Source organism: Dendropsophus ebraccatus, unplaced genomic scaffold (genome assembly GCF_027789765.1).
Source record: "Dendropsophus ebraccatus isolate aDenEbr1 unplaced genomic scaffold, aDenEbr1.pat pat_scaffold_749_ctg1, whole genome shotgun sequence".
In the NCBI taxonomy this organism is placed as follows: Eukaryota; Metazoa; Chordata; class Amphibia; order Anura; family Hylidae; genus Dendropsophus; species Dendropsophus ebraccatus.
This window is the reverse complement of record NW_027210348.1, coordinates 11,044-81,092: the sequence shown is the minus strand read 5'-3', so window position 1 is coordinate 81,092 and position 70,049 is coordinate 11,044. Positions and strand designations below refer to the sequence as shown.

General features: G+C 52.2%; 1 protein-coding gene across 1 annotated transcript; it reads right to left on the bottom strand.

Moving 5' to 3' along the window:
* Positions 1–11,378: 11,378 nt before the first annotated feature.
* Positions 11,379–43,729, bottom strand: LOC138779387 (ATP-binding cassette sub-family C member 8-like; the record flags this gene model as incomplete). Its single annotated transcript, XM_069956596.1, has 3 exons — positions 43,457–43,729; positions 25,726–25,867; positions 11,379–11,500 (listed from the first exon to the last, which is right to left on the bottom strand). Coding segments are annotated over exons 1-3 (412 nt in total), but the record flags the coding sequence as incomplete, so codon positions are not given.
* Positions 43,730–70,049: the final 26,320 nt, after the last annotated feature.

The window sequence follows — 70,049 nt, the reverse complement described above, 5'->3', positions numbered from 1 at the left end:
CTGCCCCCCTCCATGCTGTATACACCTGTATTATCTGCTGTACAGTACACTGCCCCCCTCCATGCTGTATACACCTGTATTATCTGCTGTACAGTACACTGCCCCCCCTCCATGCTGTATACACCTGTATTATCTGCTGTACAGTACACTGCCCCTCCATGCTGTATACACCTGTATTATCTGCTGTACAGTACACTGCCCCCTCCATGCTGTATACACCTGTATTATCTGCTGTACAGTACACTGCCCCCCCTCCATGCTGTATACACCTGTATTATCTGCTGTACAGTACACTGCCCCCCCTCCATGCTGTATACACCTGTATTATCTGCTGTACAGTACACTGCTCCTCCCCTCCATGCTGTATACACCTGTATTATCTCCTGTACAGTACACTGCCCCCTCCATGCTGTATACACCTGTATTATCTGCTGTACAGTACACTGCCCCTCCTCCATGCTGTATACACCTGTATTATCTGCTGTACAGTACACTGCCCCCCCTCCATGCTGTATACACCTGTATTATCTGCTGTACAGTACACTGCCCCCTCCATGCTGTATACACCTGTATTATCTGCTGTACAGTACACTGCCCCCTCCATGCTGTATACACCTGTATTATCTGCTGTACAGTATACTGCCCCTCCATGCTGTATACACCTGTATTATCTGCTGTACAGTACACTGCTCCCCCTCCATGCTGTATACACCTGTATTATCTGCTGTACAGTACACTGCCCCCCCTCCATGCTGTATACACCTGTATTATCTCCTGTACAGTACACTGCCCCCCCCCTCCATGCTGTATACACCTGTATTATCTGCTGTACAGTACACTGCCCCCCTCCATGCTGTATACACCTGTATTATCTGCTGTACAGTACACTGCCCCCCTCCCCCATGCTGTATACACCTGTATTATCTGTACAGTACACTGCCCCCCTCCATGCTGTATACACGTGTAATATCTGCTGTACAGTACACTGCCCCCCCTCCATGCTGTATACACCTGTATTATCTGCTGTACAGTACACTGCCCCCCCTCCATGCTGTATACACCTGTATTATCTGCTGTACAGTACACTGCCCCCCCCTCCATGCTGTATACACCTGTATTATCTGCTGTACAGTACACTGCCCCCCCCACCATGCTGTATACACCTGTATTATCTCCTGTACAGTACACTGCCCCCCCTCCATGCTGTATACACCTGTATTATCTGCTGTACACTACACTGCCCCCTCCATGCTGTATACACCTGTATTATCTGCTGTACAGTACACTGCCCCCCCTCCATGCTGTATACACCTGTATTATCTGCTGTACAGTACACTGCCCCTCCATGCTGTATACACCTGTATTATCTGCTGTATAGTACACTGCTCCTCCTCCATGCTGTATACACCTGTATTATCTGCTGTACAGTACACTGCTCCTCTCCATGCTGTATACACCTGTATTATCTGCTGTACAGTACACTGCCCCCCCCTCCATGCTGTATACACCTGTATTATCTGCTGTACAGTACACTGCCCCCCCTCCATGCTGTATACACCTGTATTATCTGCTGTACAGTACACTGCCCCCCTCCATGCTGTATACACCTGTATTATCTGCTGTACAGTACACTGCCCCCCCTCCATGCTGTATACACCTGTATTATCTGCTGTACAGTACCACTGCCCCCCTCCTCCATGCTGTATACACCTGTATTATCTGCTGTACAGTACACTGCCCCTCCATGCTGTATACACCTGTATTATCTGCTGTACAGTACACTGCTCCCCCCTCCATGCTGTATACACCTGTATTATCTGCTGTACAGTACACTGCCTCCTCCATGCTGTATACACCTGTATTATCTGCTGTACAGTACACTGCCCCCCTCCTCCATGCTGTATACACCTGTATTATCTGCTGTACAGTACACTGCCCCTCCATGCTGTATACACCTGTATTATCTGCTGTACAGTACACTGCTCCCCCCCTCCATGCTGTATACACCTGTATTATCTGCTGTACAGTACACTGCTCCTCCATGCTGTATACACCTGTATTATCTGCTGTACAGTACACTGCCCCTCCTCCATGCTGTATACACCTGTATTATCTGCTGTACAGTACCACTGCCCCCTCCTCCATGCTGTATACACCTGTATTATCTGCTGTACAGTACACTGCTCCTCCATGTTGTATACACCTGTATTATCTGCTGTACAGTACACTGCTCCCCTCCATGCTGTATACACCTGTATTATCTGCTGTACAGTACACTGCCCCCCCCCTCCATGCTGTATACACCTGTATTATCTGCTGTACAGTACACTGCCCCCCTCCATGCTGTATACACCTGTATTATCTGCTGTACAGTACACTGCCCCCCCTCCATGCTGTATACACCTGTATTATCTGCTGTACAGTACACTGCTCCTCCATGCTGTATACACCTGTATTATCTGCTGTACAGTACACTGCCCCTCCTCCATGCTGTATACACCTGTATTATCTGCTGTACAGTACACTGCCCCCCCCTCCATGCTGTATACACCTGTATTATCTGCTGTACAGTACACTGCCCCCTCCATGCTGTATACACCTGTATTATCTGCTGTACAGTACACTGCCCCCCCCCTCCATGCTGTATACACCTGTATTATCTGCTGTACAGTACACTGCCCCCCTCCATGCTGTATACACTGTATTATCTGCTGTACAGTACACTGCTCCCCCTCCATGCTGTATACACCTGTATTATCTGCTGTACAGTACACTGCCCCCCTCCATGCTGTATACACGTGTAATATCTGCTGTACAGTACACTGCCCCCCCTCCATGCTGTATACACCTGTATTATCTGCTGTACAGTACACTGCCCCCCCCCTCCATGCTGTATACACCTGTATTATCTGCTGTACAGTACACTGCCCCCCCCCCTCCATGCTGTATACACCTGTATTATCTCCTGTACAGTACACTGCCCCCCCCTCCATGCTGTATACACCTGTATTATCTGCTGTACACTACACTGCCCCCTCCATGCTGTATACACCTGTATTATCTGCTGTACAGTACACTGCCCCCCCTCCATGCTGTATACACCTGTATTATCTGCTGTACAGTACACTGCCCCTCCATGCTGTATACACCTGTATTATCTGCCTGTATAGTACACTGCCCTCCTCCTCCATGCTGTATACACCTGTATTATCTGCTGTACAGTACACTGCTCCTCTCCATGCTGTATACACCTGTATTATCTGCTGTACAGTACACTGCCCCCCCCTCCATGCTGTATACACCTGTATTATCTGCTGTACAGTACACTGCCCCCCCTCCATGCTGTATACACCCGTATTATCTGCTGTACAGTACACTGCCCCCCTCCTCCATGCTGTATACACCTGTATTATCTGCTGTACAGTACACTGCTCCTCCATGTTGTATACACCTGTATTATCTGCTGTACAGTACACTGCTCCCCTCCATGCTGTATACACCTGTATTATCTGCTGTACAGTACACTGCCCCCCCCCTCCATGCTGTATAACACCTGTATTATCTGCTGTACAGTACACTGCCCCCCTCCTCCATGCTGTATACACCTGTATTATCTGCTGTACAGTACACTGCTCCTCCATGTTGTATACACCTGTATTATCTGCTGTACATTACACTGCCCCCCCTCCATGCTGTATACACCTGTATTATCTGCTGTACAGTACACTGCCCCCCCCTCCATGCTGTATACACCTGTATTATCTGCTGTACAGTACACTGCCCCCCCCTCCATGCTGTATACACCTGTATTATCTGCTGTACAGTACACTGCCCCCCTCCATGCTGTATACACCTGTATTATCTGCTGTACAGTACACTGCCCCCCCTCCATGCTGTATACACCTGTATTATCTGCTGTACAGTACACTGCTCCTCCATGCTGTATACACCTGTATTATCTGCTGTACAGTACACTGCCCCCCTCCATGCTGTATACACCTGTATTATCTGCTGTACAGTACACTGCCCCCTCCATGCTGTATACACGTGTAATATCTGCTGTACAGTACACTGCCCCCTCCATGCTGTATACACCTGTATTATCTGCTGTACAGTACACTGCCCCCTCCCCCCTCCATGCTGTATACACCTGTATTATCTGCTGTACAGTACACTGCCCCTCCTCCATGCTGTATACACCTGTATTATCTGCTGTACAGTACACTGCCCCCCTCCTCCATGCTGTATACACCTGTATTATCTGCTGTACAGTACACTGCTCCCCTCCATGCTGTATACACCTGTATTATCTGCTGTACAGTACACTGCCCCCCCCTCCATGCTGTATACACCTGTATTATCTGCTGTACAGTACACTGCCCCCCTCCATGCTGTATACACCTGTATTATCTGCTGTACAGTACACTGCCCCCCCTCCATGCTGTATACACCTGTATTATCTGCTGTACAGTACACTGCTCCTCCATGCTGTATACACCTGTATTATCTGCTGTACAGTACACTGCCCCCTCCATGCTGTATACACGTGTAATATCTGCTGTACAGTACACTGCCCCCCTCCATGCTGTATACACCTGTATTATCTGCTGTACAGTACACTGCCCCCCCCTCCATGCTGTATACACCTGTATTATCTGCTGTACAGTACACTGCCCCCCTCCTCCATGCTGTATACACCTGTATTATCTGCTGTACAGTACACTGCCCCTCCATGCTGTATACACCTGTATTATCTGCTGTACAGTACACTGCCCCCCCTCCATGCTGTATACACCTGTATTATCTGCTGTACAGTACACTGCCCCCCCTCCATGCTGTATACACCTGTATTATCTGCTGTACAGTACACTGCTCCTCCCTCCATGCTGTATACACCTGTATTATCTCCTGTACAGTACACTGCCCCCTCCATGCTGTATACACCTGTATTATCTGCTGTACAGTACACTGCCCCTCCTCCATGCTGTATACACCTGTATTATCTGCTGTACAGTACACTGCCCCCTCCATGCTGTATACACCTGTATTATCTGCTGTACAGTACACTGCCCCTCCTCCATGCTGTATACACCTGTATTATCTGCTGTACAGTACACTGCTCCCTCCATGCTGTATACACCTGTATTATCTGCTGTACAGCACACTGCCCCTCCATGCTGTATACACCTGTATTATCTGCTGTACAGTACACTGCCCCCCTCCATGCTGTATACACCTGTATTATCTGCTGTACAGTACACTGCCCCTCCTCCATGCTGTATACACCTGTATTATCTGCTGTACAGTACACTGCCCCCTCCTCCATGCTGTATACACCTGTATTATCTGCTGTACAGTACACTGCCCCCCCTCCTCCATGCTGTATACACCTGTATTATCTGCTGTACAGTACACTGCCCCTCCTCCATGCTGTATACACCTGTATTATCTGCTGTACAGTACACTGCCCCCCTCCTCCATGCTGTATACACCTGTATTATCTGCTGTACAGTACACTGCCCCCCTCCATGCTGTATACACCTGTATTATCTGCTGTACAGTACACTGCCCCCCTCCATGCTGTATACACCTGTATTATCTGCTGTACAGTACACTGCCCCCCCTCCATGCTGTATACACCTGTATTATCTGCTGTACAGTACACTGCCCCCCCTCCATGCTGTATACACCTGTATTATCTGCTGTACAGTACACTGCCCCTCCATGCTGTATACACCTGTATTATCTGCTGTACAGTACACTGCTCCTCCATGCTGTATACACCTGTATTATCTGCTGTACAGTACACTGCCCCCCCTCCATGCTGTATACACCTGTATTATCTGCTGTACAGAACACTGCCCCCCTCCATGCTGTATACACCTGTATTATCTGCTGTACAGTACACTGCCCCTCCATGCTGTATACACCTGTATTATCTGCTGTACAGTACACTGCTCCTCCTCCATGCTGTATACACCTGTATTATCTGCTGTACAGTACACTGCCCCTCCTCCATGCTGTATACACCTGTATTATCTGCTGTACAGTACACTGCCCTCCCCTCCATGCTGTATACACCTGTATTATCTGCTGTACAGTACACTGCCCCCCCTCCATGCTGTATACACCTGTATTATCTGCTGTACAGTACACTGCTCCTCCATGCTGTATACACCTGTATTATCTGCTGTACAGTACACTGCTCCCCCTCCATGCTGTATACACCTGTATTATCTGCTGTACAGTACACTGCCCCCCTCCATGCTGTATACACCTGTATTATCTGCTGTACAGTACACTGCCCCCTCCATGCTGTATACACCTGTATTATCTGCTGTACAGTACACTGCTCCCCCCTCCATGCTGTATACACCTGTATTATCTGCTGTACAGTACACTGCTCCCCCTCCATGCTGTATACACCTGTATTATCTGCTGTACAGTACACTGCCCCTCCTCCATGCTGTATACACCTGTATTATCTGCTGTACAGTACACTGCTCCCTCCATGCTGTATACACCTGTATTATCTGCTGTACAGTACACTGCCCCCTCCATGCTGTATACACCTGTATTATCTGCTGTACAGTACACTGCCCCCCCTCCATGCTGTATACACCTGTATTATCTGCTGTACAGTACACTGCCCCCCCTCCATGCTGTATACACCTGTATTATCTGCTGTACAGTACACTGCTCCTCCTCCATGCTGTATACACCTGTATTATCTGCTGTACAGTACACTGCTCCTCCATGCTGTATACACCTGTATTATCTGCTGTACAGTACACTGCCCCCCCCTCCATGCTGTATACACCTGTATTATCTGCTGTACGATATACTGCCCCCCTCCATGCTGTATACACCTGTATTATCTGCTGTACAGTACACTGCCCCCCTCCATGCTGTATACACCTGTATTATCTGCTGTACAGTATACTGCCCCCCCCCTCCATGCTGTATACACCTGTATTATCTGCTGTACAGTACACTGCCCCTCCATGCTGTATACACCTGTATTATCTGCTGTACAGTACACTGCCCCCCTCCATGCTGTATACACCTGTATTATCTGCTGTACAGTACACTGCCCCCCCCCTCCATGCTGTATACACCTGTATTATCTGCTGTACAGTACACTGCCCCTCCATGCTGTATACACCTGTATTATCTGCTGTACAGTACACTGCTCCCCTCCATGCTGTATACACCTGTATTATCTGCTGTACAGTACACTGCCCCCCTCCATGCTGTATACACCTGTATTATCTGCTGTACAGTACACTGCCCCCTCCATGCTGTATACACCTGTATTATCTGCTGTACAGTACACTGCTCCTCCTCCATGCTGTATACACCTGTATTATCTGCTGTACAGTACACTGCCCCTCCTCCATGCTGTATACACCTGTATTATCTGCTGTACAGTACACTGCCCCCCCTCCATGCTGTATACACCTGTATTATCTGCTGTACAGTACACTGCTCCTCCATGCTGTATACACCTGTATTATCTGCTGTACAGTACACTGCTCCCCCTCCATGCTGTATACACCTGTATTATCTGCTGTACAGTACACTGCCCTCCTCCATGCTGTATACACCTGTATTATCTGCTGTACAGTATACTGCTCCTCCTCCATGCTGTATACACCTGTATTATCTGCTGTACAGTACACTGCTCCCCTCCATGCTGTATACACCTGTATTATCTGCTGTACAGTACACTGCCCCCCCTCCATGCTGTATACACCTGTATTATCTGCTGTACAGTACACTGCCCCCCCTCCATGCTGTATACACCTGTATTATCTGCTGTACAGTACACTGCTCCTCCATGCTGTATACACCTGTATTATCTGCTGTACAGTACACTGCCCCCCCTCCATGCTGTATACACCTGTATTATCTGCTGTACAGTACACTGCCCCCCCTCCATGCTGTATACACCTGTATTATCTGCTGTACAGTACACTGCCCCCCCTCCATGCTGTATACACCTTTATTATCTGCTGTACAGTACACTGCTCCTCCTACATGCTGTATACACCTGTATTATCTGCTGTACAGTACACTGCCCCTCCATGCTGTATACACCTGTATTATCTGCTGTACAGTACACTGCCCCCCTCCTCCATGCTGTATACACCTGTATTATCTGCTGTACAGTACACTGCCCCCCTCCATGCTGTATACACCTGTATTATCTGCTGTACAGTACACTGCTCCCCCTCCATGCTGTATACACCTGTATTATCTGCTGTACAGTACACTGCCCCCCTCCATGCTGTATACACCTGTATTATCTGCTGTACAGTACACTGCTCCCCCTCCATGCTGTATACACCTGTATTATCTGCTGTACAGTACACTGCCCCCCTCCATGCTGTATACACCTGTATTATGTGCTGTACAGTACACTGCCCCCCTCCATGCTGTATACACCTGTATTATCTGCTGTACAGTACACTGCCCCCCCTCCATGCTGTATACACCTGTATTATCTGCTGTACAGTACACTGCCCCCCTCCTCCATGCTGTATACACCTGTATTATCTGCTGTACAGTACACTGCCCCCCCTCCATGCTGTATACACCTGTATTATCTGCTGTACAGTACACTGCCCCCTCCATGCTGTATACACCTGTATTATCTGCTGTACAGTACACTGCCCCCCCTCCATGCTGTATACACCTGTATTATCTGCTGTACAGTACACTGCCCCTCCTCCATGCTGTATACACCTGTATTATCTGCTGTACAGTACACTGCCCCCCCTCCATGCTGTATACACCTGTATTATCTGCTGTACAGTACACTGCCCCCTCCATGCTGTATACACCTGTATTATCTGCTGTACAGTACACTGCCCCCTCCATGCTGTATACACCTGTATTATCTGCTGTACAGTACACTGCTCCTCCATGCTGTATACACCTGTATTATCTGCTGTACAGTACACTGCTCCCTCCATGCTGTATACACCTGTATTATCTGCTGTACAGTACACTGCTCCTCCTCCATGCTGTATACACCTGTATTATCTGCTGTACAGTACACTGCCCCCCCCCTCCATGCTGTATACACCTGTATTATCTGCTGTACAGTACACTGCTCCCCTCCGTGCTGTATACACCTGTATTATCTGCTGTACAGTACACTGCCCCCTCCATGCTGTATACACCTGTATTATCTGCTGTACAGTACACTGCTCCCCTCCATGCTGTATACACCTGTATTATCTGCTGTACAGTACACTGCCCCCTCCATGCTGTATACACCTGTATTATCTGCTGTACAGTACACTGCCCTCTCCATGCTGTATACACCTGTATTATCTGCTGTACAGTACACTGCTCCTCCTCCATGCTGTATACACCTGTATTATCTGCTGTACAGTACACTGCTCCTCCTCCATGCTGTATACACCTGTATTATCTGCTGTACAGTACACTGCCCCCCCTCCATGCTGTATACACCTGTATTATCTGCTGTACAGTACACTGCCCCTCCTCCATGCTGTATACACCTGTATTATCTGCTGTACAGTACACTGCTCCCCCTCCATGCTGTATACACCTGTATTATCTGCTGTACAGTACACTGCTCCCTCCATGCTGTATACACCTGTATTATCTGCTGTACAGTACACTGCCCCCCCCTCCATGCTGTATACACCTGTATTATCTGCTGTACAGTACACTGCCCCCCCCTCCATGCTGTATACACCTGTATTATCTGCTGTACAGTACTACTGCCCCCCCTCCATGCTGTATACACCTGTATTATCTGCTGTACAGTACACTGCTCCCTCCATGCTGTATACACCTGTATTATCTGCTGTACAGTACACTGCCTCCTCCATGCTGTATACACCTGTATTATCTGCTGTACAGTACACTGCCCCTCCTCCATGCTGTATACACCTGTATTATCTGCTGTACAGTACACTGCTCCCTCCTCCATGCTGTATACACCTGTATTATCTGCTGTACAGTACACTGCCCCCCCTCCATGCTGTATACACCTGTATTATATGCTGTACAGTACACTGCCCCCCCCCTCCATGCTGTATACACCTGTATTATCTGCTGTACAGTACACTGCCCCCCCTCCATGCTGTATACACCTGTATTATCTGCTGTACAGTACACTGCCCCTCCTCCATGCTGTATACACCTGTATTATCTGCTGTACAGTACACTGCCCCCCCCTCCATGCTGTATACACCTGTATTATCTGCTGTACAGTACACTGCTCCTCCATGCTGTATACACCTGTATTATCTGCTGTACAGTACACTGCCCCTCCTCCATGCTGTATACACCTGTATTATCTGCTGTACAGTACACTGCCCCCTCCATGCTGTATACACCTGTATTATCTGCTGTACAGTACACTGCCCTCCCCTCCATGCTGTATACACCTGTATTATCTGCTGTACAGTACACTGCCCTCCTCCATGCTGTATACACCTGTATTATCTGTTGTACAGTACACTGCCCCCTCCATGCTGTATACACCTGTATTATCTGCTGTACAGTACACTGCCCCTCCTCCATGCTGTATACACCTGTATTATCTGCTGTACAGTACACTGCCCCCCCTCCATGCTGTATACACCTGTATTATCTGCTGTACAGTACACTGCCCCCCCTCCATGCTGTATACACCTGTATTATCTGCTGTACAGTACACTGCCCCCTCCTCCATGCTGTATACACCTGTATTATCTGCTGTACAGTACACTGCCCCCTCCATGCTGTATACACCTGTATTATCTGCTGTACAGTACACTGCCCCCCTCCATGCTGTATACACCTGTATTATCTGCTGTACAGTACACTGTCTCTCTATGCTGTATGATGAGCAGGTGCAATGCTCTGCAGGGGTTCTGAGGTCGTACACAGACTCATTAGTGGGTGATTAGTAGAAGGTCACCCCCCCCCCCCCCCTCTTCAGTCTATAGATTTTCCCTGAACAGTGAATTATTGATGTGACAGCCGACACCGGCGGAGGGAGGGAGAGCGTCCAGACCTGAGTCAGCCGCCCCGAGAGAGAGCGCAAGCAATGAGACCGCAGCAGTGGATGGAGGGGTGGGGGGTGTAGGATTCAGCCAGGTACACAGTATATACCCCACCTCCCTCCACCATCACATGTACCCTGGCCAGGTACACAGTATATATGGGACCAGTCACATGACCTCCTCCCCCCCCCCCCCCCATCAGCAGCCATTATACTATCCTGGGATCAGTCACATGACCCCATCACCTATCAGCAGCCATTATACTATCCTGGGATCAGTCACATGACCCCATCACCTATCAGCAGCCATTATACTATCCTGGGATCAGTCACATGACCTCCTCCTTACCTATAAGAAGTTTTGGGAAGTTGGACGTCTCGATGTTGTGGTAATAGATGATGGACGTGATGCCGGCCAGGAATGCCATGACCGCCGGCATGTAGAGGTGCAGGTGCCGAGAGCGGGAAAACCTGAAAAACGAGAAAAATAAAGTGTCTCCGAATAGGAAATAACTACGGGGAGGGGCATGACTGAGGAAGGAAGGAGGAGGGGCGGGTGAGGAGGAAGGAAGAAGGAGGGGCATGACTGAGGGGAGGAAGGAAGAAGGAGGGGCATGACTGAGGAAGGAAGGAGGAGGGGCGGGTGAGGAGGAAGGAAGAAGGAGGGGCATGGCTGAGGGGAGGAAGGAAGAAGGAGGGGCATGACTGAGGGGCGGAGGAAGGAAGAAGGAGGGGCATGACTGAGGGGAGGAAGGAGGAGGGGCGGGTGAGGAGGAAGGAAGAAGGAGGGGCATGACTGAGGGGCAGAGGAAGGAAGAAGGAGGGGCATAACTGAGGGGCGGAGGAAGGAAGAAGGAGGAGCATGACTGAGGGTAGGAAGGAAGGAAGAAGGAGGGGCATGACTGAGGGGAGGAAGGAAGGAAGAAGGAGGAGCATGACTGAGGGGAGGAAGGAGGAGGGGCGGGTGAGGAGGAAGGAAGAAGGAGGGGCATGACTGAGGGGCAGAGGAAGGAAGAAGGAGGGGCATGACTGAGGGGCAGAGGAAGGAAGAAGGAGGGGCATAACTGAGGGGAGGAAGGAAGGAAGAAGGAGGGGCATGACTGAGGGGAGGAAGGAAGGAAGAAGGAGGGGCGGGTGAGGAGGAAGGAAGAAGGAGGGGCATGACTGAGGAAGGAAGGAGGAGGGGCGGGTGAGGAGGAAGGAAGGAGGAGGGGCATGACTGAGGGGAGGAAGGAAGGAAGGAAGAAGGAGGGGCATGACTGAGGGGAGGAAGGAAGGAAGGAAGAAGGAGGGGCATGACTGAGGGGAGGAAGGAAGAAGGAGGGGCATGACTGAGGGGAGGAAGGAAGGAAGAAGGAGGGGCATGACTGAGGGGAGGAAGGAAGGAAGAAGGAGGAGCATGACTGAGGGGAGGAAGGAAGGAAGAAGGAGGGGCATGACTGAGGGGAGGAAGGAGGAGGGGCGGGTGAGGAGGAAGGAAGAAGGAGGGGCATGACTGAGGGGCAGAGGAAGGAAGAAGGAGGGGCATAACTGAGGGGCGGAGGAAGGAAGAAGGAGGGGCATGACTGAGGGGAGGAAGGAAGGAAGAAGGAGGGGCATGACTGAGGGGAGGAAGGAGGAGGGGCGGGTGAGGAGGAAGGAAGAAGGAGGGGCATGACTGAGGGGCAGAGGAAGGAAGAAGGAGGGGCATAACTGAGGGGCGGAGGAAGGAAGAAGGAGGGGCATGACTGAGGGGAGGAAGGAAGGAAGAAGGAGGGGCATGACTGAGGGGAGGAAGGAAGGAAGAAGGAGGGGCATGACTGAGGGGAGGAAGGAGGAGGGGCGGGTGAGGAGGAAGGAAGAAGGAGGGGCATGACTGAGGGGCAGAGGAAGGAAGAAGGAGGGGCATAACTGAGGGGAGGAAGGAAGGAAGAAGGAGGGGCATGACTGAGGGGAGGAAGGAAGGAAGAAGGAGGGGCATGACTGAGGGGAGGAAGGAAGGAAGGAAGAAGGAGGGGCATGACTGAGGGGAGGAAGGAGGAGGGGCGGGTGAGGATGAAGGAAGGAGGAGGGGCATGACTGGAGGAAGGAGGAGGGGCATGACTGAGGGGAGGAAGGAGGAGGGGCGGGTGAGGATGAAGGAAGGAGGAGGGGCATGACTGGAGGAAGGAGGAGGGGCATGACTGAGAGGAGGAGGAGGGAGGAGGGGCATGACTGAGGGGAGGAGGAAGGAGAAGGGGCATGACTGAGGGATGGAGGAAGGAGAAGGGGCATGACTGAGGGATGGAGGAAGGGAGGAGGGGCATGACTGAGGGGAGGAGGAAGGAAGGAGGAGGGGAATGACTGAGGGGAGGAGGAAGGAGGGAGGAGGGGCATGACTGAGGGGAGGATGAAGGAGAAGGGGCATGACTGAGGGGAGGAGGAAGGAGAAGGGGCATGACTGAGGGGAGGAGGAAGGAAGGAGGAGGAGCATGACTGAGGGATGAAGGAAGGAAGGAGGAGGGGCATGACTGAGGGGAGGAGGAAGGAGAAGGGGCATGACTGAGGGATGGAGGAAGGAAGGAGGAGGGGCATGACTGAGGCGAGGAGGAAGGAGAAGGGGCATGACTGAGGGATGGAGGAAGGAAGGAGGAGGGGCATGACTGAGGGGAGGAGGAAGGAGAAGGGGCATGACTGAGGGGAGGAAGGAAGGAGAAGGGGCATGACTGAGGGGAGGAAGGAAGTAGGAGGGGCATGACTGAGGGGAGGAAGGAAGGAGGGGGCATGACCGAAGGGAGGAAGGAAAGAGGGGGCATGACCGAAGGGAGGAAGGAAGGAGGGGGCATGACCGAAGGGAGGAAGGAAGGAGGGGGCATGACCGAAGGGAGGAGGGTAGATAGGTAGATAGGTAGATAGATAGATAGATAGATAGAGGAGTATAATTCGTTCCGGGACGGCACTTGTAATCCAAATCACTCTTACACCAAAGCAAATTTTCCCCATAACAAATCCCTGATCTGCAGACAATTGGTTCCACCCCCCAAATATAATGGTTATGTGACCCCTGGAGAGGATTTAGGGAGAACAGCAGGTGCAGCTTATGAGGGAGGCCCCAAACTACATTACCCATCTCTCCCTGGGACAGTGAGCTGAGGGGAGCAGGAAGTGATGCTGCGCTGGGAGGAAGAGGAGGAGCCAGAGAGAGACAGTGCATGGTGGGCAGCATGGTCAGAGGAGAGGAGACCTCCTGTGCTGGCCAGTGCTGTGTATGTGTCAGAGGAGAGGAGACCACCTCCTGTGCCGTGTCAGAGGAGAGGAGACCACCTCCTGTGCCGTGTCAGAGGAGAGGAGACCACCTCCTGTGCCGTGTCAGAGGAGAGGAGACCACCTCCTGTGCCGTGTCAGAGGAGAGGAGACCACCTCCTGTGCCGTGTCAGAGGAGAGGAGACCACCTCCTGTGCCGTGTCAGAGGAGAGGAGACCACCTCCTGTGCCGTGTCAGAGGAGAGGAGACCACCTCCTGTGCCGTGTCAGAGGAGAGGAGACCACCTCCTGTGCTGTGTCAGAGGTAATAGAGACCTGACAGCTGAGAGAGGAAGGACTGAGCCCAGACATTACCCCCCAGCTCCTGTGTGTCCAGTGAGGAGGATCCTGCCCCCCCCCCCTCTGTGAGATCCTGCCCCCCCCCCTGCTGTGAGTTCTGTGCTGCCACATTTATGTTTATGTCGTATCCATTCCCTCTTTTTACCAAGCATTAAACTGGTTCCTGTTTCCATGTTACTTCTCTCTGTGAGTATATCACTTATAGTGTATTGAGTGTGTACCGAGCTAGGTGGGGGTTTCCTGAGTCAGCCCCTGGCAGAAGAGTGACAACCTCCTGCATACCAAGCAATCTCTGTCCAGACTCAGGTGGAGGCCATGCGCTGAGCGAGAAGGTGAAACAAACAGAAACCCCCTCCTTACACTGGAAGCTCCGTTAGGGGGTGTTACATTGTGGTTACAATTATTTATCCTGAATAACATGTAGAACAGATGAAACAATGAGAAGCAGCTGGATATGTGATATATAAGTTACTGTACAGTATAGCAGCATGTGGTATATAATGTATAGTAACTGTATAACCCTGATAACACAGCAGCTGGATATGTGATATATAAGTTACTGTACAGTATAGCAGCATGTGGTATATAATGTATAGTAACTGTATAACCCTGATAACAGCAGCAGCTGGATATGTGATATATAAGTTAATGTACAGTATAGCAGCATGTGGTGTATAATGTATAGTAACTGTATAACCCTGATAACACAGCAGCTGGATATGTGATATATAAGTTACTGTACAATATAGCAGCATGTGGTATATAATGTATAGTAACTGTATAACCCTGATTACACAGCAGCTGGATATGTGATAATAAGTTACTGTACAGTATAGCAATCAGCATGTGGTGTATAATGTATAGTAACTGTATAACCCTGATAACACAGCAGCTGGATATGTGATATATAAGTTACTGTACAGTATAGCAGCATGTGGTGTATAATGTATAGTAACTGTATAACCCTGATAACACAGCAGCAGGATATGTGATATATAAGTTACTGTACAGTATAGCAGCATGTGGTATATAATGTATAGTAACTGTATAACCCTGATAACACAGCAGCTGGATATGTGATATATAAGTTACTGTACAGTATAGCAGCATGTGGTGTATAATGTATAGTAACTGTATAACCCTGATAACACAGCAGCAGCTGGATATGTGATATATAAGTTACTGTACAGTATAGCAACCAGCATGTGGTGTATAATGTATAGTAACTGTATAACCCCGATTACAAGCTGCTGCTTGTAGATACAGTATGGAACTGCAGATCCCCATAATGCAGTAGCGTAGTACAACAGGCTAGAATAGAGAAGCAGGGCTGCTGCCGGAGGTCTGTGTGGTCACATGACAGCAATCGGGAAGGGGGGGTGTTCAGCATGGATCATTCAGAAAGTGAGAATCACAGAACTGTGCAGGAGGACTTCGACACAAACTTTTCTATAATAATGCTTTTATTTGTATAGCAGTGTAAATGGCTGAGTGTAAGTACAGGCACATTACAGCAGCAGTGTGTATAGCCGAGTGTGAGTGCAGGCACATTATAGCAGCAGTGTGTATAGCTGAGTGTAAGTGAAGGCACATTATAGCAGCAGTGTTTATAGCCGAGTGTAAGTGAAGGCACATTATAGCAGCAGTGTGTATAGCCGAGTGTGAGTGCAGGCACATTATAGTAGCAGTGTGTATAGCTGAGTGTAAGTGCAGGCACATTATAGTAGTAATGGAGAGGATGGGAAACACAAGGGCGGCCAGAGACTGCAGGGAGCAGGAAGGAATGAGCAGGGCAGATGTGGGCACATACATGCAGCACTCTCTGTCCGGGGAGGGAGGGGTTACAGCTATGGAGAGATTACCCCCACAGTCCTGTCCCCTGATGTAAGCCCCAGCCTGAAGTGGATCTGCTATGATTAGGAAGGTGATGGAGACTTCCTGGGTCAGAGTACAGGGCTGTAGACCCCGCTATGCAGACCATGCCCCTCCCCCACTCCCCCTCCCACCCAGTACAGGGAGCTCTTACACCAAGTCACTATTTTGAAAAAGTGATCTCTTCTAGAGAGATAGAGAGCATAGAGGAGCGCAGCATGTGGCAGTCTCCGTACATATACAGATGATGGAAGGAGTGCTGCTCTGTGGGGGGAGAATTAATGAGACTCTTTCATATAAGAGGCCACGGAGGACGGATGAGAAGTCTGAGGGAAGGAGGCGGCGGCCATTACTGCTCCCCAGACGTATCAGGTCATGTGACTGTAAGTACATACACTTACTGACACCATAGAGATACAGGGGCCAGGGGGACCCTCTTATAGTAGGGTCTGTATTATACTGGGGGAGTATTATAGTGGGGTCTGTATTATACTGGGGGAGTATTATAGTGGGGTCTGTATTATACTGGGGGGTATTATAGTGGGGTCTGTATTATACTGGGGGAGTATTATAGTGGGGTCTGTATTATACTGGGGGAGTATTATAGTGGGGTCTGTATTATACTGGGGGAGTATTATAGTGGGGTCTGTATTATACTGGGGGAGTATTATAGTGGGGTCTGTATTATACTGGGGAAGTATTATAGTGGGGTCTGTATTATACTGGGGGTATTATAGTGGGGTCTGTATTATACTGGGGGTATTATAGTGGGGTCTGTATTATACTGGGGGTATTATAGTGGGGTCTGTATTATACTGGGGGAGTATTATAGTGGGGTCTGTATTATACTGGGGAAGTATTATAGTGGGGTCTGTATTATACTGGGGGAGTATTATAGTGGGGTCTGTATTATACTGGGGGAGTATTATAGTGGGGTCTGTATTATACTGGGGGAGTATTATAGTGGGGTCTGTATTATACTGGGGGAGTATTATAGTGGGGTCTGTATTATACTGGGGAAGTATTATAGTGGGGTCTGTATTATACTGGGGGTATTATAGTGGGGTCTGTATTATACTGGGGGGGTATTATAGTGGGGTCTGTATTATACTGGGGGAGTATTATAGTGGGGTCTGTATTATACTGGGGGAGTATTATAGTGGGGTCTGTATTATACTGGGGGGAATTATAGTGGGGTCTGTATTATACTGGGGGGTATTATAGTGGGGTCTGTATTATACTGGGGGGTATTATAGTGGGGTCTGTATTATACTGGGGGGAGTATTATAGTGGGGTCTGTATTATACTGGGGGTATTATAGTGGGGTCTGTATTATACTGGGGGGCATTATAGTGGGGTCTGTATTATACTGGGGGGCATTATAGTGGGGTCTGTATTATACTGGGGGGCATTATAGTGGGGTCTGTATTATACTGGGGGGCATTATAGTGGGGTCTGTATTATACTGGGGGTATTATAGTGGGGTCTGTATTATACTGGGGGGCATTATAGTGGGGTCTGTATTATACTGGGGGAGTATTATAGTGGGGTCTGTATTATACTGGGGGGTATTATAGTGGGGTCTGTATTATACTGGGGGGGTATTATAGTGGGGTCTGTATTATACTGGGGGTATTATAGTGGGGTCTGTATTATACTGGGGGTATTATAGTGGGGCCTGTATTATACTGGGGGAGTATTATAGTGGGGTCTGTATTATACTGGGGGTATTATAGTGGGGTCTGTATTATACTGGGGGGGTATTATAGTGGGGTCTGTATTATACTGGGGGGGTATTATAGTGGGGTCTGTATTATACTGGGGGGGTATTATAGTGGGGTCTGTATTATACTGGGGGGGTATTATAGTGGGGTCTGTATTATACTGGGGGGGGTATTATAGTGGGGTCTGTATTATACTGGGGGGTATTATAGTGGGGTCTGTATTATACTGGGGGTATTATAGTGGGGTCTGTATTATACTGGGGGGGGTATTATAGTGGGGTCTGTATTATACTGGGGGGTATTATAGTGGGGTCTGTATTATACTGGGGGTATTATAGTGGGGCCTGTATTATACTGGGGGGTTATTATAGTGGGGTCTGTATTATACTGGGGGGGTATTATAGTGGGGTCTGTATTATACTGGGGGTATTATAGTGGGGCCTGTATTACAGTGGGGTCTGTATTATACTGGGGGAGTATTATAGTGGGGTCTGTATTATACTGGGGGGTATTATAGTGGGGTCTGTATTATACTGGGGGAGTATTATAGTGGGGTCTGTATTATACTGGGGGGTATTATAGTGGGGTCTGTATTATACTGGGGGGTATTATAGTGGGGTCTGTATTATACTGGGGGGGTATTATAGTGGGGTCTGTATTATACTGGGGGTATTATAGTGGGGTCTGTATTATACTGGGGGGGGTTGCTACTCCTCTGGGGGGTATTATAGTGGGGTCTGTATTATACTGGGGGGGTTGCTACTCCTCTGGGGGGTATTATAGTGGGGTCTGTATTATACTGGGGGGGGTTGCTACTCCTCTGGGGGGTATTATAGTGGGGTCTGTATTATACTGGGGGGTATTATAGTGGGGTCTGTATTATACTGGGGGTATTATAGTGGGGCCTGTATTATACTGGGGGGTATTATAGTGGGGTCTGTATTATACTGGGGGAGTATTATAGTGGGGTCTGTATTATACTGGGGGGTATTATAGTGGGGTCTGTATTATACTGGGGGGTATTATAGTGGGGTCTGTATTATACTGGGGGGGTATTATAGTGGGGTCTGTATTATACTGGGGGGGTATTATAGTGGGGTCTGTATTATACTGGGGGGTATTATAGTGGGGTCTGTATTATACTGGGGGGGTATTATAGTGGGGTCTGTATTATACTGGGGGAGTATTATAGTGGGGTCTGTATTATACTGGGGGGGTATTATAGTGGGGTCTGTATTATACTGGGGGGTATTATAGTGGGGTCTGTATTATACTGGGGGTATTATAGTGGGGCCTGTATTATACTGGGGGGTATTATAGTGGGGTCTGTATTATACTGGGGGGGTATTATAGTGGGGTCTGTATTATACTGGGGGTATTATAGTGGGGCCTGTATTACAGTGGGGTCTGTATTATACTGGGGGAGTATTATAGTGGGGTCTGTATTATACTGGGGGGTATTATAGTGGGGTCTGTATTATACTGGGGGGTATTATAGTGGGGTCTGTATTATACTGGGGGGGTATTATAGTGGGGTCTGTATTATACTGGGGGGGGGAGTATTATAGTGGGGTCTGTATTATACTGGGGGGGGTTGCTACTCCTCTGGGGGGTATTATAGTGGGGTCTGTATTATACTGGGGGGGGTATTATAGTGGGGTCTGTATTATACTGGGGGGGGGTTGCTACTCCTCTGGGGGGTATTATAGTGGGGTCTGTATTATACTGGGGGGGGGGTTGCTACTCCTCTGGGGGGTATTATAGTGGGGTCTGTATTATACTGGGGGGTATTATAGTGGGGTCTGTATTATACTGGGGGTATTATAGTGGGGCCTGTATTATACTGGGGGGTATTATAGTGGGGTCTGTATTATACTGGGGGGAGTATTATAGTGGGGTCTGTATTATACTGGGGGGTATTATAGTGGGGTCTGTATTATACTGGGGGGTATTATAGTGGGTCTGTATTATACTGGGGGGGTATTATAGTGGGGTCTGTATTATACTGGGGGGGTATTATATGGGGGTCTGTATTATACTGGGGGGGGTATTATAGTGGGGTCTGTATTATACTGGGGGAGTATTATAGTGGGGTCTGTATTATACTGGGGGAGTATTATAGTGGGCATCTGTATTATACAGGGGGGGGGGGAGTATTATAGTGGGTCTGTATTATACTGGGGGGGTATTATAGTGGGGCCTGTATTATACTGGGGGGCAGTATTATAGTGGGGTCCGTATTATACTGGGGGGGTATTATAGTGGGGTCTGTATTATACTGGGGGGGTATTATAGTGGGTCCGTATCTATACTGGGAAAGTATTATAGTGGGGTTGTATTATACTGGGGGAGTAGTTTATAGTGGGGTCTGTATTATACTGGGGGGGGTATTATAGTGGGGTCTGTATTATACTGGGGGAGTATTATAGTGGAGTCTGTATTATACTGGGGGGGTATTATAGTGGGGTCTGTATTATACTGGGGGGGTATTATAGTGGGGTCTGTATTATACTGGGGGGGTATTATAGTGGGGTCTGTATTATACTGGGGAAGTATTATAGTGGGGTCTGTATTATACTGGGGGAGTATTACAGTGGGGTCTGTATTATACTGGGGGGGGGGGGGTATTATAGTGGGGTCTGTATTATACTGGGGGGGTATTATAGTGGGGTCTGTATTATACTGGGGGAGTATTATAGTGGGGTCTGTATTATACTGGGGGGGTATTATACTGGGGGAGTATTATAGTGGGGTCTGTATTATACTGGGGGGGTATTATAGTGGGGTCTGTATTATACTGGGGGGTATTATAGTGGGGTCTGTATTATACTGGGGGGTATTATAGTGGGGTCTGTATTATACTGGGGGGAAGTATTATAGTGGGGTCTGTATTATACTGGGGGGGTATTATAGTGGGGTCTGTATTATACTGGGGGTATTATAGTGGGGTCTGTATTATACTGGGGGGGAGTATTATAGTGGGGTCTGTATTATACTGGGGGGGGGTATTATAGTGGGGTCTGTATTATACTGGGGGAGTATTATAGTGGGGTCTGTATTATACTGGGGGAGTATTATAGTGGGGTCTGTATTATACTGGGGGTATTATAGTGGGGTCTGTATTATACTGGGGGGAGTATTATAGTGGGGTCTGTATTATACTGGGGGTATTATAGTGGGGTCTGTATTATACTGGGGGGGGAGTATTATAGTGGGGTTTGTATTATACTGGGGGGTATTATAGTGGGGTCTGTATTATACTGGGGGAGTATTATAGTGGGGTCGGTATTATAGTGGGGGAGTATTATAGTGGGGTTTGTATTATACTGGGGGAGTATTATAGTGGGGTCTGTATTATACTGGGGAAGTATTATAGTGGGGTCTGTATTATACTGGGGGAGTATTATAGTGGGGTCTGTATTATACTGGGGGGGGGGGGGGGTTTTATAGTGGGGTCTGTATTATACTGGGGGGGAGTATTATAGTGGGGTCTGTATTATACTGGGGGGGTATTATAGTGGGGTCTGTATTATACTGGGGAGGTATTATAGTGGGGTCTGTATTATACTGGGGGGGTATTATAGTGGGGTCTGTATTATACTGGGGGGGTATTATAGTGGGGTCTGTATTATTCTGGGGGGTATTATAGTGGGGTCTGTATTATTCTGGGGGGTATTATAGTGGGGTCTGTATTATTCTGGGGGGTATTATAGTGGGGTCTGTATTATACTGGGGGGTATTATAGTGGGGTCTGTATTATACTGGCGGGGTATTATAGTGGGGTCTGTATTATACTGGGGGAGTATGTTGTGGGGTCTGTATTATACTGGGGGGGTATTATAGTGGGGTATGTATTATACTGGGGGGGGTTGCTACTCCTCTGGGGGGTATTATAGTGGGGTCTGTATTATACTGGGGGGTATTATAGTGGGGTCTGTATTATACTGGGGGGGAGTATTATAGTGGGGTCTGTATTATACTGGGGGGGTATTATAGTGGGGTCTGTATTATACTGGGGGGTATTATAGTGGGGTCTGTATTATACTGGGGGGTATTATAGTGGGGTCTGTATTATACTGGGGGGGTATTATAGTGGGGTCTGTATTATACTGGGGGGGTATTATAGTGGGGTCTGTATTATACTGGGGGGTATTATAGTGGGGTCTGTATTATACTGGGGGGGGTATTATAGTGTGGTCTGTATTATACTGGGGGGGTATTATAGTGGGGTCTGTATTATACTGGGGGGTATTATAGTGGGGTCTGTATTATACTGGGGGGGTATTATAGTGGGGTCTGTATTATACTGGGGGGGGGTATTATAGTGGGGTCTGTATTATACTGGGGGGGTATTATAGTGGGTCTGTATTATACTGGGGGGGTATTATAGTGGGGTCTGTATTATACTGGGGGGTATTATAGTGGGGTCTGTATTATACTGGGGGGGTATTATAGTGGGGTCTGTATTATACTGGGGGGGGGTTGCTACTCCTCTGGGGGGTATTATAGTGGGGTCTGTATTATACTGGGGGGTATTATAGTGGGGTCTGTATTATACTGGGGGGGTATTATAGTGGGGTCTGTATTATACTGGGGGGGGTATTATAGTGGGGTCTGTATTATACTGGGGGGGGTATTATAGTGGGGTCTGTATTATACTGGGGGGGTATTATAGTGGGGTCTGTATTATACTGGGGGGGTATTATAGTGGGTCTGTATTATACTGGGGGGGTATTATAGTGGGGTCTGTATTATACTGGGGGGGTATTATAGTGGGGTCTGTATTATACTGGGGGGGAGTATTATAGTGGGGTCTGTATTATACTGGGGGGGTGGTATTATAGTGGGGTCTGTATTATACTGGGGGGGGATTATAGTGGGGTCTGTATTATACTGGGGGGGGGTATTATAGTGGGGTCTTTATTATACTGGGGGGCATTATAGTAGGGTCTGTATTATACTGGGGGGCATTATAGTGGGGTCTGTATTATACTGGGGGGAGTATTATAGTGGGGTCTGTATTATACTGGGGGGTATTATAGTGGGGTCTGTATTATACTGGGGGGGTATTATAGTGGGGTCTGTATTATACTGAGGGGGTATTATAGTGGGGTCTGTATTATACTGGGGGGTATTATAGTGTGGTCTGTATTATACTGGGGGGGTATATAGTGGGGTCTGTATTATACTGGGGGGGTATTATAGTGGGTCTGTATTATACTGGGGGGGTATTATAGTGGGGTCTGTATTATTACTGGGGGGGGTATTATTAGTGGGGTCTGTATTATACTGGGGGAGTATTATAGTGGGGTCTGTATTATACTGGGGGGGGGAGTATTATAGTGGGGTCTGTATTATACTGGGGGGGGGTATTATAGTGGGGTCTTTATTATACTGGGGGGGTATTATAGTAGGGTATGTATTATACTGGGGGGCATTATAGTGGGGTCTGTATTATACTGGGGGGAGTATTATAGTGGGTGCTGTATATACTGGGGGGTATTATAGTGGGGTCTGTATTATACTGGGGGGGTATTATAGTGGGGTCTGTATTATACTGAGGGGGTATTATAGTGGGGTCTGTATTATACTGGGGGAGTATTATAGTGGGGTCTGTATTATACTGGGGGGGGGTATTATAGTGGGTCTGTATTATACTGGGGGGGGGGTATTATAGTGGGTCTGTATTATACTGGGGGGGTATATAGTGGGGTCTGTATTATACTGGGGGGTATTATAGTGGGGTCTGTATTATACTGGGGGGGAGTATTATAGTGGGGTCTGTATTATACTGGGGGGGGTGGTATTATAGTGGGGTCTGTATTATACTGGGGGGGATTATAGTGGGGTCTGTATTATACTGGGGGGGGGGTATTATAGTGGGGTCTTTATTATACTGGGGGTATTATAGTAGGGTCTGTATTATACTGGGGGGGTATTATAGTGGGGTCTGTATTATACTGGGGGGTTGCTACTCCTCTGGGGGGTATTATAGTGGGGTCTGTATTATACTGGGGGGTATTATAGTGGGGTCTGTATTATACTGGGGGGGTATTATAGTGTGGTCTGTATTATACTGGGGGGGGGGGTATTTTAGTGGGGTCTGTACTATACTGGGGGGGTATTATAGTGGGGTCTGTATTATACTGGGGGGGTATTATAGTGGGGTCTGTATTATACTGGGGGGTATTATAGTGGGGCCTGTATTATACTGGGGGGTATTATAGTGGGGTCTGTATTATACTGGGGGTATTATAGTGGGGTCTGTATTATACTGGGGGGGTATATAGTGGGGTCTGTATTATACTGGGGGGGTGGTATTATAGTGGGGTCTGTATTATACTGGGGGGGTATTATAGTGGGGTCTGTATTATACTGGGGAGGTATTATAGTGGGGTCTGTATTATACTGGGGGGGTATTATAGTGTGGTCTGTATTATACTGGGGGGGTATTATAGTGGGGTCTGTATTATACTGGGGGGGGGGTATTATAGTGGGGTCTGTATTATACTGGGGGGGGGTATTATACTGGGGGGTATTATAGTGGGGTCTGTATTATACTGGGGGGGGGTATTATAGTGGGGTCTGTATTATACTGGGGAGTATTATAGTGGGGTCTGTATTATACTGGGGGGGTATTATAGTGGGGTCTGTATTATACTGGGGGAGTATTATAGTGGGGTCTGTATTATACTGGGGGGGGGGTTATTATAGTGGGGTCTGTATTATACTGGGGGGGGTATTATAGTGGGGTCTGTATTATACTGGGGGGGTATTATAGTGGGGTCTGTATTATACTGGGGGGTATTATAGTGGGGTCTGTATTATACTGGGGGGGGTATTATAGTGGGTCTGTATTATACTGGGGGGGTATTATAGTGGGGTCTGTATTATACTGGGGGGGTGGTATTATAGTGGGGTCTGTATTATACTGGGGGAGTATTATAGTGGGGTCTTTATTATACTGGGGGAGTATTATAGTGGGGTCTGTATTATACTGGGGGGTATTATAGTGGGGTCTGTATTATACTGGGGGTATTATAGTGGGGTCTGTATTATACTGGGGGGGGGGTATTATAGTGGGGTCTGTATTATACTGGGGGAGTATTATAGTGGGGTCTGTATTATACTGGGGGGTATTATAGTGGGGTCTGTATTATACTGGGGGGGGGTATTATAGTGGGGTCTGTATTATACTGGGGGGGGGTATTATAGTGGGGTCTGTATTATACTGGGGGGGGGGTATTATAGTGGGGTCTTTATTATACTGGGGGTATTATAGTGGGGTCTGTATTATACTGGGGGGGGTATTATAGTGTGGTCTGTATTATACTGGGGGGGTATTATAGTGTGGTCTGTATTATACTGGGGGGGTATTATAGTGGGGTCTGTATTATACTGGGGGGGTATTATAGTGGGGTCTGTATTATACTGGGGGGGTTGCTACTCCTCTGGGGTAGGTATTATACAGGCGGCTGCTGATTGGCCAGTATTACCCGGTGCCGCGCAGTCGGCGCTCGTTCACACGGCCGTCACTCACCCATCGGACACGATGCCCTCAGCGATCTCACAGACCAGGACGAAGAGGAGGATGAAGGTCAGGATCCAGCGCAGGTTGTGTCCCGGGAAGTGCAGCCAGGTGCTGTGGTGGATGTGAACCTTGGAACTCTGACTGCCCCAACCTGCAAGACAGAAGGGCCACAGGTGAGAGGGGCCCCAACCTGCAAGACAGAAGGGCCACAGGTGAGAGGGGCCCCAACCTGCAAGACAGAAGGGCCACAGGTGAGAGGGGCCCCAACCTGCAAGACAGAAGGGCCACAGGTGAGAGGGACCCCAACCTGCAAGACAGAAGGGCCACAGGTGAGAGGGACCCCAACCTGCAAGACAGAAGGGCCACAGGTGAGAGGGACCCCAACCTGCAAGACAGAAGTGCCACCACGGACCTTATAACAGCATGGGCTGCAGAAATTATACTGAGCAGCGTGTGATCCCTACGGCTCAGTATATAGTTAGTATACAGGGCTCAGTATCTATATCATAAAAATCAAAGTCTGCCTGTCCTTCTGTCCTTCTGTCTGTCTGTCTGTCCTTCTGTCTGTCTGTCCTTCTGTCTGTCTGTCCTTCTGTCTGTCTGTCCTTCTGTCTGTCTGTCCTTCTGTCTGTCTGTCCTTCTGTCTGTCTGTCCTTCTGTCTGTCTGTCCTTCTGTCTGTCTGTCCTTCTGTCTGTCTGTCCTTCTGTCTGTCTGTCCTTCTGTCTGTCTGTCCCTTCTGTCTGTCTGTCCTTCTGTCTGTCTGTCCTTCTGTCTGTCTGTCCTTCTGTCTGTCTGTCCTTCTGTCTGTCTGTCCTTCTGTCTGTCTGTCTTCTGTCTGTCTGTTCCTTCTGTCTGTCTGTCCTTCTGTCTGTCTGTCCTTTCTGTCTGTCTGTCCTTCTGTCTGTCTGTCCTTCTGTCTGTCTGTCCTTCTGTCTGTCTGTCCTTCTGTCTGTCTGTCCTTCTGTCTGTCTGTCCTTCTGTCTGTCTGTCCTTCTGTCTGTCTGTCCTTCTGTCTGTCTGTCCTTCTGTCTGTCTGTCCTTCTGTCTGTCTGTCCTTCTGTCTGTCTGTCCTTCTGTCTGTCTGTCCTTCTGTCTGTCTGTCCTTCTGTCTGTCTGTCCTTCTGTCTGTCTGTCCTTCTGTCTGTCTGTCCTTCTGTCTGTCTGTCCTTCTGTCTGTCTGTCCTTCTGTCTGTCTGTCCTTCTGTCTGTCTGTCCTTCTGTCTGTCTGTCTTCTGTCTGTCTGTCCTTCTGTCTGTCTGTCCTTCTGTCTGTCTGTCCTTCTGTCTGTCTGTCCTTCTGTCTGTCTGTCCTTCTGTCTGTCTGTCCTTCTGTCTGTCTGTCCTTCTGTCTGTCTGTCCTTCTGTCTGTCTGTCCTTCTGTCTGTCTGTCCTTCTGTCTGTCTGTTCTTCTGTCTGTCTGTCCTTCTGTCTGTCCTTCTGTCTGTCCGTCCTCTATAGACTTCCAAACGCCTGAACCGTTTGACCCCAAATTTGGCCCACAGATACATTGGGTGCCCGGGAAGGTTTTAGCGAAGGTCCCGTCCCCGCCAGATGTACAGGAGGGGAGGGGGAGGGGAAAGAGAGGCGCCCCATAGAGATGAATGGGAAAATCTCCTCACTGCACACAGGTGATATAATTAGCTGCAGCAGACACGGCAGTTGGAGCCTTAGCAACCAATAGGATTACTGCTTTCATTTTCACAGGGAGCAATGGTTGCTAGGGAAGCTGCCTCACAACATCCACAGTAATAACTGGTAGACCCCCTACTCCATCTATACAGTACAGGTATACAGGACCCCCTACTCCATCTATACAGTACATGTATACAGGACCCCCTACTCCATCTATACAGTACATGTATACAGGACCCCCTACTCCATCTATACAGTACATGGATATACAGGACCCCCTACTCCATCTATACAGTACATGTATATACAGGGCCACCTACTCCAGCTATACAGTACATATATATACAGGGCCCCCTACTCCATCTATACTGTACATGTATATACAGGACCCCCTACTCCACCTATACAGTACATGTATATACAGGACCCCCTACTCCATCTATACAGTACATATATACAGGGCCCCCTACTACATCTATACAGTACATGTATACAGGACCCCCTACTCCATCTATACAGTACATGTATATACAGGGTCCCCTACTCCATCTATACAGTACATGTATATACAGGACCCCCTACTCCATCTATACAGTACAGGTATACAGGGCCCCCTACTCCATCTATACTGTACATGTATATACAGGACCCCCTACTCCACCTATACAGTACATGTATATACAGGACCCCCTACTCCATCTATACAGTACAGGTATACAGGACCCCCTACTCCATCTATACAGTACAGGTATACAGGACCCCCTACTCCATCTATACAGTACAGGTATACAGGACCCCCTACTCCATCTATACAGTACATGTATATACAGGACCCCCTACTCCATCTATACAGTACATGTATACAGGACCCCCTACTCCATCTATACAGTACATGTATATACAGGACCCCCTACTCCATCTATACAGTACAGGTATACAGGGCCCCCTACTCCATCTATACTGTACATGTATATACAGGACCCCCTACTCCATCTATACAGTACATGTATATACAGGACCCCCTACTCCATCTATACAGTACATGTATATACAGGACCCCCTACTCCACCTATACAGTACATGTATACAGGACCCCCTACTCCATCTATACAGTACATGTATACAGGGCCCCCTACTCCATCTATACAGTACATGTATACAGGACCCCCTACTCCAGCTATACAGTACATGTATATACAGGACCCCCTACTCCATGTATACAGTACATGTATACAGGACCCCCTACTCCATCTATACAGTACATGTATACAGGACCCCCTACTCCATCTATACAGTATATGTATATACAGGACCCCCTACTCCAGCTATACAGTACATGTATATACAGGACCCCCTACTCCATCTATACAGTACATGTATACAGGACCCCCTACTCCATCTATACAGTACATGTATACAGGACCCCCTACTCCATCTATACAGTACATGTATATACAGGACCTCCTACTCCATCTATACAGTACATGTATATACAGGACCCCCTACTCCATCTATACAGTACATGTATATACAGGACCCCCTACTCCATCTATACAGTACATGTATATACAGGACCCCCTACTCCATCTATACAGTACATATATACAGGAGCCCCTACTCCATCTATACAGTACATGTATACAGGACCCCCTACTCCATCTATACAGTACATGTATATACAGGACCCCCTACTCCATCTATACAGTACATGTATATACAGGACCCTCTACTCCAACTATACAGTACATATATACAGGAGCCCCTACTCCATCTATACAGTACATATATACAGGACCCCCTACTCCATCTATACAGTACATGTATATACAGGGCACTACAGGTATACCAAACTGTGACTGGGTAACACTGCCACACCAGACCTGACCAATACCGCCATACTGTGACTGGATAACACTGTCATACCAGAGCTGACCAATATCGCAATACTGTGACTGAATAACACCGCTATACTAGACCTGACCAATACCACCATACTGTGACTGGATAACACTACTATACCAGACCTGACCAATACTGCCATACTGTGACTGGGTAACACCGCCACACCAGACCTGACCAATACCGCCATACTGTGACTGGATAACACTGTCATACCAGAGCTGACCAATATCGCAATACTGTGACTGAATAACACCGCTATACTAGACCTGACCAATACCACCATACTGTGACTGGATAACACTACTATACCAGACCTGACCAATACCGCCATACTGTGACTGCATAACACTGTCATACCAGACCTGACCAATACCGCCATACTGTGACTGGATAACACCGCCATACCAGACCTGACCAATACCGCCATACTGTGACTGGATAACACTGCCATACCAAACCTGACCAATACCGACACACTGTGACTGAATAACACTGCCATACGGGTAAATACAACCCTGCAGGTATACAGGACACTACAGGTATACAGGACCCCAAAACTATACACTACAGGTGCACGGGACCTCCACAAAACTATATACTACAGGTATACAGGACCTCAAACTTTACACTACAGGTATAAAGGACCCCAAAACTATACACTACAGGTATACAGCACCTACACCAACTATATACGTCAGGTATACAGGACCTCCACCAACTATATACTACAGGTATACAGGACCCCAAAACTATACACTAGAGGTATACAGGAACTCCACCAACTATAAACTACAGGTATATAGGACCCCAAACTATACACTACAGGTATACAGGACCTCAAAACTATACACTACAGGTATACAGCACCTACACCAACTCTATAATAAAGGTATACAGCACCATTACCAACTCTATACTACAAGTATACATGACCCCAAAGCTATATACTACAGGTATACAGGAACTCCACCAGCTATATACTACAGGTATATAGGACCCCAAACTATACACTACAGGTATACAGGACCTCCACCAACTCTATACTATAGTTATATAGGACCCTCAAACTATTCACTACAGGTATACAGGACCCCCGAACTATATACTACAGGTATACAAGACCTCCACCAATTATACACTACAGGTATCCAGGACCCTCAAACTATAAACTACAGGTATACAAGACCTCCACCAACTATACATTACAGGTATACAGCACCAACTATATACTACAGGTATACAGGACCCCCGAACTATACAGTACAGGTATACAGGACCTTCACCAACTGTACACTGCAGGTATACAGGACCTCCCTCAACTATACACTACAGGTATACAGCCCCCCCTCAACTACAGACTACAGGTATACAGGACCCCCTTAACTATACACTATAGGTATACAGCCCCCCCAACTATGCACTACAGATATGCGAGACCCCTAAAAACTATCCATTGTGGGTATACAGAACCCCTCCAACTATGCACTACAGGTATACACTAATTCCATTGATTAACTCAGATGAAACAATACCTTTAGCTTGACCTCCTAGGCACCTTACAACAAATCTAATTAACACATTGACACTTTATACCCGGGCAGCGCCGGGTACATTATATATATATATATATATATATATATATATATATATATATAATATATATATATATATGGGGGTATACACGGCTCAGTATATATATATGGGGTATACACGGCTCAGTATATATATATGGGGTATACACGGCTCAGTATATATATATGGGGTATACACGGCTCAGTATATATTTATGGGGTATACACGGCTCAGTATATATATATGGGGTATACACGGCTCAGTATATATATATGGGGTATACACGGCTCAGTATATATATATGGGGTATACACGGCTCAGTATATATATATGGGGTATACACGGCTCAGTATATATATATGGGGGTATACACGGCTCAGTATATATATATGGGGGTATACACTGCTCAGTATATATATATGGGGGTATACACGGCTCAGTATATATATATGGGGTACACTGATCAGTATATATATATATATATATATGGGGTACACACGGCTCAGTATATATATATATATATATATGGGGTACACACGGCTCAGTATATATATATGGGGTATACACGGCTCAGTATATATATATGGGGTATACACGGCTCAGTATATATATATGGGGGTATACACTGCTCAGTATATATATATGGGGTACACTGATCAGTATATATATATATATATGGGGTACACACGGCTCAGTATATATATATATATATGGGGTACACGGCTCAGTAAATATATATGGGGGTATACACGGCTCAGTATATATATATGGGGTACACTGCTCAGTATATACCACTGACCACTGCCCCCCCAACCACTGACCCCTCAACCACTGATCACTGCCCCCCAACCACTGACCACTGCCCCCCCCAACCATGCCACTATATATATATCTGACCACTGCCCCCCAACCACTGATCACTGCCCCCCCAACCACTGACCCCCCAACCACTGACCATTGCCCCCCCCAACCACTGACCACTGCCCCCCCAACCACTGCCCCCTCCAACACTGATCACTGCCCCCCAACCACTGACCACTGCCCCCCCCAACCACTGACCACTGCCCCCCCCAACCACTGACCACTGCCCCCCCCAACCACTGCCCCCCCAACCACTGACCACTGCCCCCCCAACCACTGACCACTGCCCCCCCCCAACCACTGATCACTGCCCCCCAACCACTGACCACTGCCCCCCAACCACTGATCACTGCCCCCCAACCACTGATGACTGCCCCCCAACCACTGATCACTACCGCCCTGCCCCCCAACCACTGATCACTGCCCCCCAACCACTGATCACTGCCCCCCCAACCACTGATCATTGCGCCCCCCAACCACTGATCACTGCCCCCCCAACCACTGATCACTGCCCCCCAACCACTGATCACTGCCCCCCCAACCACTGATCACTGCCCCACAACCACTAATCACTGCCCCCCCAACCACTGATCACTGCCCCCCAACCACTGACCCCCCAACCACTGACCCCCCAACCACTGATCACTGCCCCCCAACCACTGACCCCCCCAACCACTGCCCCCCAACCACTGATCACTGCCCCCCCAACCACTGGGGGTATACACGGCTCAGTATATATATATGGGGTATACACGGCTCAGTATATATATATGGGGTACACTGATCAGTATATATATATGGGGTATACACGGCTCAGTATATATATATGGGGTATACACGGCTCAGTATATATATATGGGGTATACACGGCTCAGTATATATATATGGGGGTATACACGGCTCAGTATATATATATGGGGGTATACACGGCTCAGTATATATATATGGGGTATACACGGCTCAGTATATATATATGGGGTATACACGGCTCAGTATATATATATGGGGTATACACGGCTCAGTATATATATATGGGGGTATACACGGCTCAGTATATATATATGGGGGTATACACTGCTCAGTATATATATATGGGGGTATACACGGCTCAGTATATATATATATGGGGTACACTGATCAGTATATATATATATATATGGGGTACACACGGCTCAGTATATATATATATATGGGGTACACACGGCTCAGTATATATATATATATGGGGTACACGGCTCAGTAAATATATATGGGGGTATACACGGCTCAGTATATATATATGGGGTACACTGATCAGTATATATATATATATATATATATATATGGGGGGGTATACACTGCAAATAAAACAAACCTTGGCCGTCCAGCCACTGACTAACACAACTGCAGCTTCCCTAGCTGACTTTCTGAGCCCACTGCTCAATACTTCCAGTACAGCTGGTCTCACCCAGACTGCAGCTCCCACAGGCCCAACGCTGTCTGTGTCCTCCCACCCTGGGAGCCCTCACCTGGGAGGAGCCATCACCTGGGAGGAGCCATCACCTGGGAGGAGCCATCACCTGGGAGGAGCCCTCACCTGGGGGGAGCCCTCACCTGGGGGGAGCCCTCACCTGGGGGGAGCCCTCACCTGGGGGGAGCCATCACCTGGGGGGAAGCCATCACCTGGGGGGAGCCATCCCCTGGGAGGAGCCATCCCCTGGGAGGAGCCATCACCTGGGAGGAGCCATCACCTGGGAGGAGCCATCACCTGGGAGGAGCCATCACCTGGGGGGAGCCATCACCTGGGAGGAGCCATCACCTGGGGGGAGCCATCACCTGGGGGGAGCCATCACCTGGGAGGAGCCATCACCTGGGAGGAGCCCTCACCTGGGGGGAGCCATCACCTGGGGGGAGCCATCACCTGGGAGGAGCCATCACCTGGGAGGAGCCATCACCTGGGAGGAGCCATCACCTGGGAGGAGCCATCACCTGGGAGGAGCCATCACCTGGGAGGAGCCATCACCTGGGGGGAGCCATCACCTGGGAGGAGCCATCACCTGGGGGGAGCCATCACCTGGGGGGAGCCATCACCTGGGGGGAGCCATCACCTGGGGGGAGCCCTCACCTGGGAGGAGCCCTCACCTGGGAGGAGCCCTCACCTGGGAGGAGCCATCACCTGGGGGGAGCCATCACCTGGGGGGAGCCATCACCTGGGGGGAGCCCTCACCTGGGGGGAGCCCTCACCTGGGGGGAGCCGTCACCTGGGGGGAGCCGTCACCTGGGGGGAGCCGTCACCTGGGGGGAGCCGTCACCTGGGGGGAGCCATCACCTGGGAGGAGCCATCACCTGGGAGGAGCCATCACCTGGGAGGAGCCATCACCTGGGAGGAGCCATCACCTGGGGGGAGCCATCACCTGGGAGGAGCCATCACCTGGGAGGAGCCATCACCTGGGGGGAGCATCACCTGGAGGAGCCATCACCTGGGAGGAGCCATTACCTGGGAGGAGCCATCACCTGGGAGAAGCCATCACCTGGGAGGAGCCATCACCTGGGGGGAGCCATCACCTGGGAGGAGCCATCACCTGGGGGGAGCCATCACCTGGGAGGAGCCATCACCTGGGGGGAGCCATCACCTGGGGGGAGCCATCACCTGGGGGGAGCCATCACCTGGGAGGAGCCATCACCTGGGAGGAGCCATCACCTGGGAGGAGCCATCACCTGGGAGGAGCCATCACCTGGGAGGAGCCATCACCTGGGGGGAGCCATCACCTGGGAGGAGCCATCACCTGGGCAGCTCTGGAGTCTCTAATAGATCCACCAGGTGGTTTCAGAGCCTCATTAGCTCTAGGGCTGGAGTGGAGTATCTGGAGCAGGAGCTTCACCTGAACTCCAATTCCCACTCCAGAGGCATAGAACCGCCTCTTACAGCCCCACCATGCCACTATATATATATCTGACCACTGCCCCCCAACCACTGACACTGCCTCCCCAACCACTGACCACTGCCCCCCCAACCACTGACCCCCCAACCACTGACCACTGCCCCCCCAACCACTGACCACTGCCCCCCAACCACTGACCACTGCCCCCCAACCACTGACCACTGCCCCCCCAACCACTGACCACTGCCCCCCCAACCACTGCCCCCCAACCACTGACCACTGCCCCCCCAACCACTGATCACTGCCCCCCCCAACCACTGATCACTGCCCCCCCCAACCACTGACCACTGCCCCCCCAACCACTGCCCCCCAACCACTGACCACTGCCCCCCCAACCACTGACCCCTCAACCACTGATCACTGCCCCCCAACCACTGACCACTGCCCCCCCCAACCATGCCACTATATATATATCTGACCACTGCCCCCCCAACCACTGATCACTGCCCCCCAACCACTGACCCCCCAACCACTGACCATTGCCCCCCCCCACCACTGACCACTGCCCCCCCAACCACTGCCCCCTCAACCACTGATCACTGCCCCCCAACCACTGACCACTGCCCCCCCCAACCACTGACCACTGCCCCCCCAACCACTGACCCCTGCCCCCCCCCCCCACCACTGCCCCCCCAACCACTGACCACTGCCCCCCAACCACTGACCACTGCCCCCCCCAACCACTGATCACTGCCCCCAACCACTGACCACTGCCCCCCCAACCACTGATCACTGCCCCCCAACCACTGATGACTGCCCCCCCAACCACTGATCACTACCGCCCTGCCCCCCAACCACTGATCACTGCCCCCCCAACCACTGATCATTGCGCCCCCCAACCACTGATCACTGCCCCCCCAACCACTGATCACTGCCCCCCCAACCACTGATCACTGCCCCACAACCACTAATCACTGCCCCACAACCACTAATCACTGCCCCCCCAACCACTGATCACTGCCCCCCAACCACTGACCCCCCCAACCACTGACCCCCCCAACCACTGATCACTGCCCCCCAACCACTGACCCCCCCAACCACTGCCCCCCAACCACTGATCACTGCCCCCCCAACCACTGATCACTACCGCCCTGCCCCCCAACCACTGATCATTGCGCCCCCCAACCACTGATCATTGCGCCCCCCAACCACTGATCACTGCCCCCCCAACCACTGATCACTGCCCCACAACCACTAATCACTGCCCCCCCAACCACTGATCACTGCCCCCCAACCACTGACCCCCCAACCACTGCCCCCCAACCACTGATCACTGCCCCCCCAACCACTGATCACTACCGCCCTGCCCCCCAACCACTGATCACTGCCCCCCAACCACTGATCACTGCCCCCCCAACCACTGATCATTGCGCCCCCCAACCACTGATCACTGCCCCCCCAAACCACTGATCACTGCCCCCCCAACCACTGATCACTGCCCCCCAACCACTGCCCCCCCAACCACTGATCCCTACCCCCCCAACCACTGATCACTGCAGCCCTGCCCCCCAACCACTGATCACTGCCCCCCAACCACTGATCACTACAGCCCTGCCCCCCAACCACTGATCACTGCCCCCCAACCACTGATCACTGCCCCCCAACCACTGATCACTGCCTCCCCAACCACTGATCACTGACCCCCCAACCACTGACCACTGCCCCCCAACCACTGACCACTGCCCCCCAACCACTGCCCCCCCAACCACTGACCACTGCCCCCCCAACCACTGACCACTGCCCCCCCAACCACTGACCACTGCCCCCCCAACCACTGACCACTGCCCCCCCAACCACTGATCCCTACAGCCCCCCCAACCACTGATCCCTACAGCCCCCCCAACCACTGATCCCTACAGCCCCCCCAACCACTGATCCCTACAGCCCCCCCCCAACCACTGATCCCTACAGCCCCCCCAACCACTGATCACTGCAGCCCTGCCCCCCAACCACTGATCCCTACAGCCCCTCCCCCAACCACTGATCCCTACAGCCCCCCCAACCACTGATCACTGCAGCCCTGCCCCCCAATTTCTCCTCAGTGTCAAGCCTCATTCCACCACACATCATACATACATAGCCTCATCACACATCATACATACATAGCCTCATCACACATCATACATACATAGCCTCATCACACATCATACATACATAGCCTCATCACACATCATACATACATAGCCCCACCACACATCATACATACATAGCCTCATCACACATCATACATACATAGCCCCACCACACATCATACATACATAGCCTCATCACACATCATACATACATAGCCCCATCACACATCATACATACATAGCCCCACCACACATCATACATACATAGCCCCACCACACATCATACATACATAGCCTCATCACACATCATACATACATAGCCCCACCACACATCATACATACATAGCCTCATCACACATCATACATACATAGCCTCATCATACACACATAGCCCCATCACACATCATACATACATAGCCCCATCACACATCATACATACAACATAGCCTCATCATACATACATAGCCCCACCACACATCATACATACATAGCCTCATCACACATCATACATACATAGCCCCATCACACATCATACATACATAGCCTCATCACACATCATACATACATAGCCCCACCACACATCATACATACATAGCCCCACCACACATCACACATACATAGCCTCATCATACATACATAGCCCCATCACACATCATACATACATAGCCTCATCACACATCATACATACATAGCCCCATCACACATACATAGCCCCATCACACATCATACATACATAGCCCCACCACACATCATACATACATAGCCTCATCACACATCATACATACATAGCCTCATCATACATACATAGCCCCATCACACATCATACATACATAGCCCCACCACACATCATACATACATAGCCTCATCATACATCATACATACATAGCCTCATCACACATCATACATACATAGCCTCATCACACATCATACATACATAGCCTCATCATACATACATAGCCCCATCACACATCATACATACATAGCCCCACCACACATCATACATACATAGCCTCATCACACATCATACATACATAGCCCCATCACACATCATACATACATAGCCCCATCACACATACATAGCCCCATCACACATCATACATACATAGCCCCACCACACATCATACATACATAGCCCCACCACACATCATACATACATAGCCTCATCATACATACATAGCCCCACCACACATCACACATACATAGCCTCATCACACATCATACATACATAGCCTCATCATACATACATAGCCCCACCACACATCATACATACATAGCCTCATCATACATACATAGCCCCACCACACATCATACATACATAGCCTCATCACACATCATACATACATAGCCTCATCACACATCATACATACATAGCCTCATCACACATCATACATACATAGCCCCATCACACATTATACATAGCCCCATCACACATACATAGCCCCATCACACATACATAGCCCCATCACACATCATACATACATAGCCTCATCATACATACATAGCCTCATCACACATCATACATACATAGCCTCATCATACATACATAGCCTCATCACACATCATACATACATAGTCCCATCACACATACATAGCCCCACCACACATCACACATACATAGCCTCATCACACATCATACATCATACATAGCCTCATCATACATCATACATACATAGCCCCATCACTCCTCCTCCCCGGATTGGTCAGTGAGTGTATATACTATATACTATAGAGATGTGACGGCTCGGGCCTCCTGGGGTGTACGCTCACTGACACACTGTAACGCCGCCTCCGTATATGGGGATCCCTCCCTATCAGCATCATCCATCTGCAGCAGCGGGACACCCTGACCGCACACACAGCCAGACACCCCTCCCCGTATACTGATGTAGCCAGACACCCCTCCCCGTATACTGATGTAGCCAGACACCCCTCCCCGTATACTGATGTAGCCAGACACCCCTCCCCGTATACTGATGTAGCCAGACACCCCTCCCCGTATACTGATGTAGCCAGACACTCCTCCCCGTATACTGATGTAGCCAGACACCCCTCCCCGTATACTGATGTAGCCAGACACCCCTCCCCGTATACTGATGTAGCCAGACACCCCTCCCCGTATACTGATGTAGCCAGACACCCCTCCCCGTATACTGATGTAGCCAGACACTCCTCCCCGTATACTGATGTAGCCAGACACCCCTCCCCGTATACTGATGTAGCCAGACACCCCTCCCTGTATACTGATGTAGCCAGACACCCCTCCCCGTATACTGCCAGACACTCCTCCCCGTATACTGATGTAGCCAGACACCCCTCCCCGTATACTGATGTAGCCAGACACCCCTCCCCGTATACTGCCAGACACTCCTCCCCGTATACTGATGTAGCCAGACACCCCTCCCCGTATACTGATGTAGCCAGACACCCCTCCCTGTATATGAGGCTATGTATGTATGATGTATGATGTGTGATGTGTGATCGAGTGCAGATAATGGCCAAAAGTTTTGAGAATGATACAAATATTAATTATTACAAAGTCTTCTGCTTCAGTTTTTAAAATAACAATTTGCATCATATACCCCAGAATGTTATACAGAGGGATCGGCTTATCAGCAATTACTTGCACAGTCAATATTTGCCTAGAAAATGAACTTTCTCCCCAAAACACATTTCACCATCATTGCAGCCTTACAGGGAGCAGCTAACATTGTTTCAGTGATCGCTCCATTATCACAGGTGTGGGTGTTGATGAGGACAGGGCTGGAGATCAATCTGTCATGATTAAGTAAGAATGACACCACTGGACACTTTAAAAGGAGGCTGGTGCTTGGCATCATTGTTTCTCTTCTGTTACCATGGTTATCTCTAAAGAAACATGTGCAGTCATCATTGCACTGCACAACAATGGCCTAACGGAAGAAGAGTATCGCAGCTAGAAAGATTGCACCTCAGTCACCAATCTATCGCATCATCAAGAACTTCAAGGAGAGAGGTTCCATTGTTGCCAAAAAGGCTCCAGGGCGCCCAAGAAAGACCAGCAAGCGCCAGGACCGATTCTTAAAGGGGTTGTCCGGCGCTAAAAAATTATTCACAGAATAACACACATTACAAAGTTATACAACTTTGTAATGTGTGTTATGTCTGTGAATGGCCCCCTTCCCCGTGTCCCACCACCCGCCACCCGTGTACCCGGAAGTGTGGTGCGCTATACTCACCTGTCACGTGCCGGCCGCCCTCTGCAGCGTCATCCGAAGCTCAGCCGCGATTGGCTGAGCACAGTTATGACTGCTGAGGACTGGGGGAAAGGTCCAGGGAGTGGACTGCTGAGGACTGGGGGAAAGGTCCAGGGAACGGACTGCTGAGGACTGGGGGAAAGGTCCAGGGAGCAGACTGCTGAGGACTGGGGGAAAGGTCCAGGGAGCGGACTGCTGAGGACTGGGGGAAAGGTCCAGGGAGCGGACTGCTGAGGACTGGGGGAAAGGTCCAGGGAGTGGACTGCTGAGGACTGGGGGAAAGGTGCAGGGAGAGGACTGCTGAGGACTGGGGGAAAGGTGCAGGGAGAGGACTGCTGAGGACTGGGGGAAAGGTCCAGGGAGTGGACTGCTGAGGACTGGGGGAAAGGTCCAGGAAGTGGACTGCTGAGGACTGGGGGAAAGGTCCAGGGAGCGGACTGCTGAGGACTGGGGGAAAGGTCCAGGGAGTGGACTGCTGAGGACTGGGGGAAAGGTCCAGGGAGTGGACTGCTGGGGACTGGGGGAAAGGTCCAGGGAGTGGACTGCTGAGGACTGGGGGAAAGGTCCAGGGAGTGGACTGCTGAGGACTGGGGGAAAGGTCCAGGGAGCGGACTGCTGAGGACTGGGGGAAAGGTCCAGGGAGTGGACTGCTGGGGACTGGGGGAAAGGTCCAGGGAGTGGACTGCTGAGGACTGGGGGAAAGTCATTGTCTCTGATGAATCCCCTTTCCGATTGTTTGGGACATATGGAAAACAGCTTATTGGGAGAAGACGAGGTGAGCGCTACCACCAGTCTTGTCTCATGCCAACTGTAACCGGTATCCTGAAACCATTCATGTGTGGGGTTGCTTCTCAGCCAAGGGAATCGGCCCTCGCACAGTCTCACAGCCTAAAAACACGGCCATGAATAAAGAATGGGACCAGAACGTCCTCCAAGAGCAACTTCTCCCAACCGTCCAAGAGCAGTTTGGCCACCAACAATGCCTTTTGCAGCATGATGGAGCACCTTGCCATAAAGCAAAGCTGATAACTAAATGGCTCAGGGAACAAAACAGAGATTTGGGTCCATGGCCTGGAAACTCCCCAGATCTTAATCCCATTGAGAACTTGTGGTCAATCATCAAGAGACGGGTGGACAAACAGAAACCAACAAATTCTGACAAAATGCAAGCATTGATTGTGCAAGAAGGGACGGCTATCAGTCAGGATTTGGTCCAGAAGTTGTATGAGAGCAGCTATCAGTCAGGACGGCTATCAGTCAGGATTTGGTCCAGAAGTTGTATGAGAGCAGCTATCAGTCAGGACGGCTATCAGTCAGGATTTGGTCCAGAAGTTGTATGAGAGCAGCTATCAGTCAGGACGGCTATCAGTCAGGATTTGGTCCAGAAGTTGTATGAGAGCAGCCGGGGAGAATTGCAGAGTCCTGAAGAAGAAGGGACAACACTGCAAATATTATAGACTTGCTGCAGTAACTCATCTACCTGTCAGTAGAAGCTTCTGTTACTCAGAATATGATGCAATTATATTTCTGTATGTGATAAAAACATCTGACAAACACACAGAAAACCAGAGGGCAGAGGATCATGGGAAATAGAAGATTTGTGTCATTCTCAAAACTTTTGCCCATGACTGTAGTACATGTCACCTGCAGTCCTATAGGACACACACACACACAGTGGGGTCGGCACATATACATATATATATATATATATACACACACACAGTGGGGTCGGCACATATATATATATATATACACACACAGTGGGGTTGGGACATATATATATATACACACACAGTGGGGTCGGCACATATATATATATATATATATATATATACACACAGTGGGGTCGGCACATATATATATATATATATACATACACACAGTGGGGTTGGGACATATATATATATATATATATACACACACAGTGGGGTCGGCACATATATATATATATATACACACAGTGGGGTCGGCACATATATATATATATATATATATATATACACACACAGTGGGGTCGGCACATATATACATATATATATACACACACAGTGGGGTCGGCACATATATACATATATATATACACACACAGTGGGGTCGGCACATATATACATATATATATATATATACACACACAGTGGGGTCGGCACATATATACATATATATATACACACACAGTGGGGTCGGCACATATATATATACACACACAGAGGGGTCGGCACATATATATATATACACACAGTGGGGTTGGGACATATATATACACACACAGTGGGGTCGGGACATATATATATATATATACACACAGAGGGGTCGGCACATATATATATACACACACAGAGGGGTCGGCACATATATATATATACACACAGAGGGGTCGGCACATATATATATATATATACACACAGAGGGGTCGGGACATATATATATATACACACACAGAGGGGTCGGCACATATATATATATATATACACACAGTGGGGTCGGGACATATATATATATATACACACACAGAGGGGTCGGCACATATATATATATACACACACAGAGGGGTCGGCACATATATATATATATATATACACATACACAGAGGGGTCGGCACATATATATATACACACAGTGGGGTCGGGACATATATATATATACATACACACAGTGGGGTCGGCACATATATATATACACACAGTGGGGTCGGCACATATATATATACACACACAGAGGGGTCGGCACATATATATATATACACACACAGAGGGGTCGGCACATATATATATATACACACACAGAGGGGTCGGCACATATATATATACACACAGTGGGGTCGGCACATATATATATATACACACACAGAGGGGTCGGCACATATATATATACACACAGTGGGGTCGGCACATATATATATACACACACAGAGGGGTCGGCACATATATATATACACATACATACACACAGTGGGGTTGGGACATATATATATATATATATATACATATATATATATATATACACACACACACACACACACAGAGGGGTCGGCACATATATACATATATATATACACACACAGAGGGGTCGGCACATATATACATATATATATACACACACAGTGGGGTCGGGACATATATATATATATACACACACAGAGGGGTCGGCACATATATATATATATACACACACAGAGGGGTCGGCACATATATATATACACACAGTGGGGTCGGCACATATATATATACACACACAGAGGGGTCGGCACATATATATATATATACATACACACAGAGGGGTCGGCACATATATATATATATATACACACACACAGAGGGGTCGGCACATATATATATATACACACACAGAGGGGTCGGCACATATATATATACACATACATACACACAGTGGGGTTGGGACATATATATATATATATACACACACAGAGGGGTCGGCACATATATATATACACACACAGAGGGGTCGGCACATATATATATATATACATACACACAGAGGGGTCGGCACATATATATATATATACACACACAGAGGGGTCGGCACTCACCGATGAAGAGGATGGGGAAGGTGATGAAGAGCAGGAAGACGTGCGGCACCACGTTCAGGGCATCCACGAAGCAGCCGTTATTCAGGACGCCGTTATCCACGTTGTAGCCGTTAGATCGGTTGTCGGTGCCGCAGAACGCCAGGGTCATGGTGAGGAGCGGGGCCCGGGGTCCATCAGGACTGCGGGGGCGCCAGAGAGCGGGGGGCTGCCCTGTAATACCGGGGGCTCCTCCTGGGGTATTAGGGGGGCTCCTCCTGGGGTATTAGGGGGGCTCCTCCTGGGGTATTAGGGGGGCTCCTCCTGGGGTATTAGGGGGGCTCCTCCTGGGGTATTAGGGGGGCTCCTCCTGGGGTATTAGGGGGGCTACTCCTGGGGTATTAGGGGGGCTCCTCCTGGGGTATTAGGGGGGCTCCTCCTGGGGTATTAGGGGGGCTCCTCCTGGGGTATTAGGGGGGGCTCCTCCTGGGGTATTAGGGGGGCTACTCCTGGGGTATTAGGGGGGCTCCTCCTGGGGGATTAGGGGGGCTCCTCCTGGGGTATTAGGGGGGCTCCTCCTGGGGGATTAGGGGGGCTCCTCCTGGGGTATTAGGGGGGCTGCCCTGTAATTCCGGGGGCTCCTCCTGGGGTGATGGGGGGCTCCTCCTTTACTTCACCTTGTGCTCAGCTGCTGCTTTACGCCGGGTTCTGCTCTTAAAGTGACAGCAGACCCCTCCTCCTCCTCCTTCTCCTCCTTCTCCTTCTCCTCCTCCTCCTCCTCCTGTGATCATAGAGTGAGGGGGGGGCACATGGACTGCGGCTGCCATCTGTCTCCTCCTCCCATCACAACCATCATTAACCCCTTCCCTGCTGCCACCATCATCATCATCATTAACCCCTTCCCTGCTGCCACCATAATCATCATCATCATCATCATTATTAACCCCTTCCCTGCTGCCACCATCATCATCATCATCATTATTAACCCCTTCCCTGCTGCCACCATCATCATCATCATCATCATTATTAACCCCTTCCCTGCTGCCACCATCATCATCATCATCATTAACCCCTTCCCTGCTGCCACCATCATCATCATCATCATCATTATTAACCCCTTCCCTGCTGCCACCATCATCATCATCATCATTATTAACCCCTTCCCTGCTGCCACCATCATCATCATCATCATCATTAACCCCTTCCCTGCTGCCACCATCATCATCATCACCATCATCATTAACCCCTTCCCTGCTGCCAGTATTAACCTCTTACTTGCTGCTTCCACCATTAACCCCTTCCGTACTGCCACCTCCCCATTAATCCCTTCCCTGCTGTTAGCAACATTAACCCTTTTCTGTCTTCACCACCATTAACCCCTTCCCTGCTGCTGCCATCACCATTATTAACTCCTTCCCTACTGTCACCAGACCATTAACCCTTTACCTGTTGCTGCCACCACCATTAACCCCTTCCCTGCTGCCACTACCATTAACCCTTTCTATACTGCATCTTCACCAGTAACCCCTTCCCTGCTGCCTTTTCCTTGCCACACACACTATATGTATACAGTATATATACAGTATATATAGTGGCAGTGTTGCGGTGGGTCTATGTGTCTACAGTTGGGATTGTGGATTGGAGGCAGCTCCTGGTCCATATACTCTACTCCAACCTAAGAATCCAGCAGGGGGCGCTCTCAGGTGAGGAAGAACACAAGGAGGCAACAGGGACACCTATCACATTTTCCTGGGGAATATAAAGGAAACACTAGGTGTGAAACAGGCGGCTGTAGGTCCGCACCCCCAACATACTGGCCAGATAGGGGTAGTAGTAGACACATAACCCAGAACACATGGAGCAGCTGTGATGAAAGGGCCAGGACCAAATCCTGGAGAGGAAGGTCTATGAGGATCTAAGAGGAGAGGAGAGGAGAGGACTGGGCCTGTGGGTGTCAGTGATGGAGGAGAGGAGAGGACTGGGCTTGTGGGTGTCAGTGATGGAGGAGAAGCCATCGCTCAGAGGAGAGGAGAGGACTGGGCTTGTGGATGTCAGTGATGGAGGAGAAGCCATCGCTCAGAGGAGAGGAGAGGACTGGGCTTGTGGATGTCAGTGATGGAGGAGAAGCCATCGCTCAGAGGAGAGGAGAGGAGAGGACTGGGCTTGTGGATGTCAGTGATGGAGGAGAAGCCATCGCTCAGAGGAGAGGAGAGGAGAAGACTGGGCTTGTGGATGTCAGTGATGGAGGAGAAGCCATCGCTCAGAGGAGAGGAGAGGACTGGGCTTGTGGATGTCAGTGATGGAGGAGAAGCCATCGCTCAGAGGAGAGGAGAGGACTGGGCTTGTGGGTGTCAGTGATGGAGGAGAAGCCATCGCTCAGGGGAGGAGAGGAGAGGACTGGGCTTGTGGATGTCAGTGATGGAGGAGAGGAGAGGACTGGTCTTGTGGGTGTCAGTGATGGAGGAGAAGCCATCGCTCAGAGGAGAGGACTAGGCTTGTGGATGTCAGTGATGGAGGAGAAGCCATCGCTCAGAGGAGAGGAGAGGACTGGGCTTGTGGATGTCAGTGATGGAGGAGAAGCCATCGCTCAGAGGAGGAGAGGAGAGGACTGGGCTTGTGGGTGTCAGTGATGGAGGAGAAGCCATTGCTCAGAGGAGAGGAGAGGAGAGGACTGGGCTTGTGGGTGTCAGTGATGGATAAGCCATCGCTAAGAGGAGAGGAGAGGACTGGGCTTGTGGATGTCAGTGACGGAGGGGAAGCCATCGCTCAGAGGAGAGGAGAGGAGAGGACTGGGCTTGTGGATGTCAGTGATGGAGGAGAAGCCATCGCTCAGAGGAGAGGAGAGGACTGGGCTTGTGGATGTCAGTGATGGAGGAGAAGCCATCGCTCAGAGGAGGAGAGGAGAGGACTGGGCTTGTGGATGTCAGTGATGGAGGAGAAGCCATCGCTCAGAGGAGAGGACTGGGCTTGTGGGTGTCAGTGATGGAGGAGAAGCCATCGCTCAGAGGAGAGGAGAGGACTGGGCTTGTGGGTGTCAGTGATGGAGGAGAAGCCATCGCTCAGAGGAGAGGAGAGGAGAGGACTGGGCTTGTGGGTGTCAGTGATGGAGGAGAAGCCATCGCTTAGAGGAGAGGAGAGGACTGGGCTTGTGGGTGTCAGTGATGGAGGAGAAGCCATCGCTGAGAGGAGAGGAGAGGACTGGGCTTGTGGATGTCAGTGATGGAGGAGAAGCCATCGCTCAGAGGAGAGGACTGGGCTTGTGGGTGTCAGTGATGGAGGAGAAGCCATCGCTCAGAGGAGAGGACTGGGCTTGTGGATGTCAGTGATGGAGGAGAAGCCATCGCTCAGAGGAGAGGAGAGGACTGGGCTTGTGGGTGTCAGTGATGGAGGAGAAGCCATCGCTCAGAGGAGAGGAGAGGACTGGGCTTGTGGGTGTCAGTGATGGAGGAGAAGCCATCGCTCAGAGGAGAGGAGAGGACTGGGCTTGTGGATGTCAGTGATGGAGGAGAAGCCATCGCTCAGAGGAGAGGAGAGGACTGGGCTTGTGGATGTCAGTGATGGAGGAGAAGCCATCGCTCAGAGGAGGGAGGAGAGGACTGGCTTGTGGATGTCAGTGATGGAGGAGAAGCATCGCTCAGAGAGGAGAGGAGAGGACGGGGCTTGTGGGTGTCAGTGATGGAGGAGAAGCCATCGCTCAGATGGAGGAGAGGAGAGGACTGGGCTTGTGGGTGTCAGTGATGGAGAGAAGCCATCGCTCAGAGGAGAGGAGAGGAGAGGACTGGGCTTGTGGGTGTCAGTGATGGGTAGAAGCCATCGCTCAGAGGAGAGGGAAGGACTGGCTTGTGGATGGTCAGTGAGGAGGAGAAGCCATCGCTCAGAGGAGAGGGAGGAGGACTGGGCTTGTGGGTGTCAAGTGATGGAGGAGAAGCCATCGCTCAGAGGAGAGGGAGGAGGACTGGGCTTGTGGGTGTCAGTGATGGAGGAGAAGGCCATCGCTCAGAGGAGCGGAGAGGACTGGGCTTGTGGATGTCAGTGATGGATGAGAAGCCATCGCTCAGAGGAGAGGAGAGGACTGGGGCTTGTGGATGGTCAGTGATGGAGGAGAAGCCATCGCTCAGAGGAGAGGAGAGGAGAGGACTGGGCTTGTGGGTGTCAGTGATGGAGGAGAAGCCATCGCTCAGAGTAGGAGAGGAGAGGACTGGGCTTGTGGGTGTCAGTGATGGAGGAGAAGCCATCGCTCAGAGGAGAGGAGAGGACTGGGCTTGTGGATGTCAGTGATGGAGGAGAAGCCATCGCTCAGAGGAGAGGAGAGGACTGGGCTGGTGGATGTCAGTGATGGAGGAGAAGCCATCGCTCAGAGGAGAGGAGAGGAGAGGACTGGGCTTGTGGGTGTCAGTGATGGAGGAGAAGCCATCGCTCAGAGGAGAGGAGAGGACTGGGCTTGTGGATGTCAGTGATGGAGGAGAAGCCATCGCTCAGAGGAGGAGAGGAGAGGACTGGGCTTGTGGATGTCAGTGATGGAGGAGAAGCCATCGCTCAGAGGAGAGGAGAGGAGAGGACTGGGCTTGTGGATGTCAGTGATGGAGGAGAAGCCAACGCTCAGAGGAGGAGACGAGAGGACTGGCTTGTGGATGTCAGTGATGGAGGAGAAGCCATCGCTCAAGAGGAGGAGAGGATGAGGACTGGGCTTGTGGGTGTCAGTGATGGAGGAGAAGCCATCGCTCAGAGGAGACGAGAGGACTGGGCTTGTGGGTGTCAGTGATGGAGGAGAAGCCATCGCTCAGAGGAGGAGGAGGAGAGGACTGGGCTTGTGGGTGTCAGTGATGGAGGAGAAAGCCATCGCTCAGAGGAGGAGAGGAGAGGACTGGCTTGTGGATGTCAGTGATGGAGGAGAAGCCATCGCTCAGAGGAGAGGAGAGGACTGGGCTTGTGGGTGTCAGTGATGGAGGAGAAGCCATCGCTCAGAGGAGAGGAGAGGACTGGGCTTGTGGATGTCAGTGAGGAGGAGAAAGCCATCGCTCGAGAGGAGAGGAGAGGACTGGGCTTGTGGATGTCAGTGATGGAGGAGAAGCCTATCGCTCAGAGGAGAGGAGAGGACTGGGCTTGTGGATGTCAGTGATGGAGGGAGAAGCCATCGCTCAGAGGAGGAGAGGAGAGGACTGGGCTTGTGGATGTCAGATGATGGAGGAGAAGCCATCGCTCAGAGAGGAGAGGAGAGGACTGGGCTTGTGGATGTCAGTGATGGAGGAGAAGCCATCGCTCAGAGGAGAGGAGAGGACTGGGCTTGTGGATGTCAGTGATGGAGGAGAAGCCATCGCTCAGGAGGAGAGGAGAGGACTGGGGCTTGTGGATGTCAGTGATGGAGGAGAAGCCATCGCTCAGAGGAGGAGAGGAGAGGACTGGTCTTGTGGTGTCAGTGATGGAGGAGAAGCCATCGCTCAGAGGAGAGGAGAGGACTGGGCTTGTGGATGTCAGTGATGGAGGAGAAGGCCATCGCTCAGAGGAGGAGGAGGGGAGAGGACTGGGCTTGTGGGTGTTCAGTGATGGAGGAGAAGCCATCGCTCAGAGGAGGAGAGGAGAGGACTGGGCTTGTGGGTGTCAGTGATGGAGGAGAAGCCATCGCTCAGAGGAGAGGAAGGAGGACTGGGCTTGTGGGGTGTCAGTGATGGAGGAGAAGCCATCGCTCAGAGGAGGAGGAGAGGAGAGGACTGGGCTTGTGGGTGTCAGTGATGGAGGAGAAGCCATCCGCTCAGAGGAGAGGAGAGGACTGGGCTTGTGGGTGTCCAGTGATGGAGGAGAAGCCCTCGCTCAGAGGAGGAGAGGAGAGGACTGGGCTGTGGGTGTCAGTGATGGAGGAGAAGCCATCGCTCAGAGGAGAGGAGAGGAGAGGACTGGGCTTGTGGAAGTCAGTGATGGAGGAGAAGCCATCGCTCAGAGGAGGAGAGGAGAGGACTGGGCTTGTGGATGTCAGTGATGGGAGGAGAAGCCATCGCTCAAGGAGAGGAGAGGAGAGGACTGTGCTTGTGGGATGTCAGTGATGGAGGAGAAGCCATCGCTCAGAGGAGGAGAGGAGAGGACTGGGCTTGTGGATGTCAGTGATGGAGGAGAAGCCATCGCTCAGAGGAGAGAGAGAGGACTGGGCTTGTGGATGTCAGTGAGGAGGAGAAGCCATCGCTCAGAGGAGAGGAGAGGACTGGGCTTGTGGATGTCAGTGATGGAGGAGAGGAGAGGACTGGGCTTGTGGATGTCAGTGATGGAGGAGAAGCTATCGCTCAGAGGAGAGGAGAGGAGAGGACTGGGCTTGTGGGTGTCAGTGATGGAGGAGAAGCCATCGCTCAGAGGAGGAGAGGAGAGGACTGGGCTTGTGGATGTCAGTGATGGATTAGAAGCCATCGCTCAGAGGAGAGGAGAGGACTGGGCTTGTGGGTGTCAGTGATGGAGGAGAAGCCATCGCTCAGAGGAGAGGAGAGGACTGGGCTTGTGGGTGTCAGTGATGGAGGAGAAGCCATCGCTCAGAGGAGGAGAGGAGAGGACTGGGCTTGTGGATGTCAGTGATGGAGGAGAAGCCATCGCTCAGAGGAGAGGAGAGGACTGGGCTTGTGGGTGTCAGTGATGGAGGAGAAGCCATCGCTCAGAGGAGAGGAGGGGAGAGGACTGGAAGCCATCGCTCAGAGGAGAGGAGAGGACTGGGCTTGTGGATGTCAGTGATGGAGGAGAAGCCATCGCTCAGAGGAGAAGAGGAGAGGACTGGGCTTGTGGATGTCAGTGATGGAGGAGAAGCCATCGCTCACAGGAGAGGAGAGGACTGGGCTTGTGGATGTCAGTGATGGAGGAGAAGACATCGCTCAGAGGAGGAGAGGAGAGGACTGGGCTTGTGGATGTCAGTGATGGAGGAGAAGCCATCGCTCAGAGGGAGAGGAGAGGACTGGGCTTGTGGATGTCAGTGATGGAGGAGAAGCCATCGCTCAGAGGAGGAGAGGAGAGGACTGGGCTTGTGGATGTCAGTGATGGAGGAGAAGCCATCGCTCAGAGGAGAGAGAGAGAGGACCTGGGCTTGTGGATGTCAGTGATGAGGAGAAGCCACGCTCAGAGGAGAGGAGAGGACTGGGCTTGTGGGTGTCAGTGATGGAGGAGAAGCCATCGCTCAGAGGAGAGGAGAGGAGAGGACTGGGCTTGTGGGTGTCAGTGATGGAGGAGAAGCCATCGCTTCAGAGGGAAGAGGAGAGGAGAGGACGTGGGCTTGTGGATGTCAGTGATGGAGGAGAAGCCATCGCTCAAGGAGGAGAGGACTGGGCTTGTGGATGTCAGTTGATGGAGGAGAAGCCATCGCTCAGGAGAGGAGAGGATAGGCTGGGCTTGTGGGTGTCAGTGATGGAGGAGAAGCCATCGCTCAGAGGAGAGGAGAGGACTGGGCTTGTGGATGTCAGTGATGGAGGAGAAGCCGATCGCTCAGAGGAGAGGAGAGGAGAGGACTGGCTTGTGGGTGTCAGTGATGGAGGAGAAGCCATCGCTCGAGAGGAGGAGAGGAGAGGACTGGGCTTGTGGGTGTCAGTGATGGAGGAGAAGCCATCGCTCAGAGGAGGAGAGGACTGGGCTTGTGGGTGTCAGTGATGGAGGAGAAGCCATCGCTCAGAGGAGAGGAGAGGACTGGGCTTGTGGGTGTCAGTGATGGAGGAGAAGCCATCGCTCAGAGGAGAGGAGAGGAGAGGACTGGGCTTGTGGGTGTCAGTGATGGAGGAGAAGCCATCGCTCAGAGGAGGAGAGGAGAGGACTGGGCTTGTGGATGTCAGTGATGGAGGAGAAGCCATCGCTCAGAGGAGAGGACTGGGCTTGTGGATGTCAGTGATGGAGGAGAAGCCATCGCTCAGAGGAGGAGAGGAGAGGACTGGGCTTGTGGATGTCAGTGATGGAGGAGAAGCCATCGCTCAGAGGAGAGGAGAGGACTGGGCTTGTGGGTGTCAGTGATGGAGGAGAAGCCATCGCTCAGAGGAGAGGAGAGGACTGGGCTTGTGGATGTCAGTGATGGAGGAGAAGCCATCGCTCAGAGGAGGAGAGGAGAGGACTGGGCTTGTGGATGTCAGTGATGAAGGAGAAGCCATCGCTCAGAGGAGAGGAGAGGACTGGGCTTGTGGGTGTCAGTGATGGAGGAGAAGCCATCGCTCAGAGGAGGAGAGGAGAGGACTGGGCTTGTGGGTGTCAGTGATGGATTAGAAGCCATCGCTCAGAGGAGAGGAGAGGACTGGGCTTGTGGGTGTCAGTGATGGAGGAGAAGCCATCGCTCAGAGGAGAGGAGAGGACTGGGCTTGTGGGTGTCAGTGATGGAGGAGAAGCCATCGCTCAGAGGAGAGAGGAGAGGACTGGGCTTGTGGGTGTCAGTGATGGAGGAGAAGCCATTGCTCAGAGGAGGAGAGGACTGGGCTTGTGGATGTCAGTGATGGAGGAGAAGCCATCGCTCAGAGGAGGAGAGGAGAGGACTGGGCTTGTGGGTGTCAGTGATGGAGGAAAAGCCATCGCTGAGAGGAGAGGAGAGGACTGGGCTTGTGGATGTCAGTGATGGAGGAGAAGCCATCGCTCAGAGGAGGAGAGGAGAGGACTGGGCTTGTGGGTGTCAGTGATGGAGAAGAGGAGAGGACTGGGCTTGTGGGTGTCAGTGATGGAGGAGAAGCCATCGCTCAGAGGAGAGGAGAGGACTGGGCTTGTGGATGTCAGTGATGGAGGAGAAGCCATAGCTCAGAGGAGGAGAGGACTGGGCTTGTGGGTGTCAGTGATGGAGAAGCCATCGCTCAGAGGAGAGGAGAGGACTGGGCTTGTGGATGTCAGTGATGGAGGAGAAGCCATCGCTCAGAGGAGAGGAGACGAGAGGACTGGGCTTGTGGGTGTCAGTGATAGAGGAGAAGCCATCGCTCAGAGGAGAAGAGGAGAGGACTGGGCTTGTGGGTGTCAGTGATGGAGGAGAAGCCATCGCTCAGAGGAGGAGAGGAGAGGACTGGTCTTGTGGATGTCAGTGATGGAGGAGAAGCCATCGCTCAGAGGAGAGGAGAGGAGAGGACTGGGCTTGTGGATGTCAGTGATGGAGGAGAAGCCAACGCTCAGAGGAGAGGACTGGGCTTGTGGATGTAGGTGATGGAGGAGAGGCCATCGCTCAGAGGAGAGGAGAGGACTGGGCTTGTGGGTGTCAGTGATGGAGGAGAAGCCATCGCTCAGAGGAGAGGAGAGGACTGGGCTTGTGGATGTCAGTGATGGAGGAGAAGCCATCGCTCAGAGGAGAGGAGAGGAGAGGACTGGGCTTGTGGGTGTCAGTGATGGAGGAGAAGCCATCGCTCAGAGGAGAAGAGGAGAGGACTGGGCTTGTGGATGTCAGTGATGGAGGAGAAGCCATCGCTCAGAGGAGAGGAGAGGACTGGGCTTGTGGGTGTCAGTGATGGAGGAGAGGAGAGGACTGGGCTTGTGGGTGTCAGTGATGGAGGAGAAGCCATCGCTCAGAGGAGAGGAGAGGACTGGGCTTGTGGATGTCAGTGATGGAGGAGAAGCCATAGCTCAGAGGAGGAGAGGACTGGGCTTGTGGGTGTCAGTGATGGAGAAGCCATCGCTCAGAGGAGAGGAGAGGACTGGGCTTGTGGATGTCAGTGATGGAGGAGAAGCCATCGCTCAGAGGAGAGGAGAGGACTGGGCTTGTGGGTGTCAGTGATGGAGGAGAAGCCATCGCTCAGAGGAGAGGAGACGAGAGGACTGGGCTTGTGGATGTCAGTGATGGAGGAGAAGCCATCGCTCAGAGGAGAAGAGGAGAGGACTGGGCTTGTGGGTGTCAGTGATGGAGGAGAAGCCATCGCTCAGAGGAGAAGAGGAGAGGACTGGGCTTGTGGGTGTCAGTGATGGAGGAGAAGCCATCGCTCAGAGGAGGAGAGGAGAGGACTGGTCTTGTGGATGTCAGTGATGGAGGAGAAGCCATCGCTCAGAGGAGGAGAGGAGAGGACTGGGCTTGTGGGTGTCAGTGATGGAGGAGAAGCCATCGCTCAGAGGAGAGGAGAGGACTGGGCTTGTGGATGTCAGTGATGGAGGAGAAGCCATCGCTCAGAGGAGAGGAGAGGACTGGGCTTGTGGATGTCAGTGATGGAGGAGAAGCTATCGCTCAGAGGAGAGGAGAGGACTGGGCTTGTGGATGTCAGTGATGGAGGAGAAGCCATCGCTCAGAGGAGGAGAGGAGAGGACTGGTCTTGTGGATGTCAGTGATGGAGGAGAAGCCATCGCTCAGAGGAGAGGAGAGGAGAGGACTGGGCTTGTGGGTGTCAGTGATGGAGGAGAAGCCATCGCTCAGAGGAGAGGAGAGGACTGGGCTTGTGGATGTCAGTGATGGAGGAGAAGCCATCGCTCAGAGGAGAGGAGAGGAGAGGACTGGGCTTGTGGGTGTCAGTGATGGAGGAGAAGCCATCGCTCAGAGGAGGAGAGGAGAGGACTGGGCTTGTGGATGTCAGTGATGGAGGAGAAGCCATCGCTCAGAGGAGAGGAGAGGACTGGGCTTGTGGATGTCAGTGATGGAGGAGAAGCCATCGCTCAGAGGAGAGGAGAGGACTGGGCTTGTGGATGTCAGTGATGGAGGAGAAGCCATCGCTAGAGGAGTCGGAGGAGAGGACTGGGCTTGTGGATGTCAGTGGATGGATTAGAAGCCATCGCTCAGAGGAGGAGAGAGAGGGACTGGGCCTTTGTGGGATGTCAGGATTGGATGGGAGAAGCCATCGCTCAGAGGAGGAGGGAGAGGACTGGGCTTGTGGGTGTCAAGTGATGGAGGAGAAGCATCGCTCAGAGGAGAGAAGAGGACTGGGCTTTGTGATGTCAGTGATGGAGGAGAAGCCATCGCTCAGAGGAGGAGAGGGACTGGGCTTGTGGGTGTCAGTGATGGAGGAGAGCCATCGCTCAGAGGAGAGGAGGAGAGGACTGGGCTTGTGGTGTCAGTGATGGAGGAGAAGCCATCGCTCAGAGGAGAAGGAGAGGACTGGGCTTGTGGGTGTCAGTGATGGAGGAGAAGACCCATCGCTCAGAGAGGAGAGAGGAAGGACTGGGCTTGTGGTGTCAGTGATGGAGGAGAAGCCATCGCTCAGAGGAGAGAGAGGACTGGCTTGTGGGTGTCAGTGATGGAGGGAGAAGCCATCGCTCAGAGGAGGAGGAGGAGGACTGGGCCTGTGGGTGTCAGTGATGGAGGAGAAGCCATCGCTCAGAGGAGGAGGAGAGGACTGGGCTTGTGGGTGTCAGTGATGGAGGAGAAGCCATCGCTCAGAGGAGGAGAGGAGAGGACTGGGCTTGTGGGATGTCAGTGATGGAGGAGAAGCCATCGCTCAGAGGAGAGGAGAGGAGAGGACTGGGCTTGTGGGTGTCAGTGATGGAGGGAGAAGCCATCGCTCAGAGGAGGAAGAGGAGAGGACTGGGCTTGTGGGTGTCAGTGATGAGGAGAAGCCATCGCTCAGAGGAGAGGAGAGGACTGGGCTTGTGGATGTCAGTGATGGAGGAGAAGCCATCGCTCAGAGGAGAGGAGAGGACTGGGCTTGTGGATGTCAGTGATGGAGGAGAAGCCTATCGCTCAGAGGAGAGGAGGACTGGGCTTGTGGATGTCAGTGATGGAGGAGAAGCCATCGCTCAGAGGAGAGGAGAGGAGAGGACTGGGCTTGTGGGGTGTCAGTGATGGAGGAGAAGCCATCGCTCAGAGGAGGGAGGGAGAGGACTGGGCTTGTGGATGTCAGTGATGGATTAGAAGCCATCGCTCAGAGGAGAGGAGAGGACTGGGCTTGTGGGTGTCAGTGATGGAGGAGAAGCCATCGCTCAGAGGAGAGGGAGAGGAGATGACTGGCTTGTGGGTGTCATTGATGGAGGAGAAGCCATCGACTAAGAGGAGGAGAGGAGAGGACTGGGCTTGTGGATGTCAGTGATGGAGGAGAAGCCATCGCTCAGAGGAGAGGACTGGGCTTGTGGGTGTCAGTGAGGAGGAGAAGCCATCGCTCAGAGGAGAGGAGGGGAGAGGACTGGAAGCCATCGCTCAGAGGAGAGGAGAGGACTGGGCTTGTGGGTGTCAGTGATGGAGGAGAAAGCCATCGCTCAGAGGAGAAGAGGAGAGGAACTAGGGCTTGGTGGATGTCAGTGATGGAGGAGAAGCCATCGCTGCAGAGGAGAGGAGAGGACTGGGCTTGTGGATGTCAGTGATGGAGGAGAAGCCATCGCTCAGAGGAGAGGAGAGGACTGGGCTTGTGGATGTCAGTGATGGAGGAGAAGCCATCGCTCAGAGGAAAGGAGAGGACTGGGCTTGTGGATGTCAGTGATGGAGGAGAAGCCATCGCTCAGAGGAGGAGAGGAGAGGACTGGGCTTGTGGATGTCAGTGATGGAGGAGAAGCCATCGCTCAGAGGAGGAGAGGAGAGGAGAGGACTGGGCTTGTGGATGTCAGTGATGGAGGAGAAGCCATCGCTCAGAGGAGAGGAGAGGACTGGGCTTGTGGGTGTCAGTGATGGAGGAGAAGCCATCGCTCAGAGGAGGAGAGGAGAGGACTGGGCTTGTGGATGTCAGTGATGGAGGAGAAGCCATCGCTCAGAGGAGAGGACTGGGCTTGTGGATGTCAGTGATGGAGGAGAAGCCATCGCTCAGAGGAGAGGAGAGGACTGGGCTTGTGGGTGTCAGTGATGGAGGAGAAGCCATCGCTCAGAGGAGAGGAGAGGACTGGGCTTGTGGATGTCAGTGATGGAGGAGAAGCCATCGCTCAGAGGAGAGGAGAGGAGAGGACTGGTCTTGTGGGTGTCAGTGATGGAGGAGAAGCCATCGCTGAGAGGAGGAGAGGAGAGGACTGGGCTTGTGGGTGTCAGTGATGGAGGAGAAGCCATCGCTCAGAGGAGAGGAGAGGACTGGGCTTGTGGGTGTCAGTGATGGAGGAGAAGCCATCGCTCAGAGGAGAGGAGAGGACTGGGCTTGTGGGTGTCAGTGATGGAGGAGAAGCCATCGCTCAGAGGAGGAGAGGACTGGGCTTGTGGATGTCAGTGATGGAGGAGAAGCCATCGCTCAGAGGAGAGGACTGGGCTTGTGGATGTCAGTGATGGAGGAGAAGCCATCGCTCAGAGGAGGAGAGGAGAGGACTGGGCTTGTGGATGTCAGTGATGGAGGAGAAGCCATCGCTCAGAGGAGAGGAGAGGACTGGGCTTGTGGATGTCAGTGATGGAGGAGAAGCCATCGCTCAGAGGAGAGGAGAGGACTGGGCTTGTGGATGTCAGTGATGGAGGAGAAGCCATCGCTCAGAGGAGAGGGGAGGACTGGGCTTGTGGGTGTCAGTGATGGAGGAGAAGCCATCGCTGAGAGGAGAGGAGAGGACTGGGCTTGTGGATGTCAGTGATGGAGGAGAAGCCATCGCTCAGAGGAGGAGAGGAGAGGACTGGGCTTGTGGGTGTCAGTGATGGAGGAGAAGCCATCGCTCAGAGGAGGAGAGGAGAGGACTGGGCTTGTGGATGTCAGTGATGGAGGAGAAGCCATCGCTCAGAGGAGGAGAGGAGAGGACTGGGCTTGTGGATGTCAGTGATGGAGGAGAAGCCATCGCTCAGAGGAGAGGAGAGGAGAGGACTGGGCTTGTGGGTGTCAGTGATGGAGGAGAAGCCATCGCTCAGAGGAGGAGAGGAGAGGACTGGGCTTGTGGGTGTCAGTGATGGAGGAGAAGCCATCGCTCAGAGGAGGAGAGGAGAGGACTGGGCTTGTGGATGTCAGTGATGGATTAGAAGCCATCGCTCAGAGGAGAGGAGAGGACTGGGCTTGTGGGTGTCAGTGATGGAGGAGAAGCCATCGCTCAGAGGAGAGGAGAGGACTGGGCTTGTGGGTGTCAGTGATGGAGGAGAAGCCATCGCTCAGAGGAGAGGAGAGGACTGGGCTTGTGGATGTCAGTGATGGAGGAGAAGCCATCGCTCAGAGGAGGAGAGGAGAGGACTGGGCTGGTGGGTGTCAGTGATGGAGGAGAAGCCATCGCTGAGAGGAGAGGAGAGGACTGGGCTTGTGGATGTCAGTGATGGAGGAGAAGCCATCGCTCAGAGGAGGAGAGGAGAGGACTGGGCTTGTGGGTGTCAGTGATGGAGGAGAGGAGAGGACTGGGCTTGTGGGTGTCAGTGATGGAGGAGAAGCCATCGCTCAGAGGAGAGGAGAGGACTGGGCTTGTGGATGTCAGTGATGGAGGAGAAGCCATAGCTCAGAGGAGGAGAGGACTGGGCTTGTGGGTGTCAGTGATGGAGAAGCCATCGCTCAGAGGAGAGGAGAGGACTGGGCTTGTGGATGTCAGTGATGGAGGAGAAGCCATCGCTCAGAGGAGAGGAGAGGACTGGGCTTGTGGGTGTCAGTGATGGAGGAGAAGCCATCGCTCAGAGGAGAGGAGACGAGAGGACTGGGCTTGTGGGTGTCAGTGATAGAGGAGAAGCCATCGCTCAGAGGAGAAGAGGAGAGGACTGGGCTTGTGGGTGTCAGTGATGGAGGAGAAGCCATCGCTCAGAGGAGGAGAGGAGAGGACTGGTCTTGTGGATGTCAGTGATGGAGGAGAAGCCATCGCTCAGAGGAGAGGAGAGGACTGGGCTTGTGGATGTCAGTGATGGAGGAGAAGCCAACGCTCAGAGGAGAGGACTGGGCTTGTGGATGTAGGTGATGGAGGAGAGGCCATCGCTCAGAGGAGAGGAGAGGAGAGGACTGGGCTTGTGGGTGTCAGTGATGGAGGAGAAGCCATCGCTCAGAGGAGAGGAGAGGACTGGGCTTGTGGATGTCAGTGATGGAGGAGAAGCCATCGCTCAGAGGAGAGGAGAGGACTGGGCTTGTGGGTGTCAGTGATGGAGGAGAGGAGAGGACTGGGCTTGTGGGTGTCAGTGATGGAGGAGAAGCCATCGCTCAGAGGAGAGGAGAGGACTGGGCTTGTGGATGTCAGTGATGGAGGAGAAGCCATAGCTCAGAGGAGGAGAGGACTGGGCTTGTGGGTGTCAGAGATGGAGAAGCCATCGCTCAGAGGAGAGGAGAGGACTGGGCTTGTGGATGTCAGTGATGGAGGAGAAGCCATCGCTCAGAGGAGAGGAGAGGACTGGGCTTGTGGGTGTCAGTGATGGAGGAGAAGCCATCGCTCAGAGGAGAGGAGACGAGAGGACTGGGCTTGTGGGTGTCAGTGATGGAGGAGAAGCCATCGCTCAGAGGAGAAGAGGAGAGGACTGGGCTTGTGGGTGTCAGTGATGGAGGAGAAGCCATCGCTCAGAGGAGGAGAGGAGAGGACTGGTCTTGTGGATGTCAGTGATGGAGGAGAAGCCATCGCTCAGAGGAGAGGAGAGGAGAGGACTGGGCTTGTGGATGTCAGTGATGGAGGAGAAGCCATCGCTCAGAGGAGAGGAGAGGACTGGGCTTGTGGATGTCAGTGATGGAGTAGAGGCCATCGCTCAGAGGAGAGGAGAGGAGAGGACTGGGCTTGTGGGTGTCAGTGATGGAGGAGAAGCCATCGCTCAGAGGAGAGGAGAGGACTGGGCTTGTGGATGTCAGTGATGGAGGAGAAGCCATCGCTCAGAGGAGAGGAGAGGAGAGGACTGGGCTTGTGGTTGTCAGTGATGGAGGAGAAGCCATCGCTCAGAGGAGAAGAGGAGAGGACTGGGCTTGTGGATGTCAGTGATGGAGGAGAAGCCATCGCTCAGAGGAGAGGAGAGGACTGGGCTTGTGGGTGTCAGTGACGGAGGAGAAGCCATCGCTCAGAGGAGAGGAGAGGACTGGGCTTGTGGGTGTCAGTGATGGAGGAGAAGCCATCGCTCAGAGGAGAAGAGGAGAGGACTGGGCTTGTGGGTGTCAGTGATGGAGGAGAAGCCATCGCTCAGAGGAGGAGAGGAGAGGACTGGTCTTGTGGATGTCAGTGATGGAGGAGAAGCCATCGCTCAGAGGAGAAGAGGAGAGGACTGGGCTTGTGGGTGTCAGTGATGGAGGAGAAGCCATCGCTCAGAGGAGGAGAGGAGAGGACTGGGCTTGTGGATGTCAGTGATGGAGGAGAAGCCATCGCTCAGAGGAGAGGAGGAGAGGACTGGGCTTGTGGGTGTCAGTGATGGAGGAGAAGCCATCGCTCAGAGGAGGAGAGGACTGGGCTTGTGGATGTCAGTGATGGAGGAGAAGCCATCGCTCAGAGGAGAGGAGAGGACTGGGCTTGTGGATGTCAGTGATGGAGGAGAAGCCATCGCTCAGAGGAGAGGAGAGGACTGGGCTTGTGGATGTCAGTGATGGAGGAGAAGCCATCGCTCAGAGGAGAGGAGAGGACTGGGCTTGTGGGTGTCAGTGATGGAGGAGAAGCCATCGCTCAGAGGAGAGGAGAGGACTGGGCTTGTGGATGTCAGTGATGGAGGAGAAGCCATCGCTCAGAGGAGAGGAGAGGACTGGGCTTGTGGATGTCAGTGATGGAGGAGAAGCCATCGCTCAGAGGAGAGGAGAGGACTGGGCTTGTGGATGTCAGTGATGGAGGAGAAGCCATCGCTCAGAGGAGGAGAGGAGAGGACTGGGCTTGTGGGTGTCAGTGATGGAGGAGAAGCCATCGCTGAGAGGAGAGGACTGGGCTTGTGGATGTCAGTGATGGAGGAGAAGCCATCGCTCAGAGGAGAGGACTGGGCTTGTGGATGTCAGTGATGGAGGAGAAGCCATCGCTCAGAGGAGAGGAGAGGAGAGGAGAGGACTGGGCTTGTGGATGTCAGTGATGGAGGAGAAGCCATCGCTCAGAGGAGAGGAGAGGACTGGGCTTGTGGATGTCAGTGATGGAGGAGAAGCCATCGCTCAGAGGAGAGGAGAGGAGAGGAGAGGACTGGGCTTGTGGATGTCAGTGATGGAGGAGAAGCCATCGCTCAGAGGAGAGGAGAGGAGAGGAGAGGACTGGGCTTGTGGATGTCAGTGATGGAGGAGAAGCCATCGCTCAGAGGAGAGGAGAGGACTGGGCTTGTGGATGTCAGTGATGGAGGAGAAGCCATCGCTCAGAGGAGAGGACTGGGCTTGTGGGTGTCAGAGATGGAGAAGCCATCGCTCAGAGGAGAGGAGAGGACTGGGCTTGTGGGTGTCAGTGATGGAGGAGAAGCCATCGCTCAGAGGAGAGGAGAGGACTGGGCTTGTGGATGTCAGTGATGGAGGAGAAGCCATCGCTCAGAGGAGGAGAGGAGAGGACTGGGCTTGTGGGTGTCAGTGATGGAGGAGAAGCCATCGCTCAGAGGAGAGGAGAGGACTGGGCTTGTGGGTGTCAGTGATGGAGGAGAAGCCATCGCTCAGAGGAGAGGAGAGGACTGGGCTTGTGGATGTCAGTGATGGAGGAGAAGCCATCGCTCAGAGGAGAGGAGAGGACTGGGCTTGTGGATGTCAGTGATGGAGGAGAAGCCATCGCTCAGAGGAGGAGAGGAGAGGACTGGGCTTGTGGATGTCAGTGATGGAGGAGAAGCCATCGCTCAGAGGAGAGGAGAGGACTGGGCTTGTTGGTGTCAGTGATGGAGGAGAATCCATCGCTCAGAGGAGAGGAGAGGACTGGGCTTGTGGGTGTCAGTGATGGAGGAGAAGCCATCGCTCAGAGGAGAGGAGAGGACTGGGCTTGTGGGTGTCAGTCATGGAGGAGAAGCCATCGCTGAGAGGAGAGGAGAGGACTGGGCTTGTGGGTGTCAGTGATGGAGGAGAAGCCATCGCTCAGAGGAGAGGACTGGGCTTGTGGATGTCAGTCATGGAGGAGAAGCCATCGCTCAGAGGAGAGGGGAGGAGAGGACTGGGCTTGTGGGTGTCAGTGATGGAGGAGAAGCCATCGCTCAGAGGAGAGGAGAGGACTGGGCTTGTGGATGTCAGTGATGGAGGAGAAGCCATCGCTCAGAGGAGAGGAGAGGACTGGGCTTGTGGATGTCAGTGATGGAGGAGAAGCCTTCGCTCAGAGGAGAGGAGAGGACTGGGCTTGTGGATGTCAGTGATGAAGGAGAAGCCATCGCTCAGAGGAGAGGAGAGGACTGGGCTTGTGGATGTCAGTGATGGAGGAGAAGCCATCGCTCAGAGGAGAGGAGAGGAGAGGACTGGGCTTGTGGGTGTCAGTGATGGAGGAGAAGCCATCGCTCAGAGGAGAGGAGAGGACTGGGCTTGTGGATGTCAGTGATGGAGGAGAAGCCATCGCTCAGAGGAGAGGAGAGGACTGGGCTTGTGGGTGTCAGTGATGGAGGAGAAGCCATCGCTCAGAGGAGGAGAGGAGAGGACTGGGCTTGTGGATGTCAGTGATGGAGGAGAAGCCATCGCTCAGAGGAGGAGAGGAGAGGACTGGGCTTGTGGGTGTCAGTGATGGAGGAGAAGCCATCGCTCAGAGGAGAGGAGAGGACTGGGCTTGTGGGTGTCAGTGATGGAGGGGAAGCCATCGCTCAGAGGAGGAGAGGAGAGGACTGGGCTTGTGGATGTCAGTGATGGAGGAGAGGAGAGGACTGGGCTTGTGGGTGTCAGTGATGGAGGAGAAGCCATCGCTCAGAGGAGAGGAGAGGACTGGGCTTGTGGATGTCAGTGATGGAGGAGAAGCCATCGCTCAGAGGAGGAGAGGAGAGGACTGGGCTTGTGGGTGTCAGTGATGGAGAAGCCATCGCTCAGAGGAGAGGAGAGGACTGGGCTTGTGGATGTCAGTGATGGAGGAGAAGCCATCGCTCAGAGGAGAGGAGAGGACTGGGCTTGTGGATGTCAGTGATGGAGGAGAAGCCATCGCTCAGAGGAGGAGAGGAGAGGACTGGGCTTGTGGGTGTCAGTGATGGAGAAGCCATCGCTCAGAGGAGAGGAGAGGACTGGGCTTGTGGGTGTCAGTGATGGAGGAGAAGCCATCGCTCAGAGGAGAGGAGAGGACTGGGCTTGTGGATGTCAGTGATGGAGGAGAAGCCATCGCTCAGAGGAGAGGAGAGGAGAGGACTGGGCTTGTGGGTGTCAGTGATGGAGGAGAAGCCATCGCTCAGAGGAGAGGAGAGGACTGGGCTTGTGGATGTCAGTGATGGAGGAGAAGCCATCGCTCAGAGGAGAGGAGAGGACTGGGCTTGTGGATGTCAGTGATGGAGGAGAAGCCATCGCTCAGAGGAGAGGAGAGGAGAGGACTGGGCTTGTGGGTGTCAGTGATGGAGGAGAAGCCATCGCTCAGAGGAGAGGAGAGGACTGGGCTTGTGGGTGTCAGTGATGGAGGAGAAGCCATCGCTCAGAGGAGAGGAGAGGACTGGGCTTGTGGGTGTCAGTGATGGAGGAGAAGCCATCGCTCAGAGGAGAGGAGAGGACTGGGCTTGTGGGTGTCAGTGATGGAGGAGAAGCCATCGCTCAGAGGAGAGGAGAGGACTGGGCTTGTGGATGTCAGTGATGGAGGAGAAGCCATCGCTCAGAGGAGAGGAGAGGAGAGGACTGGGCTTGTGGATGTCAGTGATGGAGGAGAAGCCATCGCTCAGAGGAGAAGAGGAGAGGACTGGGCGTGTGGATGTCAGTGATGGAGGAGAAGCCATCGCTCAGAGGAGAGGAGAGGACTGGGCTTGTGGATGTCACTGATGGAGGAGAAGCCATCGCTCAGAGGAGAGGAGAGGACTGGGCTTGTGGGTGTCAGTGATGGAGGAGAAGCCATCGCTCAGAGGAGGAGAGGAGAGGACTGGGCTTGTGGGTGTCAGTGATGGAGGAGAAGCCATCGCTCAGAGGAGAGGAGAGGACTGGGCTTGTGGGTGTCAGTGATGGAGGAGAAGCCATCGCTCAGAGGAGGAGAGGAGAGGACTGGCCTGTGGGTGTCAGTGATGGAGGAGAAGCCATCGCTCAGAGGAGGAGAGGAGAGGACTGGGCTTGTGGGTGTCAGTGATGGAGGAGAAGCCATCGCTCAGAGGAGGAGAGGAGAGGACTGGGCTTGTGGATGTCAGTGATGGAGGAGAAGCCATCGCTCAGAGGAGAGGAGAGGAGAGGACTGGGCTTGTGGGTGTCAGTGATGGAGGAGAAGCCATCGCTCAGAGGAGGAGAGGAGAGGACTGGGCTTGTGGGTGTCAGTGATGGAGGAGAAGCCATCGCTCAGAGGAGAGGAGAGGACTGGGCTTGTGGATGTCAGTGATGGAGGAGAAGCCATCGCTCAGAGGAGAGGAGAGGACTGGGCTTGTGGATGTCAGTGATGGAGGAGAAGCTATCGCTCAGAGGAGAGGAGAGGACTGGGCTTGTGGATGTCAGTGATGGAGGAGAAGCCATCGCTCAGAGGAGAGGAGAGGAGAGGACTGGGCTTGTGGGTGTCAGTGATGGAGGAGAAGCCATCGCTCAGAGGAGGAGAGGAGAGGACTGGGCTTGTGGATGTCAGTGATGGATTAGAAGCCATCGCTCAGAGGAGAGGAGAGGACTGGGCTTGTGGGTGTCAGTGATGGAGGAGAAGCCATCGCTCAGAGGAGAGGAGAGGAGATGACTGGGCTTGTGGGTGTCAGTGATGGAGGAGAAGCCATCGCTCAGAGGAGGAGAGGAGAGGACTGGGCTTGTGGATGTCAGTGATGGAGGAGAAGCCATCGCTCAGAGGAGAGGACTGGGCTTGTGGGTGTCAGTGATGGAGGAGAAGCCATCGCTCAGAGGAGAGGAGGGGAGAGGACTGGAAGCCATCGCTCAGAGGAGAGGAGAGGACTGGGCTTGTGGGTGTCAGTGATGGAGGAGAAGCCATCGCTCAGAGGAGAAGAGGAGAGGACTGGGCTTGTGGATGTCAGTGATGGAGGAGAAGCCATCGCTCAGAGGAGAGGAGAGGACTGGGCTTGTGGATGTCAGTGATGGAGGAGAAGCCATCGCTCAGAGGAGAGGAGAGGACTGGGCTTGTGGATGTCAGTGATGGAGGAGAAGCCATCGCTCAGAGGAAAGGAGAGGACTGGGCTTGTGGATGTCAGTGATGGAGGAGAAGCCATCGCTCAGAGGAGGAGAGGAGAGGACTGGGCTTGTGGATGTCAGTGATGGAGGAGAAGCCATCGCTCAGAGGAGGAGAGGAGAGGAGAGGACTGGGCTTGTGGATGTCAGTGATGGAGGAGAAGCCATCGCTCAGAGGAGAGGAGAGGACTGGGCTTGTGGGTGTCAGTGATGGAGGAGAAGCCATCGCTCAGAGAAGGAGAGGAGAGGACTGGGCTTGTGGATGTCAGTGATGGAGGAGAAGCCATCGCTCAGAGGAGAGGACTGGGCTTGTGGATGTCAGTGATGGAGGAGAAGCCATCGCTCAGAGGAGAGGAGAGGACTGGGCTTGTGGGTGTCAGTGATGGAGGAGAAGCCATCGCTCAGAGGAGAGGAGAGGACTGGGCTTGTGGATGTCAGTGATGGAGGAGAAGCCATCGCTCAGAGGAGAGGAGAGGACTGGTCTTGTGGGTGTCAGTGATGGAGGAGAAGCCATCGCTGAGAGGAGGAGAGGAGAGGACTGGGCTTGTGGGTGTCAGTGATGGAGGAGAAGCCATCGCTCAGAGGAGAGGAGAGGACTGGGCTTGTGGGTGTCAGTGATGGAGGAGAAGCCATCGCTCAGAGGAGAGGAGAGGACTGGGCTTGTGGGTGTCAGTGATGGAGGAGAAGCCATCGCTCAGAGGAGGAGAGGACTGGGCTTGTGGATGTCAGTGATGGAGGAGAAGCCATCGCTCAGAGGAGAGGACTGGGCTTGTGGATGTCAGTGATGGAGGAGAAGCCATCGCTCAGAGGAGGAGAGGAGAGGACTGGGCTTGTGGATGTCAGTGATGGAGGAGAAGCCATCGCTCAGAGGAGAGGAGAGGACTGGGCTTGTGGATGTCAGTGATGGAGGAGAAGCCATCGCTCAGAGGAGAGGAGAGGACTGGGCTTGTGGATGTCAGTGATGGAGGAGAAGCCATCGCTCAGAGGAGAGGGGAGGACTGGGCTTGTGGGTGTCAGTGATGGAGGAGAAGCCATCGCTGAGAGGAGAGGAGAGGACTGGGCTTGTGGATGTCAGTGATGGAGGAGAAGCCATCGCTCAGAGGAGGAGAGGAGAGGACTGGGCTTGTGGGTGTCAGTGATGGAGGAGAAGCCATCGCTCAGAGGAGGAGAGGAGAGGACTGGGCTTGTGGATGTCAGTGATGGAGGAGAAGCCATCGCTCAGAGGAGGAGAGGAGAGGACTGGGCTTGTGGATGTCAGTGATGGAGGAGAAGCCATCGCTCAGAGGAGAGGAGAGGAGAGGACTGGGCTTGTGGGTGTCAGTGATGGAGGAGAAGCCATCGCTCAGAGGAGGAGAGGAGAGGACTGGGCTTGTGGGTGTCAGTGATGGAGGAGAAGCCATCGCTCAGAGGAGGAGAGGAGAGGACTGGGCTTGTGGATGTCAGTGATGGATTAGAAGCCATCGCTCAGAGGAGAGGAGAGGACTGGGCTTGTGGGTGTCAGTGATGGAGGAGAAGCCATCGCTCAGAGGAGAGGAGAGGACGGGGCTTGTGGGTGTCAGTGATGGAGGAGAAGCCATCGCTCAGAGGAGAGGAGAGGACTGGGCTTGTGGGTGTCAGTGATGGAGGAGAAGCCATCGCTCAGAGGAGGAGAGGAGAGGACTGGGCTGGTGGGTGTCAGTGATGGAGGAGAAGCCATCGCTGAGAGGAGAGGAGAGGACTGGGCTTGTGGATGTCAGTGATGGAGGAGAAGCCATCGCTCAGAGGAGGAGAGGAGAGGACTGGGCTTGTGGGTGTCAGTGATGGAGGAGAGGAGAGGACTGGGCTTGTGGGTGTCAGTGATGGAGGAGAAGCCATCGCTCAGAGGAGAGGAGAGGACTGGGCTTGTGGATGTCAGTGATGGAGGAGAAGCCATAGCTCAGAGGAGGAGAGGACTGGGCTTGTGGGTGTCAGTGATGGAGAAGCCATCGCTCAGAGGAGAGGAGAGGACTGGGCTTGTGGATGTCAGTGATGGAGGAGAAGCCATCGCTCAGAGGAGAGGAGAGGACTGGGCTTGTGGGTGTCAGTGATGGAGGAGAAGCCATCGCTCAGAGGAGAGGAGACGAGAGGACTGGGCTTGTGGGTGTCAGTGATAGAGGAGAAGCCATCGCTCAGAGGAGAAGAGGAGAGGACTGGGCTTGTGGGTGTCAGTGATGGAGGAGAAGCCATCGCTCAGAGGAGGAGAGGAGAGGACTGGTCTTGTGGATGTCAGTGATGGAGGAGAAGCCATCGCTCAGAGGAGAGGAGAGGACTGGGCTTGTGGATGTCAGTGATGGAGGAGAAGCCAACGCTCAGAGGAGAGGACTGGGCTTGTGGATGTAGGTGATGGAGGAGAGGCCATCGCTCAGAGGAGAGGAGAGGAGAGGACTGGGCTTGTGGGTGTCAGTGATGGAGGAGAAGCCATCGCTCAGAGGAGAGGAGAGGACTGGGCTTGTGGATGTCAGTGATGGAGGAGAAGCCATCGCTCAGAGGAGAGGAGAGGACTGGGCTTGTGGGTGTCAGTGATGGAGGAGAGGAGAGGACTGGGCTTGTGGGTGTCAGTGATGGAGGAGAAGCCATCGCTCAGAGGAGAGGAGAGGACTGGGCTTGTGGATGTCAGTGATGGAGGAGAAGCCATAGCTCAGAGGAGGAGAGGACTGGGCTTGTGGGTGTCAGAGATGGAGAAGCCATCGCTCAGAGGAGAGGAGAGGACTGGGCTTGTGGATGTCAGTGATGGAGGAGAAGCCATCGCTCTGAGGAGAGGAGAGGACTGGGCTTGTGGGTGTCAGTGATGGAGGAGAAGCCATCGCTCAGAGGAGAGGAGACGAGAGGACTGGGCTTGTGGGTGTCAGTGATGGAGGAGAGGCCATCGCTCAGAGGAGAAGAGGAGAGGACTGGGCTTGTGGTGTGTCAGTGATGGAGGAGAAGCCATCGCTCAGAGGAGGAGAGGGAGAGGACTGGTCTTGTGGATGTCAGTGATGGAGGAGAAGCCATCGCTCAGATGAGGAGAGGAGAGGAGAGGACTGGGCTTGTGGATGTCAGTGATGAGGAGAAGCCATCGCTCAGAGGAAGAGGAGAGGACTGGCTTGTGGATGTCAGTGATGGAGTAGAGGCCATCGCTCAGAGGAGAAGGAGAGGAGAGGACTGGGCTTGTGTGGGTGTCAGTGATGGAGGAGGAAGCCATCGCTCAGAGGAGAGGAGAGGACTGGGCTTGTGGATGTCAGTGATGGAGGAGAAGCCATCGCTCAGAGGAGAGGAGAGGAAGAGGACTGGGCTTGTGGTGTCAGTGATGGAGGAGAAGCCATCGCTCAGAGGAAGAGGAGAGGACTGGGCTTGTGGATGTCAGTGATGGAGGAGAAGCCATCGCTCAGAGGGAGGGAGAGGATGAGGACTGGGCTTGTGGATGTGGTCAGTGACGGAGGAGAAGCCATCGCTCAGAGGAGAGAGAGGACTGGGCTTGTGGGTGCAGTGATGGAGGAGAAGCCATCGCTCAGAGGAGAGAGGAGAGGACTGGGCTTGTGGGTGTCAGTGATGGAGGAAGAAGCCATCGCTCAGAGGAGGAGAGGAGAGGAACTGGGTCTTGTGGGTGTCAGTGATGGAGGAGAAGCCATCGCTCAGAGGAGAAGAGGAGAGGACTGGGCTTGTGGGTGTCAGTGATGGAGGAGAAGCCATACGCTCAGAGGAGGGAGAGGAGAGGACTGGGCTTGTGGATGTCAGTGATGGAGGAGAAGCCATCGCTCAGAGGAGAGGAGGAGAGGACTGGGCTTGTGGGTTGTCAGTGTGGAGGAGAAGCATCGCTCAGAGGAGGAGAGGACTGGGCTTGTGGATGTCAGTGATGGAGGAGAAGCCATCGCTCAGAGGAGGCAGAGGAGAGGACTGGGCTTGTGGATGTCAGTGATGGAGGAGAAGCCATCGCTCAGAGAGGGAGAGGACTGGGCTTGTGGATGTCAGTGATGGAGGTAGAGCCATCGCTCATGAGGAGAGGAGGAGAAGGGACTGGGCTTGTGGTGTCCAGTGATGGAGGAGAAGCATCGCTCAGAGGAGAGGAGGAGAGAGAGGACTGGGCTTGTGATGTCAGTGATGGATGGAGAAGCCATCGCTCAGAGGAGAGGAGAGGACTGGGCTTGTGGATGCAGTGATGGAGGAGAAGCCATCGCTCAAGGAGAGGAGAGGACTGGGCTTGTGGATGTCAGTGAGGAGGAGAAGCCATCGCTCAGAGGAGGAGAGGAGAGGACTGGGCTTGTGGGTGTCAGTGATGGAGGAGAAGCCATCGCTCAGAGAGGAGGAGAGGACTGGGCTGTGGATGTCAGTGATGGAGGAGAAAGCCATCGCTCAGGAGGAAGGACTGGGCTTGTGGATGTCAGTGATGGAGGAGAAGCCATCGCTCAGAGGAGAGGAGAGGAGAGGAGAGGACTGGGCTTGTGGGATGTCAGTGATGGAGGGAGAAGCCATCGCTCAGAGGAGAGGAGAGGACTGGGCTTGTGGATGTCAGTGATGGAGGAGAAGCCATCGCTCAGAGGAGAGGAGAGAGAGGAGGAGGACTGGGCTTGTGGATGTCAGTGATGGAGGAGAAGCCATCGCTCAGAGGAGAGGAGGAGAGGACTGGGCTTGTGGATGTCAGTGATGGAGGAGAAGCCATCGCTCAGAGGAGAGGAGAGGACTGGGCTTGTGGATGTCAGTGATGGAGGAGAAGCCATCGCTCAGAGGAGAGGACTGGGCTTGTGGGTGTCAGAGATGGAGGAAGCCATCGCTCAGAGGAGAGGAGAGGACTGGGCTTGTGGGTGTCAGTGATGGAGGAGAAGCCATCGCTCAGAGGAGAGGAGAGGACTGGGCTTGTGGATGTCAGTGATGGAGGAGAAGCCATCGCTCAGAGGAGGAGAGGAGAGGACTGGGCTTGTGGGTGTCAGTGATGGAGGAGAAGCCATCGCTCAGAGGAGAGGAGAGGACTGGGCTTGTGGGTGTCAGTGATGGAGGAGAAGCCATCGCTCAGAGGAGAGGAGAGGACTGGGCTTGTGGATGTCAGTGATGGAGGAGAAGCCATCGCTCAGAGGAAAGGAGAGGACTGGGCTTGTGGATGTCAGTGATGGAGGAGAAGCCATCGCTCAGAGGAGGAGAGGAGAGGACTGGGCTTGTGGATGTCAGTGATGGAGGAGAAGCCATCGCTCAGAGGAGAGGAGAGGACTGGGCTTGTTGGTGTCAGTGATGGAGGAGAATCCATCGCTCAGAGGAGAGGAGAGGACTGGGCTTGTGGGTGTCAGTGATGGAGGAGAAGCCATCGCTCAGAGGAGAGGAGAGGACTGGGCTTGTGGGTGTCAGTCATGGAGGAGAAGCCATCGCTGAGAGGAGAGGAGAGGACTGGGCTTGTGGGTGTCAGTGATGGAGGAGAAGCCATCGCTCAGAGGAGAGGACTGGGCTTGTGGATGTCAGTCATGGAGGAGAAGCGATCGCTCAGAGGAGAGGGGAGGAGAGGACTGGGCTTGTGGGTGTCAGTGATGGAGGAGAAGCCATCGCTCAGAGGAGAGGAGAGGACTGGGCTTGTGGTTGTCAGTGATGGAGGAGAAGCCATCGCTCAGAGGAGAGGAGAGGACTGGGCTTGTGGATGTCAGTGATGGAGGAGAAGCCTTCGCTCAGAGGAGAGAGAGGACTGGGCTTGTGGATGTCAGTGATGAAGGAGAAGCCATCGCTCAGAGGAGAGGAGAGGACTGGGCTTGTGGATGTCAGTGATGGAGGAGAAAGCCATCGCTCAGAGGAGAGGAGAGGAGAGG